This window comes from Canis lupus, chromosome 12 (genome assembly GCF_048164855.1).
Source record: "Canis lupus baileyi chromosome 12, mCanLup2.hap1, whole genome shotgun sequence".
Taxonomy (NCBI): Eukaryota; Metazoa; Chordata; class Mammalia; order Carnivora; family Canidae; genus Canis; species Canis lupus.
In genome coordinates this window covers 66,652,841-66,724,601 of record NC_132849.1, presented here as the reverse complement: position 1 = coordinate 66,724,601, position 71,761 = coordinate 66,652,841, and positions in this window count along the sequence as shown.

Sequence of the window (71,761 nt, the reverse complement as noted above, 5' to 3'; positions counted from 1 at the left end):
TGAGAGTTGAGCTTATGGCCTGTAACCCTACCTCCTGCCTGCAGCGAACTTTCACTTCCAAAAGGCCTAGGCTCGCTGCTTCACCGAAGTGTTGGGAGAGGTAACTGGAATCTCCCGGCACACAAGACTAGTGCCTCCAAGCTCAATCCAGCGATTTCCCAGTAATTCCTGGGGTAGACTGGTGCTACATACTAAGTTCCATATGTGAGAAGGTAGCTGAACGCCTTGTCCAAAATCATCTTACTGCTGAGTGTTGAGCTCACCCTCAGTCCCTCACAGTTCCACACTGCCTGCAGAGTGAGTTTCACACTCTTCACCAGAGACGTTTGCCAGAGGCCTCTGAGACGTAAGTTAACAATGCAGACCTGGACGGTATCTCCAGGTGCAGGAGAGTGGTAATCTGGGAACCTCCTGTCTCAGAATACTGCTACCTTCACCCTGCCATAAGAATGCAGCTAGTTGACAGCTGGCTTCAAGGCATGCTTCCCTGTGAGAGCTAAGGACAGGGCAGAACCCTCCCGCATCCTGCCTGACTGTAGACGTACCTGCTAACTTCCTTATGTTAGTGGCTGGGATAGGTTGTGAGAAAAGCATGTGTAAGCATTGGGTCTGAAATCCCGTGTATCTGAGTTGAATACAGCGATTTCCAACATCCTTCTTCAATAGGAGTGTAGCTAGTTCCAACTCCCATGTCCGAGTGGGTAGCAGACATCTGCCACCCATGCATACACACTTCTGAGAGTTGAGCTCATGGCCTGTAACCCTACATCATGCCTGACCCTACCTTTCGCTTCCAAAGGCCTAGGCTCGCTGCTTGACGCAAGTGTTGGGAGAGGTAACTGGAATCTCCCGGCACACAAGACGAGTGCCTCCAAGCTCAATCAAGCGATTTCCTAGTAATTCCTGGGGTAGACTGGTGCTACATACTAAGTTCCATATGTGAGAAGGTAGCTGAACGCCTTGTCCAAAATCATCTTACTGCTGAGAGTTGAGCTCACCCTCAGTCCCTCACAGTTCCACACTGCCTGCAGAGTGAGTTTCCCACGTTTTCACCAGAGACTTTTGCCAGAGGCCTCTGAGACGCAAGTTAACAATGCAGACCTGGACGGTATCTCCAGGTGCAGTGGAGTGGTAATCTGGGAACCTCCTTACTCAGAATACTGCTACTTTCACACTGTCATAAGAATGCAGCTAGTTGAGAGCTGGCTTCTAGGCATGCTTCCCTGTGAGAGCTGAGGACAGGGCAGAACCCTCCCGCATCCTGCCTGACTGTAGACGTACCTGCTAACCTCCTTATATCAGTGGCAGGGATAGGTTGTGGGAAAAGCATGTGTAAGCATTGGGCCTGAACTCCCGTGTATCTGAGTTGAATACAGCGATTTCCAACATCCTTCTTCAATAGGAGTGTAGCTAGGTTCCAACTCCCATGACCGAGTGGGTTGCAGACATCTGCCTCCCATGCATACACACTTCTGAGAGTTGAGCTTATGGCCTGTAACCCCACATCCTGCCTGCTGCTACCTTTCGCTTCCTAAAGGCCTAGGCTCGCTGCTTGACGCAAGTGTTGGGAGAGGTAACTGGAATCTCCCGGCACACAAGACGAGTGCCTCCAAGCTCAATCAAGCGATTTCCTAGTAATTCCTGGGGTAGACTGGTGCTACATACTAAGTTCCATACGTGAGTAGGTAGTTGAACGCCTCGTCCAAAAACATCATACTTCTGAGATTTGAGCTCACCCTCAGTCCCTCACAGTTCCACACTGCCTGCAGAGTGAGTTTCGCACTCTTCAGCAGAGACGTTTGCCAGAGGCCTCTGAGACGTAAGTTAACAATGCAGACCTGGACGGTATCTCCAGGTGCAGGAGACTGGTAATCTGGGAACCTCCTGTCTCAGAATACTGCTACCTTCACCCTGCCATAAGAATGCAGCTAGTTGACAGCTGGCTTCAAGGCATGCTTCCCTGTGAGAGCTAAGGACAGGGCACAACCCTCCCGCATCCTGCTTGACTGTAGAAGGAGCTGCTAACGTCCTCATGTTAGTGGCAGGGAAAGGTTGTGAGAAAAGCATGTGGAATCGTTGTGCCTGAACCCACGTGTATCTGAGTTGAATACAGCGATTTCCAAAGTCCTTCTTCATCAGAGTGTAACTAGGTTCCCACTCGCATGTCCGAGTGGGTAGCAAACATCTGCCTCCCATGCATACCCACTTCTGAGAGTTGAGCTTATGGCCTGTAACCCTACCTCCTGCCTGCAGCTACCTTTCGCTTCCAAAAGGCCTAGGCTCGCTGCTTCACCGAAGTGTTGGGAGAGGTAACTGGAATCTGCCGGCACACAAGACTAGTGCCTCCAAGCTCAATCCAGCGATTTCCCAGTAATTCCTGGGGTAGACTGGTGCTACATACTAAGTTCCATATGTGAGAAGGTAGCTGAACGCCTTGTCCAAAATCATCTTACTGCTGAGTGTTGAGCTCACCCTCAGTCCCTCACAGTTCCACACTGCCTGCAGAGTGAGTTTCGCACTCTTCACCAGAGACGTTTGCCAGAGGCCTCTGAGACGTAAGTTAACAATGCAGACCTGGACGGTATCTCCAGGTGCAGGAGAGTGGTAATCTGGGAACCTCCTGTCTCAGAATACTGCTACCTTCACCCTGCCATAAGAATGCAGCTAGTTGACAGCTGGCTTCAAGGCATGCTTCCCTGTGAGAGCTAAGGACAGGGCAGAACCCTCCCGCATCCTGCCTGACTGTAGACGTACCTGCTAACTTCCTTATGTTAGTGGCTGGGATAGGTTGTGAGAAAAGCATGTGTAAGCATTGGGTCTGAAATCCCGTGTATCTGAGTTGAATACAGCGATTTCCAACATCCTTCTTCAATAGGAGTGTAGCTAGTTCCAACTCCCATGTCCGAGTGAGTAGCAGACATCTGCCACCCATGCATACACACTTCTGAGAGTTGAGCTCATGGCCTGTAACCCTACATCATGCCTGACCCTACCTTTCGCTTCCAAAAGGCCTAGGCTCGCTGCTTGACGCAAGTGTTGGGAGAGGTAACTGGAATCTCCCGGCACACAAGACGAGTGCCTCCAAGCTCAATCAAGCGATTTCCTAGTAATTCCTGGGGTAGACTGGTGGTACATACTAAGTTCCATACGTGAGTAGGTAGTTGAACGCCTTGTCCAAAAACATCTTACTTCTGAGAGTTGAGCTCACCCTCAGTCCCTCACAGTTCCACACTGCCTGCAGAGTGAGTTTCGCACGTCTTCACCAGAGACGTTTGCCAGAGGCTTCTGAGACGCAAGTTAACAATGCAGACCTGGAGGGTATCTCCAGGTGCAGTAGAGTGGTAATCTGGGAACCTCCTGTCTCAGAATACTGCTACCTTCACCCTGCCATAAGAATGCAGCTAGTTGACTGGTAGCTTCAAGGCATGCTTCTCGGTGAGAGCTAAGGACAGGGCACAACCCTCCCGCATCCTGCTTGACTGTAGAAGGAGCTGCTAACGTCCTCATGTTAGTGGCAGGGAAAGGTTGTGAGAAAAGCATGTGGAATCGTTGTGCCTGAACCCACGTGTATCTGAGTTGAATACAGCGATTTCCAAAGTCCTTCTTCATCAGAGTGTAACTAGGTTCCCACTCGCATGTCCGAGTGGGTAGCAGACATCTGCCTCCCATGCATACCCACTTCTGAGAGTTGAGCTTATGGCCTGTAACCCTACCTCCTGCCTGCAGCGACCTTTCGCTTCCAAAAGGCCTAGGCTCGCTGCTTCACCGAAGTGTTGGGAGAGGTAACTGGAATCTGCCGGCACACAAGACTAGTGCCTCCAAGCTCAATCCAGCGATTTCCCAGTAATTCCTGGGGTAGACTGGTGCTACATACTAAGTTCCATATGTGAGAAGGTAGCTGAACGCCTTGTCCAAAATCATCTTACTGCTGAGAGTTGAGCTCACCCTCAGTCCCTCACAGTTCCACACTGCCTGCAGAGTGAGTTTCCCACGTTTTCACCAGAGACTTTTGCCAGAGGCCTCTGAGACGCAAGTTAACAATGCAGACCTGGACGGTATCTCCAGGTGCAGTAGAGTGGTAATCTGGGAACCTCCTTACTCAGAATACTGCTACTTTCACACTGTCATAAGAATGCAGCTAGTTGAGAGCTGGCTTCTAGGCATGCTTCCCTGTGAGAGCTGAGGACAGGGCAGAACCCTCCCGCATCCTGCCTGACTGTAGACGTACCTCCTAACCTCCTTATGTTAGTGGCAGGGATAGGTTGTGGGAAAAGCATGTGTAAGCATTGGGCCTGAACTCCCGTGTATCTGAGTTGAATACAGCGATTTCCAACATCCTTCTTCAATAGGAGTGTAGCTAGGTTCCAACTCCCATGTCCGAGTGGGTAGCAGACATCTGCCTCCCATGCATACACACTTCTGAGAGTTGAGCTTATGGCCTGTAACCCCACATCCTGCCTGCTGCTACCTTTCGCTTCCAAAAGGCCTAGGCTCGCTGCTTGACGCAAGTGTTGGGAGAGGTAACTGGAATCTCCCGGCACACAAGACGAGTGCCTCCAAGCTCAATCAAGCGATTTCCTAGTAATTCCTGGGGTAGACTGGTGCTACATACTAAGTTCCATACGTGAGTAGGTAGTTGAACGCCTCGTCCAAAAACATCTTACTTCTGAGAGTTGAGCTCACCCTCAGTCCCTCACAGTTCCACACTGCCTGCAGAGTGAGTTTCGCACGTCTTCACCAGAGACGTTTGCCAGAGGCTTCTGAGACGCAAGTTAACAATGCAGACCTGGAGGGTATCTCCAGGTGCAGTAGAGTGGTAATCTGGGAACCTCCTTACTCAGAATACTGCTACCTTCACACTGTCATAAGAATGCAGCTAGTTGTGAGCTGGCTTCTAGGCATGCTTCCCTGTGAGAGCTGAGGACAGGGCAGAACCCTCCCGCATCCTGCCTGACTGTAGACGTACCTGCTAACCTCCTTATGTTAGTGGCTGGGATAGGTTGTGGGAAAAGCATGTGGAAGCATTGGGCCTGAACTCCCGTGTATCTGAGTTGAATACAGCGATTTCCAACATCCTTCTTCAATAGGAGTGTAGCTAGGGTCCCACTCGCATGTCCGAGTGGGTAGCAGACATCTGCCTCCCATGCATACCCACTTCTGAGAGTTGAGCTTATGGCCTGTAACCCTACCTCCTGCCTGCAGCTACCTTTCGCTTCCAAAAGGCCTAGGCTCGCTGCTTCACCGAAGTGTTGGGAGAGGTAACTGGAATCTGCCGGCACACAAGACTAGTGCCTCCAAGCTCAATCCAGCGATTTCCCAGTAATTCCTGGGGTAGACTGGTGCTACATACTAAGTTCCATATGTGAGAAGGTAGCTGAACGCCTTGTCCAAAATCATCTTACTGCTGAGAGTTGAGCTCACCCTCAGTCCCTCACAGTTCCACACTGCCTGCAGAGTGAGTTTCGCACGTCTTCACCAGAGACGTTTGCCAGAGGCTATGAGACGCAAGTTAACAATGCAGACCTGGAGGGTATCTCCAGGTGCAGTAGAGTGGTAATCTGGGAACCTCCTGTCTCAGAATACTGCTACCTTCACCCTGCCATAAGAATGCAGCTAGTTGACAGCTGGCTTCAAGGCATGCTTCCCTGTGAGAGCTAAGGACAGGGCAGAACCCTCCCGCATCCTGCCTGACTGTAGACGTACCTGCTAACTTCCTTATGTTAGTGGCTGGGATAGGTTGTGAGAAAAGCATGTGTAAGCATTGGGCCTGAAATCCCGTGTATCTGAGTTGAATACAGCGATTTCCAACATCCTTCTTCAATAGGAGTGTAGCTAGTTCCAACTCCCATGTCCGAGTGGGTAGCAGACATCTGCCACCCATGCATACACACTTCTGAGAGTTGAGCTCATGGCCTGTAACCCTACATCATGCCTGACCCTACCTTTCTCTTCCAAAAGGCCTAGGCTCGCTGCTTGACGCAAGTGTTGGGAGAGGTAACTGGAATATCCAGGCACACAAGACGAGTGCCTCCAAGCTCAATCAAGCGATTTCCTAGTAATTCCTGGGGTAGACTGGTGCTACATACTAAGTTCCATACGTGAGTAGGTAGTTGAACGCCTTCTCCAAAAACATCTTACTTCTGAGAGTTGAGCTCACCCTCAGTCCCTCACAGTTCCACACTGCCTGCAGAGTGAGTTTCGCACGTCTTCACCAGAGACGTTTGCCAGAGGCTTCTGAGACGCAAGTTAACAATGCAGACCTGGAGGGTATCTCCAGGTGCAGTAGAGTGGTAATCTGGGAACCTCCTGTCTCAGAATACTGCTACCTTCACCCTGCCATAAGAATGCAGCTAGTTGACTGGTGGCTTCAAGGCATGCTTCCCTGTGAGAGCTAAGGACAGGGCACAACCCTCCCGCATCCTTCTTGACTGTAGAAGGAGCTGCTAACGTCCTCATGTTAGTGGCAGGGAAAGGTTGTGAGAAAAGCATGTGGAATCGTTGTGCCTGAACCCACGTGTATCTGAGTTGAATACAGCGATTTCCAAAGTCCTTCTTCATCAGAGTGTAACTAGCTTCCCACTCGCATGTCCGAGTGGGTAGCAGACATCTGCCTCCCATGCATACCCACTTCTGAGAGTTGAGCTTATGGCCTGTAACCCTACCTCCTGCCTGCAGCGACCTTTCGCTTCCAAAAGGCCTAGGCTCGCTGCTTCACCGAAGTGTTGGGAGAGGTAACTGGAATCTGCCGGCACACAAGACTAGTGCCTCCAAGCTCAATCCAGCGATTTCCCAGTAATTCCTGGGGTAGACTGGTGCTACATACTAAGTTCCATATGTGAGAAGGTAGCTGAACGCCTTGTCCAAAATCATCTTACTGCTGAGAGTTGAGCTCACCCTCAGTCCCTCACAGTTCCACACTGCCTGCAGAGTGAGTTTCCCACGTTTTCACCAGAGACTTTTGCCAGAGGCCTCTGAGACGCAAGTTAACAATGCAGACCTGGACGGTATCTCCAGGTGCAGTAGAGTGGTAATCTGGGAACCTCCTTACTCAGAATACTGCTACTTTCACACTGTCATAAGAATGCAGCTAGTTGAGAGCTGGCTTCTAGGCATGCTTCCCTGTGAGAGCTGAGGACAGGGCAGAACCCTCCCGCATCCTGCCTGACTGTAGACGTCCCTGCTAACCTCCTTATGTTAGTGGCAGGGAAAGGTTGTGAGAAAAGCATGTGGAATCGTTGTGCCTGAACCCACGTGTATCTGAGTTGAATACAGCGATTTCCAAAGTCCTTCTTCATCAGAGTGTAACTAGGTTCCCACTCGCATGTCCGAGTGGGTAGCAGACATCTGCCTCCCATGCATACCCACTTCTGAGAGTTGAGCTTATGGCCTGTAACCCTACCTCCTGCCTGCAGCGACCTTTCGCTTCCAAAAGGCCTAGGCTCGCTGCTTCACCGAAGTGTTGGGAGAGGTAACTGGAATCTGCCGGCACACAAGACTAGTGCCTCCAAGCTCAATCCAGCGATTTCCCAGTAATTCCTGGGGTAGACTGGTGCTACATACTAAGTTCCATAAGTGAGAAGGTAGCTGAACGCCTTGTCCAAAATCATCTTACTGCTGAGAGTTGAGCTAACCCTCAGTCCCTCACAGTTCCACACTGCCTGCAGAGTGAGTTTCGCATGTCTTCACTAGAGACGTTTGCCAGAGGCTTCTGAGTGGCAAGTTAACAATGCAGACCTGGAGGGTATCTCCAGGTGCAGTAGAGTGGTAATCTGGGAACCTCGTGTCTCAGAATACTGCTACCTTCACCCTGCCATAAGAATGCAGCTAGTTGACAGCTGGCTTCAAGGCATGCTTCCCTGTGAGAGCTAAGGACAGGGCACAACCCTCCCGCATCCTGCTTGACTGTAGAAGGAGCTGCTAACGTCCTCATGTTAGTGGCAGGGAAAGGTTGTGAGAAAAGCATGTGGAATCGTTGTGCCTTGACCCACGTGTATCTGAGTTGAATACAGCGATTTCCAAAGTCCTTCTTCATCAGAGTGTAGCTAGGTTCCCACTCGCATGTCCGAGTGGGTAGCAGACATCTGCCTCCCATGCATAGCCACTTCTGAGAGTTGAGCTTATGGCCTGTAACCATACCTCCTGCCTGCAGCTACCTTTCGCTTCCAAAAGGCCTAGGCTCGCTGCTTCACCGAAGTGTTGGGAGAGGTAACTGGAATCTGCCGGCACACAAGACTAGTGCCTCCAAGCTCAATCCAGCGATTTCCCAGTAATTCCTGGGGTAGACTGGTGCTACATACTAAGTTCCATATGTGAGAAGGTAGCTGAACGCCTTGTCCAAAATCATCTTACTGCTGAGAGTTGAAACCCTCAGTCCCTCACAGTTCCACACTGCCTGCAGAGTGAGTTTCCCACGTCTTCACCAGAGACTTTTGCCAGAGGCCTCTGAGACGCAAGTTAAGAATGCATACCTGGACGGTATCTCCAGGTGCAGTAGAGTGGTAATCTGGGAACCTCCTTACTCAGAATACTGCTACCTTCACACTGTCATAAGAATGCAGCTAGTTGTGAGCTGGCTTCTAGCCATGCTTCCCTGTGAGAGCTGAGGACAGGGCAGAACCCTCCCACATCCTGCCTGACTGTAGACGTACCTGCAAACCTCCTTATGTTAGTGGCTGGGATAGGTTGTGGGAAAAGCATGTGTAAGCATTGGGCCTGAAATCCCGTGTATCTGAGTTGAATACAGCGATTTCCAACATCCTTCTTCAATAGGAGTGTAGCTAGTTCCAACTCCCATGTCCGAGTGGGTAGCAGACATCTGCCACCCATGCATACACACTTCTGAGAGTTGAGCTCATGGCCTGTAACCCTACATCATGCCTGACCCTACCTTTCTCTTCCAAAAGGCCTAGGCTCGCTGCTTGACGCAAGTGTTGGGAGAGGTAACTGGAATATCCAGGCACACAAGACGAGTGCTTCCAAGCTCAATCAAGCGATTTCCTAGTAATTCCTGGGGTAGACTGGTGCTACATACTAAGTTCCATACGTGAGTAGGTAGTTGAACGCCTTCTCCAAAAACATCTTACTTCTGAGAGTTGAGCTCACCCTCAGTCCCTCACAGTTCCACACTGCCTGCAGAGTGAGTTTCGCACGTCTTCACCAGAGACGTTTGCCAGAGGCTTCTGAGACGCAAGTTAACAATGCAGACCTGGAGGGTATCTCCAGGTGCAGTAGAGTGGTAATCTGGGAACCTCCTGTCTCAGAATACTGCTACCTTCACCCTGCCATAAGAATGCAGCTAGTTGACTGGTGGCTTCAAGGCATGCTTCCCTGTGAGAGCTAAGGACAGGGCACAACCCTCCCGCATCCTGCTTGACTGTAGAAGGAGCTGCTAACGTCCTCATGTTAGTGGCAGGGAAAGGTTGTGAGAAAAGCATGTGGAATCGTTGTGCCTGAACCCACGTGTATCTGAGTTGAATACAGCGATTTCCAAAGTCCTTCTTCATCAGAGTGTAACTAGCTTCCCACTCGCATGTCCGAGTGGGTAGCAGACATCTGCCTCCCATGCATACCCACTTCTGAGAGTTGAGCTTATGGCCTGTAACCCTACCTCCTGCCTGCAGCGACCTTTCGCTTCCAAAAGGCCTAGGCTCGCTGCTTCACCGAAGTGTTGGGAGAGGTAACTGGAATCTGCCGGCACACAAGACTAGTGCCTCCAAGCTCAATCCAGCGATTTCCCAGTAATTCCTGGGGTAGACTGGTGCTACATACTAAGTTCCATATGTGAGAAGGTAGCTGAACGCCTTGTCCAAAATCATCTTACTGCTGAGAGTTGAGCTCACCCTCAGTCCCTCACAGTTCCACACTGCCTGCAGAGTGAGTTTCCCACGTTTTCACCAGAGACTTTTGCCAGAGGCCTCTGAGACGCAAGTTAACAATGCAGACCTGGACGGTATCTCCAGGTGCAGTAGAGTGGTAATCTGGGAACCTCCTTACTCAGAATACTGCTACTTTCACACTGTCATAAGAATGCAGCTAGTTGACTGGTGGCTTCAAGGCATGCTTCCCTGTGAGAGCTGAGGACAGGGCAGAACCCTCCCGCATCCTGCCTGACTGTAGACGTCCCTGCTAACCTCCTTATGTTAGTGGCAGGGAAAGGTTGTGAGAAAAGCATGTGGAATCGTTGTGCCTGAACCCACGTGTATCTGAGTTGAATACAGCGATTTCCAAAGTCCTTCTTCATCAGAGTGTAACTAGGTTCCCACTCGCATGTCCGAGTTGTTAGCAGACATCTGCCTCCCATGCATACCCACTTCTGAGAGTTGAGCTTATGGCCTGTAACCCTACCTCCTGCCTGCAGCGACCTTTCGCTTCCAAAAGGCCTAGGCTCGCTGCTTCACCGAAGTGTTGGGAGAGGTAATAGGAATCTCCCGGCACACAAGACTAGTGCCTCCAAGCTCAATCCAGCGATTTCCCAGTAATTCCTGGGGTAGACTGGTGCTACATACTAAGTTCCATATGTGAGAAGGTAGCTGAACGCCTTGTCCAAAATCATCTTACTGCTGAGAGTTGAGCTCACCCTCAGTCCCTCACAGTTCCACACTGCCTGCAGAGTGAGTTTCCCACGTCTTCACCAGAGACTTTTGCCAGAGGCCTCTGAGACGCAAGTTAACAATGCAGACCTGGACGGTATCTCCAGATGCAGTAGAGTGGTAATCTGGGAACCTCCTTACTCAGAATACTGCTACTTTCACACTGTCATAAGAATGCAGCTAGTTGAGAGCTGGCTTCTAGGCATGCTTCCCTGTGAGAGCTGAGGACAGGGCAGAACCCTCCCGCATCCTGCCTGACTGTAGACGTACCTGCTAACCTCCTTATGTTAGTGGCTGGGATAGGTTGTGGGAAAAGCATGTGGAAGCATTGGGCCTGAACTCCCGTGTATCTGAGTTGAATACAGCGATTTCCAACATCCTTCTTCAATAGGAGTGTAGCTAGGTTCCAACTCCCATGTCCGAGTGGGTAGCAGACATCTGCCTCCCATGCATACACACTTCTGAGAGTTGAGAATATGGCCTGTAAACCCACATCCTCCCTGCTTCTACCTTTCGCTTCCAAAAGGCATAGGCTCGCTGCTTGACGCAAGTGTTGGGAGAGGTAACTGGAATCTCCCGGCACACAAGACGAGTGCCTCCAAACTCAATCAAGTGATTTCCTATTAATTCCTGGGGTAGACTGGTGCTACATACTAAGTTCCATACGTGAGTAGGTAGTTGAACGCTTTGTCCAAAAACATCTTACTTCTGAGAGTTGAGCTCACCCTCAGTCCCTCACAGTTCCACACTGCCTGCAGAGTGAGTTTCGCATGTCTTCACCAGAGACGTTTGCCAGAGGCTTCTGAGTGGCAAGTTAACAATGCAGACCTGGAGGGTATCTCGACGTGCAGTAGTGTGGTAATCTGGGAACCTCCTGTCTCAGAATACTGCTACCTTCACCCTGCCATAAGAATGCAGCTAGTTGACAGCTGGCTTCAAGGCATGCTTCCCTGTGAGAGCTAAGGACAGGGCACAACCCTCCCGCATCCTGCTTGACTGTAGAAGGAGCTGCTAACGTCCTCATGTTAGTGGCAGGGAAAGGTTGTGAGAAAAGCATGTGGAATCGTTGTGCCTGAACCCACGTGTATCTGAGTTGAATACAGCGATTTCCAAAGTCCTTCTTCATCAGAGTGTAGCTAGGTTCCCACTCGCATGTCCGAGTGGGTAGCAGACATCTGCCTCCCATGCATACCCACTTCTGAGAGTTGAGCTTATGGCCTGTAACCCCACATCCTGCCTGCTGCTACCTTTCGCTTCCAAAAGGCCTAGGCTCGCTGCTTGACGCAAGTGTTGGGAGAGGTAATAGGAATCTCCCGGCACACAAGACGAGTGCCTCCAAGCTCAATCAAGCGATTTCCTAGTAATTCCTGGGGTAGACTGGTGCTACATACTAAGTTCCATACGTGAGTAGGTAGTTGAACGCCTCGTCCAAAAACATCTTACTTCTGAGAGTTGAGCTCACCCTCAGTCCCTCACAGTTCCACACTGCCTGCAGAGTGAGTTTCGCACGTCTTCACCAGAGACGTTTGCCAGAGGCTTCTGAGACGCAAGTTAACAATGCAGACCTGGAGGGTATCTCCAGGTGCAGTAGAGTGATAATCTGGGAACCTCCTTACTCAGAATACTGCTACCTTCACACTGTCATAAGAATGCAGCTAGTTGTGAGCTGGCTTCTAGGCATGCTTCCCTGTGAGAGCTGAGGACAGGGCAGAACCCTCCCGCATCCTGCCTGACTGTAGACGTACCTGCTAACCTCCTTATGTTAGTGGCTGGGATAGGTTGTGGGAAAAGCATGTGGAAGCATTGGGCCTGAACTCCCGTGTATCTGAGTTGAATACAGCGATTTCCAACATCCTTCTTCAATAGGAGTGTAGCTAGGGTCCAACTCCCATGTCCGAGTGGGTAGCAGACATCTGCCTCCCAAGCTTACACACTTCTGAGAGTTGAGCTCATGGCCTGTAACCCTACATCCTGCCTGCCGCTACCTTTCGCTTCCAAAAGGCCTAGGCTCGCTGCTTGACGCAAGTGTTGGGAGAGGTAACTGGAATCTGCCGGCACACAAGACTAGTGCCTCCAAGCTCAATCCAGCGATTTCCCAGTAATTCCTGGGGTAGACTGGTGCTACATACTAAGTTCCATATGTGAGAAGGTAGCTGAACGCCTTGTCCAAAATCATCTTACTGCTGAGAGTTGAGCTCACCCTCAGTCCCTCACAGTTCCACACTGCCTGCAGAGTGAGTTTCGCACGTCTTCACCAGAGACGTTTGTCAGAGGCTATGAGACGCAAGTTAACAATGAAGACCTGGAGGGTATCTCCAGGTGCAGTAGAGTGGTAATCTGGGAACCTCCTGTCTCAGAATACTGCTACCTTCACCCTGCCATAAGAATGCAGCTAGTTGACTGGTGGCTTCAAGGCATGCTTCCCTGTGAGAGCTAAGGACAGGGCACAACCCTCCCGCATACTGCTTGACTGTAGAAGGAGCTGCTAACGTCCTCATGTTAGTGGCAGGGAAAGGTTGTGAGAAAAGCATGTGGAATCGTTGTGCCTGAACCCACGTGTATCTGAGTTGAATACAGCGATTTCCAAAGCCTTCTTCATCAGAGTGTAGCTAGGTTCCCACTCGCATGTCCGAGTGGGTACCAGACATCTGCCTCCCATGCATACCCACTTCTGAGAGTTGAGCTTATGGCCTGTAACCCTACCTCCTGCCTGCAGCTACCTTTCGCTTCCAAAAGGCCTAGGCTCGCTGCTTCACCGAAGTGTTGGGAGAGGTAACTGGAATCTGCCGGCACACAAGACTAGTGCCTCCAAGCTCAATCCAGCGATTTCCCAGTAATTCCTGGGGTAGACTGGTGCTACATACTAAGTTCCATATGTGAGAAGGTAGCTGAACGCCTTGTCCAAAATCATCTTACTGCTGAGAGTTGAGCTCACCCTCAGTCCCTCACAGTTCCACACTGCCTGCAGAGTGAGTTTCGCACGTCTTCACCAGAGACGTTTGCCAGAGGCTATGAGACGCAAGTTAACAATGCAGACCTGGAGGGTATCTCCAGGTGCAGTAGAGTGGTAATCTGGGAACCTCCTGTCTCAGAATACTGCTACCTTCACCCTGCCATAAGAATGCAGCTAGTTGACAGCTGGCTTCAAGGCATGCTTCCCTGTGAGAGCTAAGGACAGGGCACAACCCTCCCGCATCCTGCTTGACTGTAGAAGGAGCTGCTAACGTCTTCATGTTAGTGGCAGGGAAAGGTTGTGAGAAAAGCATGTGGAATCGTTGTGCCTGAACCCACGTGTATCTGAGTTGAATACAGCGATTTCCAAAGTCCTTCTTCATCAGAGTGTAGCTAGGTTCCCACTCGCATGTCCGAGTGGGTAGCAGACATCTGCCTCCCATGCATACCCACTTCTGAGAGTTGAGCTTATGGCCTGTAACCCTACCTCCTGCCTGCAGCGACCTTTCGCTTCCAAAAGGCCTAGGCTCGCTGCTTCACCGAAGTGTTGGGAGAGGTAACTGGAATCTGCCGGCACACAAGACTAGTGCCTCCAAGCTCAATCCAGCGATTTCCCAGTAATTCCTGGGGTAGACTGGTGCTACATACTAAGTTCCATATGTGAGAAGGTAGCTGAACGCCTTGTCCAAAATCATCTTACTGCTGAGAGTTGAGCTCACCCTCAGTCCCTCACAGTTCCACACTGCCTGCAGAGTGAGTTTCCCACGTTTTCACTAGAGACTTTTGCCAGAGGCCTCTGAGACGCAAGTTAACAATGCAGACCTGGACGGTATCTCCAGGTGCAGTAGAGTGGTAATCTGGGAACCTCCTTACTCAGAATACTGCTACTTTCACACTGTCATAAGAATGCAGCTAGTTGAGAGCTGGCTTCTAGGCATGCTTCCCTGTGAGAGCTGAGGACAGGGCAGAACCCTCCCGCATCCTGCCTGACTGTAGACGTCCCTGCTAACCTCCTTATGTTAGTGGCAGGGAAAGGTTGTGAGGAAAGCATGTGGAATCGTTGTGCCTGAACCCACGTGTATCTGAGTTGAATACAGCGATTTCCAAAGTCCTTCTTCATCAGAGTGTAACTAGCTTCCCACTCGCATGTCCGAGTGGGTAGCAGACATCTGCCTCCCATGCATACCCACTTCTGAGAGTTGAGCTTATGGCCTGTAACCCTACCTCCTGCCTGCAGCGACCTTTCGCTTCCAAAAGGCCTAGGCTCGCTGCTTCACCGAAGTGTTGGGAGAGGTAATAGGAATCTCCCGGCACACAAGACTAGTGCCTCCAAGCTCAATCCAGCGATTTCCCAGTAATTCCTGGGGTAGACTGGTGCTACATACTAAGTTCCATATGTGAGAAGGTAGCTGAACGCCTTGTCCAAAATCATCTTACTGCTGAGAGTTGAGCTCACCCTCAGTCCCTCACAGTTCCACACTGCCTGCAGAGTGAGTTTCCCACGTCTTCACCAGAGACTTTTGCCAGAGGCCTCTGAGACGCAAGTTAACAATGCAGACCTGGACGGTATCTCCAGATGCAGTAGAGTGGTAATCTGGGAACCTCCTTACTCAGAATACTGCTACTTTCACACTGTCATAAGAATGCAGCTAGTTGAGAGCTGGCTTCTAGGCATGCTTCCCTGTGAGAGCTGAGGACAGGGCAGAACCCTCCCGCATCCTGCCTGACTGTAGACGTACCTGCTAACCTCCTTATGTTAGTGGCTGGGATAGGTTGTGGGAAAAGCATGTGGAAGCATTGGGCCTGAACTCCCGTGTATCTGAGTTGAATACAGCGATTTCCAACATCCTTCTTCAATAGGAGTGTAGCTAGGTTCCAACTCCCATGTCCGAGTGGGTAGCAGACATCTGCCTCCCATGCATACACACTTCTGAGAGTTGAGAATATGGCCTGTAAACCCACATCCTCCCTGCTTCTACCTTTCGCTTCCAAAAGGCATAGGCTCGCTGCTTGACGCAAGTGTTGGGAGAGGTAACTGGAATCTCCCGGCACACAAGACGAGTGCCTCCAAACTCAATCAAGTGATTTCCTATTAATTCCTGGGGTAGACTGGTGCTACATACTAAGTTCCATACGTGAGTAGGTAGTTGAACGCTTTGTCCAAAAACATCTTACTTCTGAGAGTTGAGCTCACCCTCAGTCCCTCACAGTTCCACACTGCCTGCAGAGTGAGTTTCGCATGTCTTCACCAGAGACGTTTGCCAGAGGCTTCTGAGTGGCAAGTTAACAATGCAGACCTGGAGGGTATCTCCACGTGCAGTAGTGTGGTAATCTGGGAACCTTCTGTCTCAGAATACTGCTACCTTCACCCTGCCATAAGAATGCAGCTAGTTGACAGCTGGCTTCAAGGCATGCTTCCCTGTGAGAGCTAAGGACAGGGCACAACCCTCCCGCATCCTGCTTGACTGTGGAAGGAGCTGCTAACGTCCTCATGTTAGAGGCAGGGAAAGGTTGTGAGAAAAGCATGTGGAATCGTTGTGCCTGCACCCACGTGTATCTGAGTTGAATACAGCGATTTCCAAAGTCCTTCTTCATCAGAGTGTAGCTAGGTTCCCACTCGCATGTACGAGTGGGTAGCAGACATCTGCCTCCCATGCATACCCACTTCTGAAATTGAGCTTATCGCCTGTAACCCTACCTCCTGCCTGCAGCTACCTTTCGCTTCCAAAAGGCCTAGGCTCGCTGCTTCACCGAAGTGTTGGGAGAGGTAACTGGAATCTGCCGGCACACAAGACTAGTGCCTCCAAGCTCAATCCAGCGATTTCCCAGTAATTCCTGGGGTAGACTGGTGCTACATACTAAGTTCCATATGTGAGAAGGTAGCTGAACGCCTTGTCCAAAATCATCTTACTGCTGAGAGTTGAGCTCACCCTCAGTCCCTCACAGTTCCACACTGCCTGCAGAGTGAGTTTCCCACGTTTTCACCAGAGACTTTTGCCAGAGGCCTCTGAGACGCAAGTTAACAATGCAGACCTGGACGGTATCTCCAGGTGCAGTGGAGTGGTAATCTGGGAACCTCCTTACTCAGAATACTGCTACTTTCACACTGTCATAAGAATGCAGCTAGTTTAGAGCTGGCTTCTAGGCATGCTTCCCTGTGAGAGCTGAGGACAGGGCAGAACCCTCCCTCATCCTGCCTGACTGTAGACGTACCTGCTAACCTCCTTATATCAGTGGCAGGGATAGGTTGTGGGAAAAGCATGTGTAAGCATTGGGCCTGAACTCCCGTGTATCTGAGTTGAATACAGCGATTTCCAACATCCTTCTTCAATAGGAGTGTAGCTAGGTTCCAACTCCCATGACCGAGTGGGTTGCAGACATCTGCCTCCCATGCATACACACTTCTGAGAGTTGAGCTTATGGCCTGTAACCCCACATCCTGCCTGCTGCTACCTTTCGCTTCCTAAAGGCCTAGGCTCGCTGCTTGACGCAAGTGTTGGGAGAGGTAACTGGAATCTCCCGGCACAGAAGACGAGTGCCTCCAAGCTCAATCAAGCGATTTCCTAGTAATTCCTGGGGTAGACTGGTGCTACATACTAAGTTCCATACGTGAGTAGGTAGTTGAACGCCTCGTCCAAAAACATCATACTTCTGAGATTTGAGCTCACCCTCAGTCCCTCACAGTTCCACACTGCCTGCAGAGTGAGTTTCGCACTCTTCAGCAGAGACGTTTGCCAGAGGCCTCTGAGACGTAAGTTAACAATGCAGACCTGGACGGTATCTCCAGGTGCAGGAGACTGGTAATCTGGGAACCTCCTGTCTCAGAATACTGCTACCTTCACCCTGCCATAAGAATGCAGCTAGTTGACAGCTGGCTTCAAGGCATGCTTCCCTGTGAGAGCTAAGGACAGGGCACAACCCTCCCGCATCCTGCTTGACTGTAGAAGGAGCTGCTAACGTCCTCATGTTAGTGGCAGGGAAAGGTTGTGAGAAAAGCATGTGGAATCGTTGTGCCTGAACCCACGTGTATCTGAGTTGAATACAGCGATTTCCAAAGTCCTTCTTCATCAGAGTGTAACTAGGTTCCCACTCGCATGTCCGAGTGGGTAGCAAACATCTGCCTCCCATGCATACCCACTTCTGAGAGTTGAGCTTATGGCCTGTAACCCTACCTCCTGCCTGCAGCGAACTTTCGCTTCCAAAAGGCCTAGGCTCGCTGCTTCACCGAAGTGTTGGGAGAGGTAACTGGAATCTGCCGGCACACAAGACTAGTGCCTCCAAGCTCAATCCAGCGATTTCCCAGTAATTCCTGGGGTAGACTGGTGCTACATACTAAGTTCCATATGTGAGAAGGTAGCTGAACGCCTTGTCCAAAATCATCTTACTGCTGAGTGTTGAGCTCACCCTCAGTCCCTCACAGTTCCACACTGCCTGCAGAGTGAGTTTCGCACTCTTCACCAGAGACGTTTGCCAGAGGCCTCTGAGACGTAAGTTAACAATGCAGACCTGGACGGTATCTCCAGGTGCAGGAGAGTGGTAATCTGGGAACCTCCTGTCTCAGAATACTGCTACCTTCACCCTGCCATAAGAATGCAGCTAGTTGACAGCTGGCTTCAAGGCATGCTTCCCTGTGAGAGCTAAGGACAGGGCAGAACCCTCCCGCATCCTGCCTGACTGTAGACGTACCTGCTAACTTCCTTATGTTAGTGGCTGGGATAGGTTGTGAGAAAAGCATGTGTAAGCATTGGGTCTGAATTCCCGTGTATCTGAGTTGAATACAGCGATTTCCAACATCCTTCTTCAATAGGAGTGTAGCTAGGTTCCAACTCCCATGTCCGAGTGGGTAGCAGACATCTGCCACCCATGCATACACACTTCTGAGAGTTGAGCTCATGGCCTGTAACCCTACATCATGCCTGACCCTACCTTTCGCTTCCAAAAGGCCTAGGCTCGCTGCTTGACGCAAGTGTTGGGAGAGGTAACTGGAATCTCCCGGCACACAAGACGAGTGCCTCCAAGCTCAATCAAGCGATTTCCTAGTAATTCCTGGGGTAGACTGGTGGTACATACTAAGTTCCATACGTGAGTAGGTAGTTGAACGCCTTGTCCAAAAACATCTTACTTCTGAGAGTTGAGCTCACCCTCAGTCCCTCACAGTTCCACACTGCCTGCAGAGTGAGTTTCGCACGTCTTCATCAGAGACGTTTGCCAGAGGCTTCTGAGACGCAAGTTAACAATGCAGACCTGGAGGGTATCTCCAGGTGCAGTAGAGTGGTAATCTGGGAACCTCCTGTCTCAGAATACTGCTACCTTCACCCTGCCATAAGAATGCAGCTAGTTGACTGGTGGCTTCAAGGCATGCTTCTCTGTGAGAGCTAAGGACAGGGCACAACCCTCCCGCATCCTGCTTGACTGTAGAAGGAGCTGCTAACGTCCTCATGTTAGTGGCAGGGAAAGGTTGTGAGAAAAGCATGTGGAATCGTTGTGCCTGAACCCACGTGTATCTGAGTTGAATACAGCGATTTCCAAAGTCCTTCTTCATCAGAGTGTAACTAGGTTCCCACTCGCATGTCCGAGTGGGTAGCAGACATCTGCCTCCCATGCATACCCACTTCTGAGAGTTGAGCTTATGGCCTGTAACCCTACCTCCTGCCTGCAGCGACCTTTCGCTTCCAAAAGGCCTAGGCTCGCTGCTTCACCGAAGTGTTGGGAGAGGTAACTGGAATCTGCCGGCACACAAGACTAGTGCCTCCAAGCTCAATCCAGCGATTTCCCAGTAATTCCTGGGGTAGACTGGTGCTACATACTAAGTTCCATATGTGAGAAGGTAGCTGAACGCCTTGTCCAAAATCATCTTACTGCTGAGAGTTGAGCTCACCCTCAGTCCCTCACAGTTCCACACTGCCTGCAGAGTGAGTTTCCCACGTTTTCACCAGAGACTTTTGCCAGAGGCCTCTGAGACGCAAGTTAACAATGCAGACCTGGACGGTATCTCCAGGTGCAGTAGAGTGGTAATCTGGGAACCTCCTTACTCAGAATACTGCTACTTTCACACTGTCATAAGAATGCAGCTAGTTGAGAGCTGGCTTCTAGGCATGCTTCCCTGTGAGAGCTGAGGACAGGGCAGAACCCTCCCGCATCCTGCCTGACTGTAGACGTACCTGCTAACCTCCTTATGTTAGTGGCAGGGAAAGGTTGTGAGAAAAGCATGTGGAATCGTTGTGCCTGAACCCACGTGTATCTGAGTTGAATACAGCGATTTCCAAAGTCCTTCTTCATCAGAGTGTAACTAGGTTCCCACTCGCATGTCCGAGTGGGTAGCAGACATCTGCCTCCCATGCATACCCACTTCTGAGAGTTGAGCTTATGGCCTGTAACCCTACCTCCTGCCTGCAGCGACCTTTCGCTTCCAAAAGGCCTAGGCTCGCTGCTTCACCGAAGTGTTGGGAGAGGTAATAGGAATCTCCCGGCACACAAGACTAGTGCCTCCAAGCTCAATCCAGCGATTTCCCAGTAATTCCTGGGGTAGACTGGTGCTACATACTAAGTTCCATATGTGAGAAGGTAGCTGAACGCCTTGTCCAAAATCATCTTACTGCTGAGAGTTGAGCTCACCCTCAGTCCCTCACAGTTCCACACTGCCTGCAGAGTGAGTTTCCCACGTCTTCACCAGAGACTTTTGCCAGAGGCCTCTGAGACGCAAGTTAACAATGCAGACCTGGACGGTATCTCCAGATGCAGTAGAGTGGTAATCTGGGAACCTCCTTACTCAGAATACTGCTACTTTCACACTGTCATAAGAATGCAGCTAGTTGAGAGCTGGCTTCTAGGCATGCTTCCCTGTGAGAGCTGAGGACAGGGCAGAACCCTCCCGCATCCTGCCTGACTGTAGACGTACCTGCTAACCTCCTTATGTTAGTGGCTGGGATAGGTTGTGGGAAAAGCATGTGGAAGCATTGGGCCTGAACTCCCGTGTATCTGAGTTGAATACAGCGATTTCCAACATCCTTCTTCAATAGGAGTGTAGCTAGGTTCCAACTCCCATGTCCGAGTGGGTAGCAGACATCTGCCTCCCATGCATACACACTTCTGAGAGTTGAGAATATGGCCTGTAAACCCACATCCTCCCTGCTTCTACCTTTCGCTTCCAAAAGGCATAGGCTCGCTGCTTGACGCAAGTGTTGGGAGAGGTAACTGGAATCTCCCGGCACACAAGACGAGTGCCTCCAAACTCAATCAAGTGATTTCCTATTAATTCCTGGGGTAGACTGGTGCTACATACTAAGTTCCATACGTGAGTAGGTAGTTGAACGCTTTGTCCAAAAACATCTTACTTCTGAGAGTTGAGCTCACCCTCAGTCCCTCACAGTTCCACACTGCCTGCAGAGTGAGTTTCGCATGTCTTCACCAGAGACGTTTGCCAGAGGCTTCTGAGTGGCAAGTTAACAATGCAGACCTGGAGGGTATCTCCACGTGCAGTAGTGTGGTAATCTGGGAACCTCCTGTCTCAGAATACTGCTACCTTCACCCTGCCATAAGAATGCAGCTAGTTGACAGCTGGCTTCAAGGCATGCTTCCCTGTGAGAGCTAAGGACAGGGCACAACCCTCCCGCATCCTGCTTGACTGTAGAAGGAGCTGCTAACGTCCTCATGTTAGTGGCAGGGAAAGGTTGTGAGAAAAGCATGTGGAATCGTTGTGCCTGAACCCACGTGTATCTGAGTTGAATACAGCGATTTCCAAAGTCCTTCTTCATCAGAGTGTAGCTAGGTTCCCACTCGCATGTCCGAGTGGGTAGCAGACATCTGCCTCCCATGCATACCCACTTCTGAGAGTTGAGCTTATGGCCTCTAACCCTACCTCCTGCCTGCAGCGACCTTTCGCTTCCAAAAGGCCTAGGCTCGCTGCTTCACCGAAGTGTTGGGAGAGGTAACTGGAATCTGCCGGCACACAAGACTAGTGCCTCCAAGCTCAATCCAGCGATTTCCCAGTAATTCCTGGGGTAGACTGGTGCTACATACTAAGTTCCATATGTGAGAAGGTAGCTGAACGCCTTGTCCAAAATCATCTTACTGCTGAGAGTTGAGCTCACCCTCAGTCCCTCACAGTTCCACACTGCCTGCAGAGTGAGTTTCCCACGTCTTCACCAGAGACGTTTGCCAGAGTCTATGAGACGCAAGTTAACAATGCAGACCTGGAGGGTATCTCCAGGTGCAGTAGAGTGGTAATCTGGGAACCTCCTGTCTCAGAATACTGCTACCTTCACCCTGCCATAAGAATGCAGCTAGTTGACAGCTGGCTTCAAGGCATGCTTCCCTGTGAGAGCTAAGGACAGGGCACAACCCTCCCGCATCCTGCTTGACTGTGGAAGGAGCTGCTAACGTCCTCATGTTAGTGGCAGGGAAAGGTTGTGAGAAAAGCATGTGGAATCGTTGTGCCTGCACCCACGTGTATCTGAGTTGAATACAGCGATTTCCAAAGTCCTTCTTCATCAGAGTGTAGCTAGGTTCCCACTCGCATGTACGAGTGGGTAGCAGACATCTGCCTCCCATGCATACCCACTTCTGATAGTTGAGCTTATCGCCTGTAACCCTACCTCCTGCCTGCAGCTACCTTTCGCTTCCAAAAGGCCTAGGCTCGCTGCTTCACCGAAGTGTTGGGAGAGGTAACTGGAATCTCCCGGCACACAAGACTAGTGCCTCCAAGCTCAATCCAGCGATTTCCCAGTAATTCCTGGGGTAGACTGGTGCTACATACTAAGTTCCATATGTGAGAAGGTAGCTGAACGCCTTGTCCAAAATCATCTTACTGCTGAGAGTTGAGCTCACCCTCAGTCCCTCACAGTTCCACACTGCCTGCAGAGTGAGTTTCCCACGTTTTCACCAGAGACTTTTGCCAGAGGCCTCTGAGACGCAAGTTAACAATGCAGACCTGGACGGTATCTCCAGGTGCAGTGGAGTGGTAATCTGGGAACCTCCTTACTCAGAATACTGCTACTTTCACACTGTCATAAGAATGCAGCTAGTTGAGAGCTGGCTTCTAGGCATGCTTCCCTGTGAGAGCTGAGGACAGGGCAGAACCCTCCCGCATCCTGCCTGACTGTAGACGTACCTGCTAACCTCCTTATATCAGTGGCAGGGATAGGTTGTGGGAAAAGCATGTGTAAGCATTGGGCCTGAACTCCCGTGTATCTGAGTTGAATACAGCGATTTCCAACATCCTTCTTCAATAGGAGTGTAGCTAGGTTCCAACTCCCATGACCGAGTGGGTTGCAGACATCTGCCTCCCATGCATACACACTTCTGAGAGTTGAGCTTATGGCCTGTAACCCCACATCCTGCCTGCTGCTACCTTTCGCTTCCTAAAGGCCTAGGCTCGCTGCTTGACGCAAGTGTTGGGAGAGGTAACTGGAATCTCCCGGCACACAAGACGAGTGCCTCCAAGCTCAATCAAGCGATTTCCTAGTAATTCCTGGGGTAGACTGGTGCTACATACTAAGTTCCATACGTGAGTAGGTAGTTGAACGCCTCGTCCAAAAACATCATACTTCTGAGATTTGAGCTCACCCTCAGTCCCTCACAGTTCCACACTGCCTGCAGAGTGAGTTTCGCACTCTTCACCAGAGACGTTTGCCAGAGGCCTCTGAGACGTAAGTTAACAATGCAGACCTGGACGGTATCTCCAGGTGCAGGAGACTGGTAATCTGGGAACCTCCTGTCTCAGAATACTGCTACCTTCACCCTGCCATAAGAATGCAGCTAGTTGACAGCTGGCTTCAAGGCATGCTTCCCTGTGAGAGCTAAGGACAGGGCACAACCCTCCCGCATCCTGCTTGACTGTAGAAGGAGCTGCTAACGTCCTCATGTTAGTGGCAGGGAAAGGTTGTGAGAAAAGCATGTGGAATCGTTGTGCCTGAACCCACGTGTATCTGAGTTGAATACAGCGATTTCCAAAGTCCTTCTTCATCAGAGTGTAACTAGGTTCCCACTCGCATGTCCGAGTGGGTAGCAAACATCTGCCTCCCATGCATACCCACTTCTGAGAGTTGAGCTTATGGCCTGTAACCCTACCTCCTGCCTGCAGCGAACTTTCGCTTCCAAAAGGCCTAGGCTCGCTGCTTCACCGAAGTGTTGGGAGAGGTAACTGGAATCTGCCGGCACACAAGACTAGTGCCTCCAAGCTCAATCCAGCGATTTCCCAGTAATTCCTGTGGTAGACTGGTGCTACATACTAAGTTCCATATGTGAGAAGGTAGCTGAACGCCTTGTCCAAAATCATCTTACTGCTGAGTGTTGAGCTCACCCTCAGTCCCTCACAGTTCCACACTGCCTGCAGAGTGAGTTTCGCACTCTTCACCAGAGACGTTTGCCAGAGGCCTCTGAGACGTAAGTTAACAATGCAGACCTGGACGGTATCTCCAGGTGCAGTAGAGTGGTAATCTGGGAACCTCCTGTCTCAGAATACTGCTACCTTCACCCTGCCATAAGAATGCAGCTAGTTGACAGCTGGCTTCAAGGCATGCTTCCCTGTGAGAGCTAAGGACAGGGCAGAACCCTCCCGCATCCTGCCTGACTGTAGACGTACCTGCTAACCTCCTTATGTTAGTGGCTGGGATAGGTTGTGGGAAAAGCATGTGTAAGCATTGGGCCTGAACTCCCGTGTATCTGAGTTGAATACAGCGATTTCCAACATCCTTCTTCAATAGGAGTGTAGCTAGGTTCCAACTCCCATGTCCGAGTGGGTAGCAGACATCTGCCTCCCATGCATACACACTTCTGAGAGTTGAGCTTATGGCCTGTAACCCCACATCCTGCCTGCTGCTACCTTTCGCTTCCAAAAGGCCTAGGCTCGCTGCTTGACGCAAGTGTTGGGAGAGGTAACTGGAATCTCCCGGCACACAAGACGAGTGCCTCCAAGCTCAATCAAGCGATTTCCTAGTAATTCCTGGGGTAGACTGGTGCTACATACTAAGTTCCATACGTGAGTAGGTAGTTGAACGCCTCGTCCAAAAACATCTTACTTCTGAGAGTTGAGCTCACCCTCAGTCCCTCACAGTTCCACACTGCCTGCAGAGTGAGTTTCGCACGTCTTCACCAGAGACGTTTGCCAGAGGCTTCTGAGACGCAAGTTAACAATGCAGACCTGGAGGGTATCTCCAGGTGCAGTAGAGTGGTAATCTGGGAACCTCCTTACTCAGAATACTGCTACCTTCACGCTGTCATAAGAATGCAGCTAGTTGTGAGCTGGCTTCTAGGCATGCTTCCCTGTGAGAGCTGAGGACAGGGCAGAACCCTCCCGCATCCTGCCTGACTGTAGACGTACCTGCTAACCTCCTTATGTTAGTGGCTGGGATAGGTTGTCGGAAAAGCATGTGGAAGCATTGGGCCTGAACTCCCGTGTATCTGAGTTGAATACAGCGATTTCCAACATCCTTCTTCAATAGGAGTGTAGCTAGGGTCCAACTCCAATGTCCGAGTGGGTAGCAGACATCTGCCTCCCAAGCTTACACACTTCTGAGAGTTGAGCTCATGGCCTGTAACCCTACATCCTGCCTGCCGCTACCTTTCGCTTCCAAAAGGCCTAGGCTCGCTGCTTCACCGAAGTGTTGGGAGAGGTAACTGGAATCTGTCGGCACACAAGACTAGTGCCTCCAAGCTCAATCCAGCGATTTCCCAGTAATTCCTGGGGTAGACTGGTGCTACATACTAAGTTCCATATGTGAGAAGGTAGCTGAACGCCTTGTCCAAAATCATCTTACTGCTGAGAGTTGAGCTCACCCTCAGTCCCTCACAGTTCCACACTGCCTGCAGAGTGAGTTTCGCACGTCTTCACCAGAGACGTTTGCCAGAGGCTATGAGACGCAAGTTAACAATGCAGACCTGGAGGGTATCTCCAGGTGCAGTAGAGTGGTAATCTGGGAACCTCCTGTCTCAGAATACTGCTACCTTCACCCTGCCATAAGAATGCAGCTAGTTGACAGCTGGCTTCAAGGCATGCTTCCCTGTGAGAGCTAAGGACAGGGCACAACCCTCCCGCATCCTGCTTGACTGTAGAAGGAGCTGCTAACGTCTTCATGTTAGTGGCAGGGAAAGGTTGTGAGAAAAGCATGTGGAATCGTTGTGCCTGAACCCACGTGTATCTGAGTTGAATACAGCGATTTCCAAAGTCCTTCTTCATCAGAGTGTAGCTAGGTTCCCACTCGCATGTCCGAGTGGGTAGCAGACATCTGCCTCCCATGCATACCCACTTCTGAGAGTTGAGCTTATGGCCTGTAACCCTACCTCCTGCCTGCAGCTACCTTTCGCTTCCAAAAGGCCTAGGCTCGCTGCTTCACCGAAGTGTTGGGAGAGGTAACTGGAATCTGCCGGCACACAAGACTAGTGCCTCCAAGCTCAATCCAGCGATTTCCCAGTAATTCCTGGGGTAGACTGGTGCTACATACTAAGTTCCATATGTGAGAAGGTAGCTGAACGCCTTGTCCAAAATCATCTTACTGCTGAGAGTTGAGCTCACCCTCAGTCCCTCACAGTTCCACACTGCCTGCAGAGTGAGTTTCGCACGTCGTCACCAGAGACGTTTGCCAGAGGCTATGAGACGCAAGTTAACAATGCAGACTTGGAGGGTATCTCCAGGTGCAGTAGAGTGGTAATCTGGGAACCTCCTGTCTCAGAATACTGCTACCTTCACCCTGCCATAAGAATGCAGCTAGTTGACAGCTGGCTTCAAGGCATGCTTCCCTGTGAGAGCTAAGGACAGGGCAGAACCCTCCCGCATCCTGCCTGACTGTAGACGTACCTGCTAACTTCCTTATGTTAGTGGCTGGGATAGGTTGTGAGAAAAGCATGTGTAAGCATTGGGCCTGAAATCCCGTGTATCTGAGTTGAATACAGCGATTTCCAACATCCTTCTTCAATAGGAGTGTAGCTAGTTCCAACTCCCATGTCCGAGTGGGTAGCAGACATCTGCCACCCATGCATACACACTTCTGAGAGTTGAGCTCATGGCCTGTAACCCTATATCATGCCTGACCCTACCTTTCTCTTCCAAAAGGCCTAGGCTCGCTGCTTGACGCAAGTGTTGGGAGAGGTAACTGGAATATCCAGGCACACAAGACGAGTGCCTCCAAGCTCAATCAAGCGATTTCCTAGTAATTCCTGGGGTAGACTGTTGCTACATACTAAGTTCCATACGTGAGTAGGTAGTTGAACGCCTTCTCCAAAAACATCTTACTTCTGAGAGTTGAGCTCACCCTCAGTCCCTCACAGTTCCACACTGCCTGCAGAGTGAGTTTCGCACGTCTTCACCAGAGACGTTTGCCAGAGGCTTCTGAGACGCAAGTTAACAATGCAGACCTGGAGGGTATCTCCAGGTGCAGTAGAGTGGTAATCTGGGAACCTCCTGTCTCAGAATACTGCTACCTTCACCCTGCCATAAGAATGCAGCTAGTTGACTGGTGGCTTCAAGGCATGCTTCCCTGTGAGAGCTAAGGACAGGGCACAACCCTCCCGCATCCTGCTTGACTGTAGAAGGAGCTGCTAACGTCCTCATGTTAGTGGCAGGGAAAGGTTGTGAGAAAAGCATGTGGAATCGTTGTGCCTGAACCCACGTGTATCTGAGTTGAATACAGCGATTTCCAAAGTCCTTCTTCATCAGAGTGTAACTAGCTTCCCACTCGCATGTCCGAGTGGGTAGCAGACATCTGCCTCCCATGCATACCCACTTCTGAGAGTTGAGCTTATGGCCTGTAACCCTACCTCCTGCCTGCAGCGACCTTTCGCTTCCAAAAGGCCTAGGCTCGCTGCTTCACCGAAGTGTTGGGAGAGGTAACTGGAATCTGCCGGCACACAAGACTAGTGCCTCCAAGCTCAATCCAGCGATTTCCCAGTAATTCCTGGGGTAGACTGGTGCTACATACTAAGTTCCATATGTGAGAAGGTAGCTGAACGCCTTGTCCAAAATCATCTTACTGCTGAGAGTTGAGCTCACCCTCAGTCCCTCACAGTTCCACACTGCCTGCAGAGTGAGTTTCCCACGTTTTCACCAGAGACTTTTGCCAGAGGCCTCTGAGACGCAAGTTAACAATGCAGACCTGGACGGTATCTCCAGGTGCAGTGGAGTGGTAATCTGGGAACCTCCTTACTCAGAATACTGCTACTTTCACACTGTCATAAGAATGCAGCTAGTTGAGAGCTGGCTTCTAGGCATGCTTCCCTGTGAGAGCTGAGGACAGGGCAGAACCCTCCCGCATCCTGCCTGACTGTAGACGTACCTGCTAACCTCCTTATATCAGTGGCAGGGATAGGTTGTGGGAAAAGCATGTGTAAGCATTGGGCCTGAACTCCCGTGTATCTGAGTTGAATACAGCGATTTCCAACATCCTTCTTCAATAGGAGTGTAGCTAGGTTCCAACTCCCATGACCGAGTGGGTTGCAGACATCTGCCTCCCATGCATACACACTTCTGAGAGTTGAGCTTATGGCCTGTAACCCCACATCCTGCCTGCTGCTACCTTTCGCTTCCTAAAGGCCTAGGCTCGCTGCTTGACGCAAGTGTTGGGAGAGGTAACTGGAATCTCCCGGCACACAAGACGAGTGCCTCCAAGCTCAATCAAGCGATTTCCTAGTAATTCCTGGGGTAGACTGGTGCTACATACTAAGTTCCATACGTGAGTAGGTAGTTGAACGCCTCGTCCAAAAACATCATACTTCTGAGATTTGAGCTCACCCTCAGTCCCTCACAGTTCCACACTGCCTGCAGAGTGAGTTTCGCACTCTTCACCAGAGACGTTTGCCAGAGGCCTCTGAGACGTAAGTTAACAATGCAGACCTGGACGGTATCTCCAGGTGCAGGAGACTGGTAATCTGGGAACCTCCTGTCTCAGAATACTGCTACCTTCACCCTGCCATAAGAATGCAGCTAGTTGACAGCTGGCTTCAAGGCATGCTTCCCTGTGAGAGCTAAGGACAGGGCACAACCCTCCCGCATCCTGCTTGACTGTAGAAGGAGCTGCTAACGTCCTCATGTTAGTGGCAGGGAAAGGTTGTGAGAAAAGCATGTGGAATCGTTGTGCCTGAACCCACGTGTATCTGAGTTGAATACAGCGATTTCCAAAGTCCTTCTTCATCAGAGTGTAACTAGGTTCCCACTCGCATGTCCGAGTGGGTAGCAAACATCTGCCTCCCATGCATACCCACTTCTGAGAGTTGAGCTTATGGCCTGTAACCCTACCTCCTGCCTGCAGCGAACTTTCGCTTCCAAAAGGCCTAGGCTCGCTGCTTCACCGAAGTGTTGGGAGAGGTAACAGGAATCTGCCGGCACACAAGACTAGTGCCTCCAAGCTCAATCCAGCGATTTCCCAGTAATTCCTGGGGTAGACTGGTGCTACATACTAAGTTCCATATGTGAGAAGGTAGCTGAACGCCTTGTCCAAAATCATCTTACTGCTGAGTGTTGAGTTCACCCTCAGTCCCTCACAGTTCCACACTGCCTGCAGAGTGAGTTTCGCACTCTTCACCAGAGACGTTTGCCAGAGGCCTCTGAGACGTAAGTTAACAATGCAGACCTGGACGGTATCTCCAGGTGCAGGAGAGTGGTAATCTGGGAACCTCCTGTCTCAGAATACTGCTACCTTCACCCTGCCATAAGAATGCAGCTAGTTGACAGCTGGCTTCAAGGCATGCTTCCCTGTGAGAGCTAAGGACAGGGCAGAACCCTCCCGCATCCTGCCTGACTGTAGACGTACCTGCTAACTTCCTTATGTTAGTGGCTGGGATAGGTTGTGAGAAAAGCATGTGTAAGCATTGGGTCTGAAATCCCGTGTATCTGAGTTGAATACAGCGATTTCCAACATCCTTCTTCAATAGGAGTGTAGCTAGTTCCAACTCCCATGTCCGAGTGAGTAGCAGACATCTGCCACCCATGCATACACACTTCTGAGAGTTGAGCTCATGGCCTGTAACCCTACATCATGCCTGACCCTACCTTTCGCTTCCAAAAGGCCTAGGCTCGCTGCTTGACGCAAGTGTTGGGAGAGGTAACTGGAATCTCCCGGCACACAAGACGAGTGCCTCCAAGCTCAATCAAGCGATTTCCTAGTAATTCCTGGGGTAGACTGGTGGTACATACTAAGTTCCATACGTGAGTAGGTAGTTGAACGCCTTGTCCAAAAACATCTTACTTCTGAGAGTTGAGCTCACCCTCAGTCCCTCACAGTTCCACACTGCCTGCAGAGTGAGTTTCGCACGTCTTCACCAGAGACGTTTGCCAGAGGCTTCTGAGACGCAAGTTAACAATGCAGACCTGGAGGGTATCTCCAGGTGCAGTAGAGTGGTAATCTGGGAACCTCCTGTCTCAGAATACTGCTACCTTCACCCTGCCATAAGAATGCAGCTAGTTGACTGGTAGCTTCAAGGCATGCTTCTCTGTGAGAGCTAAGGACAGGGCACAACCCTCCCGCATCCTGCTTGACTGTAGAAGGAGCTGCTAACGTCCTCATGTTAGTGGCAGGGAAAGGTTGTGAGAAAAGCATGTGGAATCGTTGTGCCTGAACCCACGTGTATCTGAGTTGAATACAGCGATTTCCAAAGTCCTTCTTCATCAGAGTGTAACTAGGTTCCCACTCGCATGTCCGAGTGGGTAGCAGACATCTGCCTCCCATGCATACCCACTTCTGAGAGTTGAGCTTATGGCCTGTAACCCTACCTCCTGCCTGCAGCGACCTTTCGCTTCCAAAAGGCCTAGGCTCGCTGCTTCACCGAAGTGTTGGGAGAGGTAACTGGAATCTGCCGGCACACAAGACTAGTGCCTCCAAGCTCAATCCAGCGATTTCCCAGTAATTCCTGGGGTAGACTGGTGCTACATACTAAGTTCCATATGTGAGAAGGTAGCTGAACGCCTTGTCCAAAATCATCTTACTGCTGAGAGTTGAGCTCACCCTCAGTCCCTCACAGTTCCACACTGCCTGCAGAGTGAGTTTCCCACGTTTTCACCAGAGACTTTTGCCAGAGGCCTCTGAGACGCAAGTTAACAATGCAGACCTGGACGGTATCTCCAGGTGCAGTAGAGTGGTAATCTGGGAACCTCCTTACTCAGAATACTGCTACTTTCACACTGTCATAAGAATGCAGCTAGTTGAGAGCTGGCTTCTAGGCATGCTTCCCTGTGAGAGCTGAGGACAGGGCAGAACCCTCCCGCATCCTGCCTGACTGTAGACGTACCTCCTAACCTCCTTATGTTAGTGGCAGGGATAGGTTGTGGGAAAAGCATGTGTAAGCATTGGGCCTGAACTCCCGTGTATCTGAGTTGAATACAGCGATTTCCAACATCCTTCTTCAATAGGAGTGTAGCTAGGTTCCAACTCCCATGTCCGAGTGGGTAGCAGACATCTGCCTCCCATGCATACACACTTCTGAGAGTTGAGCTTATGGCCTGTAACCCCACATCCTGCCTGCTGCTACCTTTCGCTTCCAAAAGGCCTAGGCTCGCTGCTTGACGCAAGTGTTGGGAGAGGTAACTGGAATCTCCCGGCACACAAGACGAGTGCCTCCAAGCTCAATCAAGCGATTTCCTAGTAATTCCTGGGGTAGACTGGTGCTACATACTAAGTTCCATACGTGAGTAGGTAGTTGAACGCCTCGTCCAAAAACATCTTACTTCTGAGAGTTGAGCTCACCCTCAGTCCCTCACAGTTCCACACTGCCTGCAGAGTGAGTTTCGCACGTCTTCACCAGAGACGTTTGCCAGAGGCTTCTGAGACGCAAGTTAACAATGCAGACCTGGAGGGTATCTCCAGGTGCAGTAGAGTGGTAATCTGGGAACCTCCTTACTCAGAATACTGCTACCTTCACACTGTCATAAGAATGCAGCTAGTTGTGAGCTGGCTTCTAGGCATGCTTCCCTGTGAGAGCTGAGGACAGGGCAGAACCCTCCCGCATCCTGCCTGACTGTAGACGTACCTGCTAACCTCCTTATGTTAGTGGCTGGGATAGGTTGTGGGAAAAGCATGTGGAAGCATTGGGCCTGAACTCCCGTGTATCTGAGTTGAATACAGCGATTTCCAACATCCTTCTTCAATAGGAGTGTAGCTAGGGTCCCACTCGCATGTCCGAGTGGGTAGCAGACATCTGCCTCCCATGCATACCCACTTCTGAGAGTTGAGCTTATGGCCTGTAACCCTACCTCCTGCCTGCAGCTACCTTTCGCTTCCAAAAGGCCTAGGCTCGCTGCTTCACCGAAGTGTTGGGAGAGGTAACTGGAATCTGCCGGCACACAAGACTAGTGCCTCCAAGCTCAATCCAGCGATTTCCCAGTAATTCCTGGGGTAGACTAGTGCTACATACTAAGTTCCATATGTGAGAAGGTAGCTGAACGCCTTGTCCAAAATCATCTTACTGCTGAGAGTTGAGCTCACCCTCAGTCCCTCACAGTTCCACACTGCCTGCAGAGTGAGTTTCGCACGTCTTCACCAGAGACGTTTGCCAGAGGCTATGAGACGCAAGTTAACAATGCAGACCTGGAGGGTATCTCCAGGTGCAGTAGAGTGGTAATCTGGGAACCTCCTGTCTCAGAATACTGCTACCTTCACCCTGCCATAAGAATGCAGCTAGTTGACAGCTGGCTTCAAGGCATGCTTCCCTGTGAGAGCTAAGGACAGGGCAGAACCCTCCCGCATCCTGCCTGACTGTAGACGTACCTGCTAACTTCCTTATGTTAGTGGCTGGGATAGGTTGTGAGAAAAGCATGTGTAAGCATTGGGCCTGAAATCCCGTGTATCTGAGTTGAATACAGCGATTTCCAACATCCTTCTTCAATAGGAGTGTAGCTAGTTCCAACTCCCATGTCCGAGTGGGTAGCAGACATCTGCCACCCATGCATACACACTTCTGAGAGTTGAGCTCATGGCCTGTAACCCTACATCATGCCTGACCCTACCTTTCTCTTCCAAAAGGCCTAGGCTCGCTGCTTGACGCAAGTGTTGGGAGAGGTAACTGGAATATCCAGGCACACAAGACGAGTGCCTCCAAGCTCAATCAAGCGATTTCCTAGTAATTCCTGGGGTAGACTGGTGCTACATACTAAGTTCCATACGTGAGTAGGTAGTTGAACGCCTTCTCCAAAAACATCTTACTTCTGAGAGTTGAGCTCACCCTCAGTCCCTCACAGTTCCACACTGCCTGCAGAGTGAGTTTCGCACGTCTTCACCAGAGACGTTTGCCAGAGGCTTCTGAGACGCAAGTTAACAATGCAGACCTGGAGGGTATCTCCAGGTGCAGTAGAGTGGTAATCTGGGAACCTCCTGTCTCAGAATACTGCTACCTTCACCCTGCCATAAGAATGCAGCTAGTTGACTGGTGGCTTCAAGGCATGCTTCCCTGTGAGAGCTAAGGACAGGGCACAACCCTCCCGCATCCTGCTTGACTGTAGAAGGAGCTGCTAACGTCCTCATGTTAGTGGCAGGGAAAGGTTGTGAGAAAAGCATGTGGAATCGTTGTGCCTGAACCCACGTGTATCTGAGTTGAATACAGCGATTTCCAAAGTCCTTCTTCATCAGAGTGTAACTAGCTTCCCACTCGCATGTCCGAGTGGGTAGCAGACATCTGCCTCCCATGCATACCCACTTCTGAGAGTTGAGCTTATGGCCTGTAACCCTACCTCCTGCCTGCAGCGACCTTTCGCTTCCAAAAGGCCTAGGCTCGCTGCTTCACCGAAGTGTTGGGAGAGGTAACTGGAATCTGCCGGCACACAAGACTAGTGCCTCCAAGCTCAATCCAGCGATTTCCCAGTAATTCCTGGGGTAGACTGGTGCTACATACTAAGTTCCATATGTGAGAAGGTAGCTGAACGCCTTGTCCAAAATCATCTTACTGCTGAGAGTTGAGCTCACCCTCAGTCCCTCACAGTTCCACACTGCCTGCAGAGTGAGTTTCCCACGTTTTCACCAGAGACTTTTGCCAGAGGCCTCTGAGACGCAAGTTAACAATGCAGACCTGGACGGTATCTCCAGGTGCAGTAGAGTGGTAATCTGGGAACCTCCTTACTCAGAATACTGCTACTTTCACACTGTCATAAGAATGCAGCTAGTTGAGAGCTGGCTTCTAGGCATGCTTCCCTGTGAGAGCTGAGGACAGGGCAGAACCCTCCCGCATCCTGCCTGACTGTAGACGTCCCTGCTAACCTCCTTATGTTAGTGGCAGGGAAAGGTTGTGAGAAAAGCATGTGGAATCGTTGTGCCTGAACCCACGTGTATCTGAGTTGAATACAGCGATTTCCAAAGTCCTTCTTCATCAGAGTGTAACTAGGTTCCCACTCGCATGTCCGAGTGGGTAGCAGACATCTGCCTCCCATGCATACCCACTTCTGAGAGTTGAGCTTATGGCCTGTAACCCTACCTCCTGCCTGCAGCGACCTTTCGCTTCCAAAAGGCCTAGGCTCGCTGCTTCACCGAAGTGTTGGGAGAGGTAACTGGAATCTGCCGGCACACAAGACTAGTGCCTCCAAGCTCAATCCAGCGATTTCCCAGTAATTCCTGGGGTAGACTGGTGCTACATACTAAGTTCCATAAGTGAGAAGGTAGCTGAACGCCTTGTCCAAAATCATCTTACTGCTGAGAGTTGAGCTAACCCTCAGTCCCTCACAGTTCCACACTGCCTGCAGAGTGAGTTTCGCATGTCTTCACTAGAGACGTTTGCCAGAGGCTTCTGAGTGGCAAGTTAACAATGCAGACCTGGAGGGTATCTCCAGGTGCAGTAGAGTGGTAATCTGGGAACCTCGTGTCTCAGAATACTGCTACCTTCACCCTGCCATAAGAATGCAGCTAGTTGACAGCTGGCTTCAAGGCATGCTTCCCTGTGAGAGCTAAGGACAGGGCACAACCCTCCCGCATCCTGCTTGACTGTAGAAGGAGCTGCTAACGTCCTCATGTTAGTGGCAGGGAAAGGTTGTGAGAAAAGCATGTGGAATCGTTGTGCCTTGACCCACGTGTATCTGAGTTGAATACAGCGATTTCCAAAGTCCTTCTTCATCAGAGTGTAGCTAGGTTCCCACTCGCATGTCCGAGTGGGTAGCAGACATCTGCCTCCCATGCATACCCACTTCTGAGAGTTGAGCTTATGGCCTGTAACCATACCTCCTGCCTGCAGCTACCTTTCGCTTCCAAAAGGCCTAGGCTCGCTGCTTCACCGAAGTGTTGGGAGAGGTAACTGGAATCTGCCGGCACACAAGACTAGTGTCTCCAAGCTCAATCCAGCGATTTCCCAGTAATTCCTGGGGTAGACTGGTGCTACATACTAAGTTCCATATGTGAGAAGGTAGCTGAACGCCTTGTCCAAAATCATCTTACTGCTGAGAGTTGAAACCCTCAGTCCCTCACAGTTCCACACTGCCTGCAGAGTGAGTTTCCCACGTCTTCACCAGAGACTTTTGCCAGAGGCCTCTGAGACGCAAGTTAAGAATGCATACCTGGACGGTATCTCCAGGTGCAGTAGAGTGGTAATCTGGGAACCTCCTTACTCAGAATACTGCTACCTTCACACTGTCATAAGAATGCAGCTAGTTGTGAGCTGGCTTCTAGCCATGCTTCCCTGTGAGAGCTGAGGACAGGGCAGAACCCTCCCACATCCTGCCTGACTGTAGACGTACCTGCAAACCTCCTTATGTTAGTGGCTGGGATAGGTTGTGGGAAAAGCATGTGTAAGCATTGGGCCTGAAATCCCGTGTATCTGAGTTGAATACAGCGATTTCCAACATCCTTCTTCAATAGGAGTGTAGCTAGTTCCAACTCCCATGTCCGAGTGGGTAGCAGACATCTGCCACCCATGCATACACACTTCTGAGAGTTGAGCTCATGGCCTGTAACCCTACATCATGCCTGACCCTACCTTTCTCTTCCAAAAGGCCTAGGCTCGCTGCTTGACGCAAGTGTTGGGAGAGGTAACTGGAATATCCAGGCACACAAGACGAGTGCTTCCAAGCTCAATCAAGCGATTTCCTAGTAATTCCTGGGGTAGACTGGTGCTACATACTAAGTTCCATACGTGAGTAGGTAGTTGAACGCCTTCTCCAAAAACATCTTACTTCTGAGAGTTGAGCTCACCCTCAGTCCCTCACAGTTCCACACTGCCTGCAGAGTGAGTTTCGCACGTCTTCACCAGAGACGTTTGCCAGAGGCTTCTGAGACGCAAGTTAACAATGCAGACCTGGAGGGTATCTCCAGGTGCAGTAGAGTGGTAATCTGGGAACCTCCTGTCTCAGAATACTGCTACCTTCACCCTGCCATAAGAATGCAGCTAGTTGACTGGTGGCTTCAAGGCATGCTTCCCTGTGAGAGCTAAGGACAGGGCACAACCCTCCCGCATCCTGCTTGACTGTAGAAGGAGCTGCTAACGTCCTCATGTTAGTGGCAGGGAAAGGTTGTGAGAAAAGCATGTGGAATCGTTGTGCCTGAACCCACGTGTATCTGAGTTGAATACAGCGATTTCCAAAGTCCTTCTTCATCAGAGTGTAACTAGCTTCCCACTCGCATGTCCGAGTGGGTAGCAGACATCTGCCTCCCATGCATACCCACTTCTGAGAGTTGAGCTTATGGCCTGTAACCCTACCTCCTGCCTGCAGCGACCTTTCGCTTCCAAAAGGCCTAGGCTCGCTGCTTCACCGAAGTGTTGGGAGAGGTAACTGGAATCTGCCGGCACACAAGACTAGTGCCTCCAAGCTCAATCCAGCGATTTCCCAGTAATTCCTGGGGTAGACTGGTGCTACATACTAAGTTCCATATGTGAGAAGGTAGCTGAACGCCTTGTCCAAAATCATCTTACTGCTGAGAGTTGAGCTCACCCTCAGTCCCTCACAGTTCCACACTGCCTGCAGAGTGAGTTTCCCACGTTTTCACCAGAGACTTTTGCCAGAGGCCTCTGAGACGCAAGTTAACAATGCAGACCTGGACGGTATCTCCAGGTGCAGTAGAGTGGTAATCTGGGAACCTCCTTACTCAGAATACTGCTACTTTCACACTGTCATAAGAATGCAGCTAGTTGACTGGTGGCTTCAAGGCATGCTTCCCTGTGAGAGCTGAGGACAGGGCAGAACCCTCCCGCATCCTGCCTGACTGTAGACGTCCCTGCTAACCTCCTTATGTTAGTGGCAGGGAAAGGTTGTGAGAAAAGCATGTGGAATCGTTGTGCCTGAACCCACGTGTATCTGAGTTGAATACAGCGATTTCCAAAGTCCTTCTTCATCAGAGTGTAACTAGGTTCCCACTCGCATGTCCGAGTTGTTAGCAGACATCTGCCTCCCATGCATACCCACTTCTGAGAGTTGACCTTATGGCCTGTAACCCTACCTCCTGCCTGCAGCGACCTTTCGCTTCCAAAAGGCCTAGGCTCGCTGCTTCACCGAAGTGTTGGGAGAGGTAATAGGAATCTCCCGGCACACAAGACTAGTGCCTCCAAGCTCAATCCAGCGATTTCCCAGTAATTCCTGGGGTAGACTGGTGCTACATACTAAGTTCCATATGTGAGAAGGTAGCTGAACGCCTTGTCCAAAATCATCTTACTGCTGAGAGTTGAGCTCACCCTCAGTCCCTCACAGTTCCACACTGCCTGCAGAGTGAGTTTCCCACGTCTTCACCAGAGACTTTTGCCAGAGGCCTCTGAGACGCAAGTTAACAATGCAGACCTGGACGGTATCTCCAGATGCAGTAGAGTGGTAATCTGGGAACCTCCTTACTCAGAATACTGCTACTTTCACACTGTCATAAGAATGCAGCTAGTTGAGAGCTGGCTTCTAGGCATGCTTCCCTGTGAGAGCTGAGGACAGGGCAGAACCCTCCCGCATCCTGCCTGACTGTAGACGTACCTGCTAACCTCCTTATGTTAGTGGCTGGGATAGGTTGTGGGAAAAGCATGTGGAAGCATTGGGCCTGAACTCCCGTGTATCTGAGTTGAATACAGCGATTTCCAACATCCTTCTTCAATAGGAGTGTAGCTAGGGTCCAACTCCCATGTCCGAGTGGGTAGCAGACATCTGCCTCCCATGCATACACACTTCTGAGAGTTGAGAATATGGCCTGTTAACCCACATCCTCCCTGCTTCTACCTTTCGCTTCCAAAAGGCATAGGCTCGCTGCTTGACGCAAGTGTTGGGAGAGGTAACTGGAATCTCCGGGCACACAAGACGAGTGCCTCCAAACTCAATCAAGTGATTTCCTATTAATTCCTGGGGTAGACTGGTGCTACATACTAAGTTCCATACGTGAGTAGGTAGTTGAACGCTTTGTCCAAAAACATCTTACTTCTGAGAGTTGAGCTCACCCTCAGTCCCTCACAGTTCCACACTGCCTGCAGAGTGAGTTTCGCATGTCTTCACCAGAGACGTTTGCCAGAGGCTTCTGAGTGGCAAGTTAACAATGCAGACCTGGAGGGTATCTCGACGTGCAGTAGTGTGGTAATCTGGGAACCTCCTGTCTCAGAATACTGCTACCTTCACCCTGCCATAAGAATGCAGCTAGTTGACAGCTGGCTTCAAGGCATGCTTCCCTGTGAGAGCTAAGGACAGGGCACAACCCTCCCGCATCCTGCTTGACTGTAGAAGGAGCTGCTAACGTCCTCATGTTAGTGGCAGGGAAAGGTTGTGAGAAAAGCATGTGGAATCGTTGTGCCTGAACCCACGTGTATCTGAGTTGAATACAGCGATTTCCAAAGTCCTTCTTCATCAGAGTGTAGCTAGGTTCCCACTCGCATGTCCGAGTGGGTAGCAGACATCTGCCTCCCATGCATACCCACTTCTGAGAGTTGAGCTTATGGCCTGTAACCCCACATCCTGCCTGCTGCTACCTTTCGCTTCCAAAAGGCCTAGGCTCGCTGCTTGACGCAAGTGTTGGGAGAGGTAACTGGAATCTCCCGGCACACAAGACGAGTGCCTCCAAGCTCAATCAAGCGATTTCCTAGTAATTCCTGGGGTAGACTGGTGCTACATACTAAGTTCCATACGTGAGTAGGTAGTTGAACGCCTCGTCCAAAAACATCTTACTTCTGAGAGTTGAGCTCACCCTCAGTCCCTCACAGTTCCACACTGCCTGCAGAGTGAGTTTCGCACGTCTTCACCAGAGACGTTTGCCAGAGGCTTCTGAGACGCAAGTTAACAATGCAGACCTGGAGGGTATCTCCAGGTGCAGTAGAGTGATAATCTGGGAACCTCCTTACTCAGAATACTGCTACCTTCACACTGTCATAAGAATGCAGCTAGTTGTGAGCTGGCTTCTAGGCATGCTTCCCTGTGAGAGCTGAGGACAGGGCAGAACCCTCCCGCATCTGCCTGACTGTAGACGTACCTGCTAACCTCCTTATGTTAGTGGCTGGGATAGGTTGTGGGAAAAGCATGTGGAAGCATTGGGCCTGAACTCCCGTGTATCTGAGTTGAATACAGCGATTTCCAACATCCTTCTTCAATAGGAGTGTAGCTAGGGTCCAACTCCCATGTCCGAGTGGGTAGCAGACATCTGCCTCCCAAGCTTACACACTTCTGAGAGTTGAGCTCATGGCCTGTAACCCTACATCCTGCCTGCCGCTACCTTTCGCTTCCAAAAGGCCTAGGCTCGCTGCTTGACGCAAGTGTTGGGAGAGGTAACTGGAATCTGCCGGCACACAAGACTAGTGCCTCCAAGCTCAATCCAGCGATTTCCCAGTAATTCCTGGGGTAGACTGGTGCTACATACTAAGTTCCATATGTGAGAAGGTAGCTGAACGCCTTGTCCAAAATCATCTTACTGCTGAGAGTTGAGCTCACCCTCAGTCCCTCACAGTTCCACACTGCCTGCAGAGTGAGTTTCGCACGTCTTCACCAGAGACGTTTGCCAGAGGCTATGAGACGCAAGTTAACAATGAAGACCTGGAGGGTATCTCCAGGTGCAGTAGAGTGGTAATCTGGGAACCTCCTGTCTCAGAATACTGCTACCTTCACCCTGCCATAAGAATGCAGCTAGTTGACTGGTGGCTTCAAGGCATGCTTCCCTGTGAGAGCTAAGGACAGGGCACAACCCTCCCGCATACTGCTTGACTGTAGAAGGAGCTGCTAACGTCCTCATGTTAGTGGCAGGGAAAGGTTGTGAGAAAAGCATGTGGAATCGTTGTGCCTGAACCCACGTGTATCTGAGTTGAATACAGCGATTTCCAAAGCCTTCTTCATCAGAGTGTAGCTAGGTTCCCACTCGCATGTCCGAGTGGGTACCAGACATCTGCCTCCCATGCATACCCACTTCTGAGAGTTGAGCTTATGGCCTGTAACCCTACCTCCTGCCTGCAGCTACCTTTCGCTTCCAAAAGGCCTAGGCTCGCTGCTTCACCGAAGTGTTGGGAGAGGTAACTGGAATCTGCCGGCACACAAGACTAGTGCCTCCAAGCTCAATCCAGCGATTTCCCAGTAATTCCTGGGGTAGACTGGTGCTACATACTAAGTTCCATATGTGAGAAGGTAGCTGAACGCCTTGTCCAAAATCATCTTACTGCTGAGAGTTGAGCTCACCCTCAGTCCCTCACAGTTCCACACTGCCTGCAGAGTGAGTTTCGCACGTCTTCACCAGAGACGTTTGCCAGAGGCTATGAGACGCAAGTTAACAATGCAGACCTGGAGGGTATCTCCAGGTGCAGTAGAGTGGTAATCTGGGAACCTCCTGTCTCAGAATACTGCTACCTTCACCCTGCCATAAGAATGCAGCTAGTTGACAGCTGGCTTCAAGGCATGCTTCCCTGTGAGAGCTAAGGACAGGGCACAACCCTCCCGCATCCTGCTTGACTGTAGAAGGAGCTGCTAACGTCTTCATGTTAGTGGCAGGGAAAGGTTGTGAGAAAAGCATGTGGAATCGTTGTGCCTGAACCCACGTGTATCTGAGTTGAATACAGCGATTTCCAAAGTCCTTCTTCATCAGAGTGTAGCTAGGTTCCCACTCGCATGTCCGAGTGGGTAGCAGACATCTGCCTCCCATGCATACCCACTTCTGAGAGTTGAGCTTATGGCCTGTAACCCTACCTCCTGCCTGCAGCGACCTTTCGCTTCCAAAAGGCCTAGGCTCGCTGCTTCACCGAAGTGTTGGGAGAGGTAACTGGAATCTGCCGGCACACAAGACTAGTGCCTCCAAGCTCAATCCAGCGATTTCCCAGTAATTCCTGGGGTAGACTGGTGCTACATACTAAGTTCCATATGTGAGAAGGTAGCTGAACGCCTTGTCCAAAATCATCTTACTGCTGAGAGTTGAGCTCACCCTCAGTCCCTCACAGTTCCACACTGCCTGCAGAGTGAGTTTCCCACGTTTTCACTAGAGACTTTTGCCAGAGGCCTCTGAGACGCAAGTTAACAATGCAGACCTGGACGGTATCTCCAGGTGCAGTAGAGTGGTAATCTGGGAACCTCCTTACTCAGAATACTGCTACTTTCACACTGTCATAAGAATGCAGCTAGTTGAGAGCTGGCTTCTAGGCATGCTTCCCTGTGAGAGCTGAGGACAGGGCAGAACCCTCCCGCATCCTGCCTGACTGTAGACGTCCCTGCTAACCTCCTTATGTTAGTGGCAGGGAAAGGTTGTGAGAAAAGCATGTGGAATCGTTGTGCCTGAACCCACGTGTATCTGAGTTGAATACAGCGATTTCCAAAGTCCTTCTTCATCAGAGTGTAACTAGCTTCCCACTCGCATGTCCGAGTGGGTAGCAGACATCTGCCTCCCATGCATACCCACTTCTGAGAGTTGAGCTTATGGCCTGTAACCCTACCTCCTGCCTGCAGCGACCTTTCGCTTCCAAAAGGCCTAGGCTCGCTGCTTCACCGAAGTGTTGGGAGAGGTAATAGGAATCTCCCGGCACACAAGACTAGTGCCTCCAAGCTCAATCCAGCGATTTCCCAGTAATTCCTGGGGTAGACTGGTGCTACATACTAAGTTCCATATGTGAGAAGGTAGCTGAACGCCTTGTCCAAAATCATCTTACTGCTGAGAGTTGAGCTCACCCTCAGTCCCTCACAGTTCCACACTGCCTGCAGAGTGAGTTTCCCACGTCTTCACCAGAGACTTTTGCCAGAGGCCTCTGAGACGCAAGTTAACAATGCAGACCTGGACGGTATCTCCAGATGCAGTAGAGTGGTAATCTGGGAACCTCCTTACTCAGAATACTGCTACTTTCACACTGTCATAAGAATGCAGCTAGTTGAGAGCTGGCTTCTAGGCATGCTTCCCTGTGAGAGCTGAGGACAGGGCAGAACCCTCCCGCATCCTGCCTGACTGTAGACGTACCTGCTAACCTCCTTATGTTAGTGGCTGGGATAGGTTGTGGGAAAAGCATGTGGAAGCATTGGGCCTGAACTCCCGTGTATCTGAGTTGAATACAGCGATTTCCAACATCCTTCTTCAATAGGAGTGTAGCTAGGTTCCAACTCCCATGTCCGAGTGGGTAGCAGACATCTGCCTCCCATGCATACACACTTCTGAGAGTTGAGAATATGGCCTGTAAACCCACATCCTCCCTGCTTCTACCTTTCGCTTCCAAAAGGCATAGGCTCGCTGCTTGACGCAAGTGTTGGGAGAGGTAACTGGAATCTCCCGGCACACAAGACGAGTGCCTCCAAACTCAATCAAGTGATTTCCTATTAATTCCTGGGGTAGACTGGTGCTACATACTAAGTTCCATACGTGAGTAGGTAGTTGAACGCTTTGTCCAAAAACATCTTACTTCTGAGAGTTGAGCTCACCCTCAGTCCCTCACAGTTCCACACTGCCTGCAGAGTGAGTTTCGCATGTCTTCACCAGAGACGTTTGCCAGAGGCTTCTGAGTGGCAAGTTAACAATGCAGACCTGGAGGGTATCTCCACGTGCAGTAGTGTGGTAATCTGGGAACCTTCTGTCTCAGAATACTGCTACCTTCACCCTGCCATAAGAATGCAGCTAGTTGACAGCTGGCTTCAAGGCATGCTTCCCTGTGAGAGCTAAGGACAGGGCACAACCCTCCCGCATCCTGCTTGACTGTGGAAGGAGCTGCTAACGTCCTCATGTTAGTGGCAGGGAAAGGTTGTGAGAAAAGCATGTGGAATCGTTGTGCCTGCACCCACGTGTATCTGAGTTGAATACAGCGATTTCCAAAGTCCTTCTTCATCAGAGTGTAGCTAGGTTCCCACTCGCATGTACGAGTGGGTAGCAGACATCTGCCTCCCATGCATACCCACTTCTGATAGTTGAGCTTATCGCCTGTAACCCTACCTCCTGCCTGCAGCTACCTTTCGCTTCCAAAAGGCCTAGGCTCGCTGCTTCACCGAAGTGTTGGGAGAGGTAACTGGAATCTGCCGGCACACAAGACTAGTGCCTCCAAGCTCAATCCAGCGATTTCCCAGTAATTCCTGGGGTAGACTGGTGCTACATACTAAGTTCCATATGTGAGAAGGTAGCTGAACGCCTTGTCCAAAATCATCTTACTGCTGAGAGTTGAGCTCACCCTCAGTCCCTCACAGTTCCACACTGCCTGCATAGTGAGTTTCCCACGTTTTCACCAGAGACTTTTGCCAGAGGCCTCTGAGACGCAAGTTAACAATGCAGACCTGGACGGTATCTCCAGGTGCAGTGGAGTGGTAATCTGGGAACCTCCTTACTCAGAATACTGCTACTTTCACACTGTCATAAGAATGCAGCTAGTTTAGAGCTGGCTTCTAGGCATGCTTCCCTGTGAGAGCTGAGGACAGGGCAGAACCCTCCCTCATCCTGCCTGACTGTAGACGTACCTGCTAACCTCCTTATATCAGTGGCAGGGATAGGTTGTGGGAAAAGCATGTGTAAGCATTGGGCCTGAACTCCCGTGTATCTGAGTTGAATACAGCGATTTCCAACATCCTTCTTCAATAGGAGTGTAGCTAGGTTCCAACTCCCATGACCGAGTGGGTTGCAGACATCTGCCTCCCATGCATACACACTTCTGAGAGTTGAGCTTATGGCCTGTAACCCCACATCCTGCCTGCTGCTACCTTTCGCTTCCTAAAGGCCTAGGCTCGCTGCTTGACGCAAGTGTTGGGAGAGGTAACTGGAATCTCCCGGCACACAAGACGAGTGCCTCCAAGCTCAATCAAGCGATTTCCTAGTAATTCCTGGGGTAGACTGGTGCTACATACTAAGTTCCATACGTGAGTAGGTAGTTGAACGCCTCGTCCAAAAACATCATACTTCTGAGATTTGAGCTCACCCTCAGTCCCTCACAGTTCCACACTGCCTGCAGAGTGAGTTTCGCACTCTTCAGCAGAGACGTTTGCCAGAGGCCTCTGAGACGTAAGTTAACAATGCAGACCTGGACGGTATCTCCAGGTGCAGGAGACTGGTAATCTGGGAACCTCCTGTCTCAGAATACTGCTACCTTCACCCTGCCATAAGAATGCAGCTAGTTGACAGCTGGCTTCAAGGCATGCTTCCCTGTGAGAGCTAAGGACAGGGCACAACCCTCCCGCATCCTGCTTGACTGTAGAAGGAGCTGCTAACGTCCTCATGTTAGTGGCAGGGAAAGGTTGTGAGAAAAGCATGTGGAATCGTTGTGCCTGAACCCACGTGTATCTGAGTTGAATACAGCGATTTCCAAAGTCCTTCTTCATCAGAGTGTAACTAGGTTCCCACTCGCATGTCCGAGTGGGTAGCAAACATCTGCCTCCCATGCATACCCACTTCTGAGAGTTGAGCTTATGGCCTGTAACCCTACCTCCTGCCTGCAGCGAACTTTCGCTTCCAAAAGGCCTAGGCTCGCTGCTTCACCGAAGTGTTGGGAGAGGTAACTGGAATCTGCCGGCACACAAGACTAGTGCCTCCAAGCTCAATCCAGCGATTTCCCAGTAATTCCTGGGGTAGACTGGTGCTACATACTAAGTTCCATATGTGAGAAGGTAGCTGAACGCCTTGTCCAAAATCATCTTACTGCTGAGTGTTGAGCTCACCCTCAGTCCCTCACAGTTCCACACTGCCTGCAGAGTGAGTTTCGCACTCTTCACCAGAGACGTTTGCCAGAGGCCTCTGAGACGCAAGTTAACAATGCAGACCTGGACGGTATCTCCAGGTGCAGGAGAGTGGTAATCTGGGAACCTCCTGTCTCAGAATACTGCTACCTTCACCCTGCCATAAGAATGCAGCTAGTTGACAGCTGGCTTCAAGGCATGCTTCCCTGTGAGAGCTAAGGACAGGGCAGAACCCTCCCGCATCCTGCCTGACTGTAGACGTACCTGCTAACTTCCTTATGTTAGTGGCTGGGATAGGTTGTGAGAAAAGCATGTGTAAGCATTGGGTCTGAAATCCCGTGTATCTGAGTTGAATACAGCGATTTCCAACATCCTTCTTCAATAGGAGTGTAGCTAGGTTCCAACTCCCATGTCCGAGTGGGTAGCAGACATCTGCCACCCATGCATACACACTTCTGAGAGTTGAGCTCATGGCCTGTAACCCTACATCATGCCTGACCCTACCTTTCGCTTCCAAAAGGCCTAGGCTCGCTGCTTGACGCAAGTGTTGGGAGAGGTAACTGGAATCTCCCGGCACACAAGACGAGTGCCTCCAAGCTCAATCAAGCGATTTCCTAGTAATTCCTGGGGTAGACTGGTGGTACATACTAAGTTCCATACGTGAGTAGGTAGTTGAACGCCTTGTCCAAAAACATCTTACTTCTGAGAGTTGAGCTCACCCTCAGTCCCTCACAGTTCCACACTGCCTGCAGAGTGAGTTTCGCACGTCTTCACCAGAGACGTTTGCCAGAGGCTTCTGAGACGCAAGTTAACAATGCAGACCTGGAGGGTATCTCCAGGTGCAGTAGAGTGGTAATCTGGGAACCTCCTGTCTCAGAATACTGCTACCTTCACCCTGCCATAAGAATGCAGCTAGTTGACTGGTGGCTTCAAGGCATGCTTCTCTGTGAGAGCTAAGGACAGGGCACAACCCTCCCGCATCCTGCTTGACTGTAGAAGGAGCTGCTAACGTCCTCATGTTAGTGGCAGGGAAAGGTTGTGAGAAAAGCATGTGGAATCGTTGTGCCTGAACCCACGTGTATCTGAGTTGAATACAGCGATTTCCAAAGTCCTTCTTCATCAGAGTGTAACTAGGTTCCCACTCGCATGTCCGAGTGGGTAGCAGACATCTGCCTCCCATGCATACCCACTTCTGAGAGTTGAGCTTATGGCCTGTAACCCTACCTCCTGCCTGCAGCGACCTTTCGCTTCCAAAAGGCCTAGGCTCGCTGCTTCACCGAAGTGTTGGGAGAGGTAACTGGAATCTGCCGGCACACAAGACTAGTGCCTCCAAGCTCAATCCAGCGATTTCCCAGTAATTCCTGGGGTAGACTGGTGCTACATACTAAGTTCCATATGTGAGAAGGTAGCTGAACGCCTTGTCCAAAATCATCTTACTGCTGAGAGTTGAGCTCACCCTCAGTCCCTCACAGTTCCACACTGCCTGCAGAGTGAGTTTCCCACGTTTTCACTAGAGACTTTTGCCAGAGGCCTCTGAGACGCAAGTTAACAATGCAGACCTGGACGGTATCTCCAGGTGCAGTAGAGTGGTAATCTGGGAACCTCCTTACTCAGAATACTGCTACTTTCACACTGTCATAAGAATGCAGCTAGTTGAGAGCTGGCTTCTAGGCATGCTTCCCTGTGAGAGCTGAGGACAGGGCAGAACCCTCCCGCATCCTGCCTGACTGTAGACGTACCTGCTAACCTCCTTATGTTAGTGGCAGGGAAAGGTTGTGAGAAAAGCATGTGGAATCGTTGTGCCTGAACCCACGTGTATCTGAGTTGAATACAGCGATTTCCAAAGTCCTTCTTCATCAGAGTGTAACTAGCTTCCCACTCGCATGTCCGAGTGGGTAGCAGACATCTGCCTCCCATGCATACCCACTTCTGAGAGTTGAGCTTATGGCCTGTAACCCTACCTCCTGCCTGCAGCGACCTTTCGCTTCCAAAAGGCCTAGGCTCGCTGCTTCACCGAAGTGTTGGGAGAGGTAATAGGAATCTCCCGGCACACAAGACTAGTGCCTCCAAGCTCAATCCAGCGATTTCCCAGTAATTCCTGGGGTAGACTGGTGCTACATACTAAGTTCCATATGTGAGAAGGTAGCTGAACGCCTTGTCCAAAATCATCTTACTGCTGAGAGTTGAGCTCACCCTCAGTCCCTCACAGTTCCACACTGCCTGCAGAGTGAGTTTCCCACGTCTTCACCAGAGACTTTTGCCAGAGGCCTCTGAGACGCAAGTTAACAATGCAGACCTGGACGGTATCTCCAGATGCAGTAGAGTGGTAATCTGGGAACCTCCTTACTCAGAATACTGCTACTTTCACACTGTCATAAGAATGCAGCTAGTTGAGAGCTGGCTTCTAGGCATGCTTCCCTGTGAGAGCTGAGGACAGGGCAGAACCCTCCCGCATCCTGCCTGACTGTAGACGTACCTGCTAACCTCCTTATGTTAGTGGCTGGGATAGGTTGTGGGAAAAGCATGTGGAAGCATTGGGCCTGAACTCCCGTGTATCTGAGTTGAATACAGCGATTTCCAACATCCTTCTTCAATAGGAGTGTAGCTAGGTTCCAACTCCCATGTCCGAGTGGGTAGCAGACATCTGCCTCCCATGCATACACACTTCTGAGAGTTGAGAATATGGCCTGTAAACCCACATCCTCCCTGCTTCTACCTTTCGCTTCCAAAAGGCATAGGCTCGCTGCTTGACGCAAGTGTTGGGAGAGGTAACTGGAATCTCCCGGCACACAAGACGAGTGCCTCCAAACTCAATCAAGTGATTTCCTATTAATTCCTGGGGTAGACTGGTGCTACATACTAAGTTCCATACGTGAGTAGGTAGTTGAACGCTTTGTCCAAAAACATCTTACTTCTGAGAGTTGAGCTCACCCTCAGTCCCTCACAGTTCCACACTGCCTGCAGAGTGAGTTTCGCATGTCTTCACCAGAGACGTTTGCCAGAGGCTTCTGAGTGGCAAGTTAACAATGCAGACCTGGAGGGTATCTCCACGTGCAGTAGTGTGGTAATCTGGGAACCTTCTGTCTCAGAATACTGCTACCTTCACCCTGCCATAAGAATGCAGCTAGTTGACAGCTGGCTTCAAGGCATGCTTCCCTGTGAGAGCTAAGGACAGGGCACAACCCTCCCGCATCCTGCTTGACTGTGGAAGGAGCTGCTAACGTCCTCATGTTAGTGGCAGGGAAAGGTTGTGAGAAAAGCATGTGGAATCGTTGTGCCTGCACCCACGTGTATCTGAGTTGAATACAGCGATTTCCAAAGTCCTTCTTCATCAGAGTGTAGCTAGGTTCCCACTCGCATGTACGAGTGGGTAGCAGACATCTGCCTCCCATGCATACCCACTTCTGATAGTTGAGCTTATCGCCTGTAACCCTACCTCCTGCCTGCAGCTACCTTTCGCTTCCAAAAGGCCTAGGCTCGCTGCTTCACCGAAGTGTTGGGAGAGGTAACTGGAATCTGCCGGCACACAAGACTAGTGCCTCCAAGCTCAATCCAGCGATTTCCCAGTAATTCCTGGGGTAGACTGGTGCTACATACTAAGTTCCATATGTGAGAAGGTAGCTGAACGCCTTGTCCAAAATCATCTTACTGCTGAGAGTTGAGCTCACCCTCAGTCCCTCACAGTTCCACACTGCCTGCATAGTGAGTTTCCCACGTTTTCACCAGAGACTTTTGCCAGAGGCCTCTGAGACGCAAGTTAACAATGCAGACCTGGACGGTATCTCCAGGTGCAGTGGAGTGGTAATCTGGGAACCTCCTTACTCAGAATACTGCTACTTTCACACTGTCATAAGAATGCAGCTAGTTTAGAGCTGGCTTCTAGGCATGCTTCCCTGTGAGAGCTGAGGACAGGGCAGAACCCTCCCTCATCCTGCCTGACTGTAGACGTACCTGCTAACCTCCTTATATCAGTGGCAGGGATAGGTTGTGGGAAAAGCATGTGTAAGCATTGGGCCTGAACTCCCGTGTATCTGAGTTGAATACAGCGATTTCCAACATCCTTCTTCAATAGGAGTGTAGCTAGGTTCCAACTCCCATGACCGAGTGGGTTGCAGACATCTGCCTCCCATGCATACACACTTCTGAGAGTTGAGCTTATGGCCTGTAACCCCACATCCTGCCTGCTGCTACCTTTCGCTTCCTAAAGGCCTAGGCTCGCTGCTTGACGCAAGTGTTGGGAGAGGTAACTGGAATCTCCCGGCACACAAGACGAGTGCCTCCAAGCTCAATCAAGCGATTTCCTAGTAATTCCTGGGGTAGACTGGTGCTACATACTAAGTTCCATACGTGAGTAGGTAGTTGAACGCCTCGTCCAAAAACATCATACTTCTGAGATTTGAGCTCACCCTCAGTCCCTCACAGTTCCACACTGCCTGCAGAGTGAGTTTCGCACTCTTCAGCAGAGACGTTTGCCAGAGGCCTCTGAGACGTAAGTTAACAATGCAGACCTGGACGGTATCTCCAGGTGCAGGAGACTGGTAATCTGGGAACCTCCTGTCTCAGAATACTGCTACCTTCACCCTGCCATAAGAATGCAGCTAGTTGACAGCTGGCTTCAAGGCATGCTTCCCTGTGAGAGCTAAGGACAGGGCACAACCCTCCCGCATCCTGCTTGACTGTAGAAGGAGCTGCTAACGTCCTCATGTTAGTGGCAGGGAAAGGTTGTGAGAAAAGCATGTGGAATCGTTGTGCCTGAACCCACGTGTATCTGAGTTGAATACAGCGATTTCCAAAGTCCTTCTTCATCAGAGTGTAACTAGGTTCCCACTCGCATGTCCGAGTGGGTAGCAAACATCTGCCTCCCATGCATACCCACTTCTGAGAGTTGAGCTTATGGCCTGTAACCCTACCTCCTGCCTGCAGCGAACTTTCGCTTCCAAAAGGCCTAGGCTCGCTGCTTCACCGAAGTGTTGGGAGAGGTAACTGGAATCTGCCGGCACACAAGACTAGTGCCTCCAAGCTCAATCCAGCGATTTCCCAGTAATTCCTGGGGTAGACTGGTGCTACATACTAAGTTCCATATGTGAGAAGGTAGCTGAACGCCTTGTCCAAAATCATCTTACTGCTGAGTGTTGAGCTCACCCTCAGTCCCTCACAGTTCCACACTGCCTGCAGAGTGAGTTTCGCACTCTTCACCAGAGACGTTTGCCAGAGGCCTCTGAGACGTAAGTTAACAATGCAGACCTGGACGGTATCTCCAGGTGCAGGAGAGTGGTAATCTGGGAACCTCCTGTCTCAGAATACTGCTACCTTCACCCTGCCATAAGAATGCAGCTAGTTGACAGCTGGCTTCAAGGCATGCTTCCCTGTGAGAGCTAAGGACAGGGCAGAACCCTCCCGCATCCTGCCTGACTGTAGACGTACCTGCTAACTTCCTTATGTTAGTGGCTGGGATAGGTTGTGAGAAAAGCATGTGTAAGCATTGGGTCTGAAATCCCGTGTATCTGAGTTGAATACAGCGATTTCCAACATCCTTCTTCAATAGGAGTGTAGCTAGGTTCCAACTCCCATGTCCGAGTGGGTAGCAGACATCTGCCACCCATGCATACACACTTCTGAGAGTTGAGCTCATGGCCTGTAACCCTACATCATGCCTGACCCTACCTTTCGCTTCCAAAAGGCCTAGGCTCGCTGCTTGACGCAAGTGTTGGGAGAGGTAACTGGAATCTCCCGGCACACAAGACGAGTGCCTCCAAGCTCAATCAAGCGATTTCCTAGTAATTCCTGGGGTAGACTGGTGGTACATACTAAGTTCCATACGTGAGTAGGTAGTTGAACGCCTTGTCCAAAAACATCTTACTTCTGAGAGTTGAGCTCACCCTCAGTCCCTCACAGTTCCACACTGCCTGCAGAGTGAGTTTCGCACGTCTTCACCAGAGACGTTTGCCAGAGGCTTCTGAGACGCAAGTTAACAATGCAGACCTGGAGGGTATCTCCAGGTGCAGTAGAGTGGTAATCTGGGAACCTCCTGTCTCAGAATACTGCTACCTTCACCCTGCCATAAGAATGCAGCTAGTTGACTGGTGGCTTCAAGGCATGCTTCTCTGTGAGAGCTAAGGACAGGGCACAACCCTCCCGCATCCTGCTTGACTGTAGAAGGAGCTGCTAACGTCCTCATGTTAGTGGCAGGGAAAGGTTGTGAGAAAAGCATGTGGAATCGTTGTGCCTGAACCCACGTGTATCTGAGTTGAATACAGCGATTTCCAAAGTCCTTCTTCATCAGAGTGTAACTAGGTTCCCACTCGCATGTCCGAGTGGGTAGCAGACATCTGCCTCCCATGCATACCCACTTCTGAGAGTTGAGCTTATGGCCTGTAACCCTACCTCCTGCCTGCAGCGACCTTTCGCTTCCAAAAGGCCTAGGCTCGCTGCTTCACCGAAGTGTTGGGAGAGGTAACTGGAATCTGCCGGCACACAAGACTAGTGCCTCCAAGCTCAATCCAGCGATTTCCCAGTAATTCCTGGGGTAGACTGGTGCTACATACTAAGTTCCATATGTGAGAAGGTAGCTGAACGCCTTGTCCAAAATCATCTTACTGCTGAGAGTTGAGCTCACCCTCAGTCCCTCACAGTTCCACACTGCCTGCAGAGTGAGTTTCCCACGTTTTCACCAGAGACTTTTGCCAGAGGCCTCTGAGACGCAAGTTAACAATGCAGACCTGGACGGTATCTCCAGGTGCAGTAGAGTGGTAATCTGGGAACCTCCTTACTCAGAATACTGCTACTTTCACACTGTCATAAGAATGCAGCTAGTTGAGAGCTGGCTTCTAGGCATGCTTCCCTGTGAGAGCTGAGGACAGGGCAGAACCCTCCCGCATCCTGCCTGACTGTAGACGTACCTGCTAACCTCCTTATGTTAGTGGCAGGGAAAGGTTGTGAGAAAAGCATGTGGAATCGTTGTGCCTGAACCCACGTGTATCTGAGTTGAATACAGCGATTTCCAAAGTCCTTCTTCATCAGAGTGTAACTAGGTTCCCACTCGCATGTCCGAGTGGGTAGCAGACATCTGCCTCCCATGCATACCCACTTCTGAGAGTTGAGCTTATGGCCTGTAACCCTACCTCCTGCCTGCAGCGACCTTTCGCTTCCAAAAGGCCTAGGCTCGCTGCTTCACCGAAGTGTTGGGAGAGGTAATAGGAATCTCCCGGCACACAAGACTAGTGCCTCCAAGCTCAATCCAGCGATTTCCCAGTAATTCCTGGGGTAGACTGGTGCTACATACTAAGTTCCATATGTGAGAAGGTAGCTGAACGCCTTGTCCAAAATCATCTTACTGCTGAGAGTTGAGCTCACCCTCAGTCCCTCACAGTTCCACACTGCCTGCAGAGTGAGTTTCCCACGTCTTCACCAGAGACTTTTGCCAGAGGCCTCTGAGACGCAAGTTAACAATGCAGACCTGGACGGTATCTCCAGATGCAGTAGAGTGGTAATCTGGGAACCTCCTTACTCAGAATACTGCTACTTTCACACTGTCATAAGAATGCAGCTAGTTGAGAGCTGGCTTCTAGGCATGCTTCCCTGTGAGAGCTGAGGACAGGGCAGAACCCTCCCGCATCCTGCCTGACTGTAGACGTACCTGCTAACCTCCTTATGTTAGTGGCTGGGATAGGTTGTGGGAAAAGCATGTGGAAGCATTGGGCCTGAACTCCCGTGTATCTGAGTTGAATACAGCGATTTCCAACATCCTTCTTCAATAGGAGTGTAGCTAGGTTCCAACTCCCATGTCCGAGTGGGTAGCAGACATCTGCCTCCCATGCATACACACTTCTGAGAGTTGAGAATATGGCCTGTAAACCCACATCCTCCCTGCTTCTACCTTTCGCTTCCAAAAGGCATAGGCTCGCTGCTTGACGCAAGTGTTGGGAGAGGTAACTGGAATCTCCCGGCACACAAGACGAGTGCCTCCAAACTCAATCAAGTGATTTCCTATTAATTCCTGGGGTAGACTGGTGCTACATACTAAGTTCCATACGTGAGTAGGTAGTTGAACGCTTTGTCCAAAAACATCTTACTTCTGAGAGTTGAGCTCACCCTCAGTCCCTCACAGTTCCACACTGCCTGCAGAGTGAGTTTCGCATGTCTTCACCAGAGACGTTTGCCAGAGGCTTCTGAGTGGCAAGTTAACAATGCAGACCTGGAGGGTATCTCCACGTGCAGTAGTGTGGTAATCTGGGAACCTTCTGTCTCAGAATACTGCTACCTTCACCCTGCCATAAGAATGCAGCTAGTTGACAGCTGGCTTCAAGGCATGCTTCCCTGTGAGAGCTAAGGACAGGGCACAACCCTCCCGCATCCTGCTTGACTGTGGAAGGAGCTGCTAACGTCCTCATGTTAGTGGCAGGGAAAGGTTGTGAGAAAAGCATGTGGAATCGTTGTGCCTGCACCCACGTGTATCTGAGTTGAATACAGCGATTTCCAAAGTCCTTCTTCATCAGAGTGTAGCTAGGTTCCCACTCGCATGTACGAGTGGGTAGCAGACATCTGCCTCCCATGCATACCCACTTCTGATAGTTGAGCTTATCGCCTGTAACCCTACCTCCTGCCTGCAGCTACCTTTCGCTTCCAAAAGGCCTAGGCTCGCTGCTTCACCGAAGTGTTGGGAGAGGTAACTGGAATCTGCCGGCACACAAGACTAGTGCCTCCAAGCTCAATCCAGCGATTTCCCAGTAATTCCTGGGGTAGACTGGTGCTACATACTAAGTTCCATATGTGAGAAGGTAGCTGAACGCCTTGTCCAAAATCATCTTACTGCTGAGAGTTGAGCTCACCCTCAGTCCCTCACAGTTCCACACTGCCTGCATAGTGAGTTTCCCACGTTTTCACCAGAGACTTTTGCCAGAGGCCTCTGAGACGCAAGTTAACAATGCAGACCTGGACGGTATCTCCAGGTGCAGTGGAGTGGTAATCTGGGAACCTCCTTACTCAGAATACTGCTACTTTCACACTGTCATAAGAATGCAGCTAGTTTAGAGCTGGCTTCTAGGCATGCTTCCCTGTGAGAGCTGAGGACAGGGCAGAACCCTCCCTCATCCTGCCTGACTGTAGACGTACCTGCTAACCTCCTTATATCAGTGGCAGGGATAGGTTGTGGGAAAAGCATGTGTAAGCATTGGGCCTGAACTCCCGTGTATCTGAGTTGAATACAGCGATTTCCAACATCCTTCTTCAATAGGAGTGTAGCTAGGTTCCAACTCCCATGACCGAGTGGGTTGCAGACATCTGCCTCCCATGCATACACACTTCTGAGAGTTGAGCTTATGGCCTGTAACCCCACATCCTGCCTGCTGCTACCTTTCGCTTCCTAAAGGCCTAGGCTCGCTGCTTGACGCAAGTGTTGGGAGAGGTAACTGGAATCTCCCGGCACACAAGACGAGTGCCTCCAAGCTCAATCAAGCGATTTCCTAGTAATTCCTGGGGTAGACTGGTGCTACATACTAAGTTCCATACGTGAGTAGGTAGTTGAACGCCTCGTCCAAAAACATCATACTTCTGAGATTTGAGCTCACCCTCAGTCCCTCACAGTTCCACACTGCCTGCAGAGTGAGTTTCGCACTCTTCAGCAGAGACGTTTGCCAGAGGCCTCTGAGACGTAAGTTAACAATGCAGACCTGGACGGTATCTCCAGGTGCAGGAGACTGGTAATCTGGGAACCTCCTGTCTCAGAATACTGCTACCTTCACCCTGCCATAAGAATGCAGCTAGTTGACAGCTGGCTTCAAGGCATGCTTCCCTGTGAGAGCTAAGGACAGGGCACAACCCTCCCGCATCCTGCTTGACTGTAGAAGGAGCTGCTAACGTCCTCATGTTAGTGGCAGGGAAAGGTTGTGAGAAAAGCATGTGGAATCGTTGTGCCTGAACCCACGTGTATCTGAGTTGAATACAGCGATTTCCAAAGTCCTTCTTCATCAGAGTGTAACTAGGTTCCCACTCGCATGTCCGAGTGGGTAGCAAACATCTGCCTCCCATGCATACCCACTTCTGAGAGTTGAGCTTATGGCCTGTAACCCTACCTCCTGCCTGCAGCGAACTTTCGCTTCCAAAAGGCCTAGGCTCGCTGCTTCACCGAAGTGTTGGGAGAGGTAACTGGAATCTGCCGGCACACAAGACTAGTGCCTCCAAGCTCAATCCAGCGATTTCCCAGTAATTCCTGGGGTAGACTGGTGCTACATACTAAGTTCCATATGTGAGAAGGTAGCTGAACGCCTTGTCCAAAATCATCTTACTGCTGAGTGTTGAGCTCACCCTCAGTCCCTCACAGTTCCACACTGCCTGCAGAGTGAGTTTCGCACTCTTCACCAGAGACGTTTGCCAGAGGCCTCTGAGACGTAAGTTAACAATGCAGACCTGGACGGTATCTCCAGGTGCAGGAGAGTGGTAATCTGGGAACCTCCTGTCTCAGAATACTGCTACCTTCACCCTGCCATAAGAATGCAGCTAGTTGACAGCTGGCTTCAAGGCATGCTTCCCTGTGAGAGCTAAGGACAGGGCAGAACCCTCCCGCATCCTGCCTGACTGTAGACGTACCTGCTAACTTCCTTATGTTAGTGGCTGGGATAGGTTGTGAGAAAAGCATGTGTAAGCATTGGGTCTGAAATCCCGTGTATCTGAGTTGAATACAGCGATTTCCAACATCCTTCTTCAATAGGAGTGTAGCTAGGTTCCAACTCCCATGTCCGAGTGGGTAGCAGACATCTGCCACCCATGCATACACACTTCTGAGAGTTGAGCTCATGGCCTGTAACCCTACATCATGCCTGACCCTACCTTTCGCTTCCAAAAGGCCTAGGCTCGCTGCTTGACGCAAGTGTTGGGAGAGGTAACTGGAATCTCCCGGCACACAAGACGAGTGCCTCCAAGCTCAATCAAGCGATTTCCTAGTAATTCCTGGGGTAGACTGGTGGTACATACTAAGTTCCATACGTGAGTAGGTAGTTGAACGCCTTGTCCAAAAACATCTTACTTCTGAGAGTTGAGCTCACCCTCAGTCCCTCACAGTTCCACACTGCCTGCAGAGTGAGTTTCGCACGTCTTCACCAGAGACGTTTGCCAGAGGCTTCTGAGACGCAAGTTAACAATGCAGACCTGGAGGGTATCTCCAGGTGCAGTAGAGTGGTAATCTGGGAACCTCCTGTCTCAGAATACTGCTACCTTCACCCTGCCATAAGAATGCAGCTAGTTGACTGGTGGCTTCAAGGCATGCTTCTCTGTGAGAGCTAAGGACAGGGCACAACCCTCCCGCATCCTGCTTGACTGTAGAAGGAGCTGCTAACGTCCTCATGTTAGTGGCAGGGAAAGGTTGTGAGAAAAGCATGTGGAATCGTTGTGCCTGAACCCACGTGTATCTGAGTTGAATACAGCGATTTCCAAAGTCCTTCTTCATCAGAGTGTAACTAGGTTCCCACTCGCATGTCCGAGTGGGTAGCAGACATCTGCCTCCCATGCATACCCACTTCTGAGAGTTGAGCTTATGGCCTGTAACCCTACCTCCTGCCTGCAGCGACCTTTCGCTTCCAAAAGGCCTAGGCTCGCTGCTTCACCGAAGTGTTGGGAGAGGTAACTGGAATCTGCCGGCACACAAGACTAGTGCCTCCAAGCTCAATCCAGCGATTTCCCAGTAATTCCTGGGGTAGACTGGTGCTACATACTAAGTTCCATATGTGAGAAGGTAGCTGAACGCCTTGTCCAAAATCATCTTACTGCTGAGAGTTGAGCTCACCCTCAGTCCCTCACAGTTCCACACTGCCTGCAGAGTGAGTTTCCCACGTTTTCACCAGAGACTTTTGCCAGAGGCCTCTGAGACGCAAGTTAACAATGCAGACCTGGACGGTATCTCCAGGTGCAGTAGAGTGGTAATCTGGGAACCTCCTTACTCAGAATACTGCTACTTTCACACTGTCATAAGAATGCAGCTAGTTGAGAGCTGGCTTCTAGGCATGCTTCCCTGTGAGAGCTGAGGACAGGGCAGAACCCTCCCGCATCCTGCCTGACTGTAGACGTACCTGCTAACCTCCTTATGTTAGTGGCAGGGAAAGGTTGTGAGAAAAGCATGTGGAATCGTTGTGCCTGAACCCACGTGTATCTGAGTTGAATACAGCGATTTCCAAAGTCCTTCTTCATCAGAGTGTAACTAGGTTCCCACTCGCATGTCCGAGTGGGTAGCAGACATCTGCCTCCCATGCATACCCACTTCTGAGAGTTGAGCTTATGGCCTGTAACCCTACCTCCTGCCTGCAGCGACCTTTCGCTTCCAAAAGGCCTAGGCTCGCTGCTTCACCGAAGTGTTGGGAGAGGTAATAGGAATCTCCCGGCACACAAGACTAGTGCCTCCAAGCTCAATCCAGCGATTTCCCAGTAATTCCTGGGGTAGACTGGTGCTACATACTAAGTTCCATATGTGAGAAGGTAGCTGAACGCCTTGTCCAAAATCATCTTACTGCTGAGAGTTGAGCTCACCCTCAGTCCCTCACAGTTCCACACTGCCTGCAGAGTGAGTTTCCCACGTCTTCACCAGAGACTTTTGCCAGAGGCCTCTGAGACGCAAGTTAACAATGCAGACCTGGACGGTATCTCCAGATGCAGTAGAGTGGTAATCTGGGAACCTCCTTACTCAGAATACTGCTACTTTCACACTGTCATAAGAATGCAGCTAGTTGAGAGCTGGCTTCTAGGCATGCTTCCCTGTGAGAGCTGAGGACAGGGCAGAACCCTCCCGCATCCTGCCTGACTGTAGACGTACCTGCTAACCTCCTTATGTTAGTGGCTGGGATAGGTTGTGGGAAAAGCATGTGGAAGCATTGGGCCTGAACTCCCGTGTATCTGAGTTGAATACAGCGATTTCCAACATCCTTCTTCAATAGGAGTGTAGCTAGGTTCCAACTCCCATGTCCGAGTGGGTAGCAGACATCTGCCTCCCATGCATACACACTTCTGAGAGTTGAGAATATGGCCTGTAAACCCACATCCTCCCTGCTTCTACCTTTCGCTTCCAAAAGGCATAGGCTCGCTGCTTGACGCAAGTGTTGGGAGAGGTAACTGGAATCTCCCGGCACACAAGACGAGTGCCTCCAAACTCAATCAAGTGATTTCCTATTAATTCCTGGGGTAGACTGGTGCTACATACTAAGTTCCATACGTGAGTAGGTAGTTGAACGCTTTGTCCAAAAACATCTTACTTCTGAGAGTTGAGCTCACCCTCAGTCCCTCACAGTTCCACACTGCCTGCAGAGTGAGTTTCGCATGTCTTCACCAGAGACGTTTGCCAGAGGCTTCTGAGTGGCAAGTTAACAATGCAGACCTGGAGGGTATCTCCACGTGCAGTAGTGTGGTAATCTGGGAACCTCCTGTCTCAGAATACTGCTACCTTCACCCTGCCATAAGAATGCAGCTAGTTGACAGCTGGCTTCAAGGCATGCTTCCCTGTGAGAGCTAAGGACAGGGCACAACCCTCCCGCATCCTGCTTGACTGTAGAAGGAGCTGCTAACGTCCTCATGTTAGTGGCAGGGAAAGGTTGTGAGAAAAGCATGTGGAATCGTTGTGCCTGAACCCACGTGTATCTGAGTTGAATACAGCGATTTCCAAAGTCCTTCTTCATCAGAGTGTAGCTAGGTTCCCACTCGCATGTCCGAGTGGGTAGCAGACATCTGCCTCCCATGCATACCCACTTCTGAGAGTTAAGCTTATGGCCTCTAACCCTACCTCCTGCCTGCAGCGACCTTTCGCTTCCAAAAGGCCTAGGCTCGCTGCTTCACCGAAGTGTTGGGAGAGGTAACTGGAATCTGCCGGCACACAAGACTAGTGCCTCCAAGCTCAATCCAGCGATTTCCCAGTAATTCCTGGGGTAGACTGGTGCTACATACTAAGTTCCATATGTGAGAAGGTAGCTGAACGCCTTGTCCAAAATCATCTTACTGCTGAGAGTTGAGCTCACCCTCAGTCCCTCACAGTTCCACACTGCCTGCAGAGTGAGTTTCCCACGTTTTCACCAGAGACTTTTGCCAGAGGCCTCTGAGACGCAAGTTAACAATGCAGACCTGGACGGTATCTCCAGGTGCAGTGGAGTGGTAATCTTGGAACCTCCTTACTCAGAATACTGCTACTTTCACACTGTCATAAGAATGCAGCTAGTTGAGAGCTGGCTTCTAGGCATGCTTCCCTGTGAGAGCTGAGGACAGGGCAGAACCCTCCCGCATCCTGCCTGACTGTAGACGTACCTGCTAACCTCCTTATCTCAGTGGCAGGGATAGGTTGTGGGAAAAGCATGTGTAAGCATTGGGCCTGAACTCCCGTGTATCTGAGTTGAATACAGCGATTTCCAACATCCTTCTTCAATAGGAGTGTAGCTAGGTTCCAACTCCCATGACCGAGTGGGTTGCAGACATCTGCCTCCCATGCATACACACTTCTGAGAGTTGAGGTTATGGCCTGTAACCCCACATCCTGCCTGCTGCTACCTTTCGCTTCCTAAAGGCCTAGGCTCGCTGCTTGACGCAAGTGTTGGGAGAGGTAACTGGAATCTCCCGGCACACAAGACGAGTGCCTCCAAGCTCAATCAAGCGATTTCCTAGTAATTCCTGGGGTAGACTGGTGCTACATACTAAGTTCCATACGTGAGTAGGTAGTTGAACGCCTCGTCCAAAAACATCATACTTCTGAGATTTGAGCTCACCCTCAGTCCCTCACAGTTCCACACTGCCTGCAGAGTGAGTTTCGCACTCTTCACCAGAGACGTTTGCCAGAGGCCTCTGAGACGTAAGTTAACAATGCAGACCTGGACGGTATCTCCAGGTGCAGGAGACTGGTAATCTGGGAACCTCCTGTCTCAGAATACTGCTACCTTCACCCTGCCATAAGAATGCAGCTAGTTGACAGCTGGCTTCAAGGCATGCTTCCCTGTGAGAGCTAAGGACAGGGCACAACCCTCCCGCATCCTGCTTGACTGTAGAAGGAGCTGCTAACGTCCTCATGTTAGTGGCAGGGAAAGGTTGTGAGAAAAGCATGTGGAATCGTTGTGCCTGAACCCACGTGTATCTGAGTTGAATACAGCGATTTCCAAAGTCCTTCTTCATCAGAGTGTAACTAGGTTCCCACTCGCATGTCCGAGTGGGTAGCAAACATCTGCCTCCCATGCATACCCACTTCTGAGAGTTGAGCTTATGGCCTGTAACCCTACCTCCTGCCTGCAGCGAACTTTCGCTTCCAAAAGGCCTAGGCTCGCTGCTTCACCGAAGTGTTGGGAGAGGTAACTGGAATCTGCCGGCACACAAGACTAGTGCCTCCAAGCTCAATCCAGCGATTTCCCAGTAATTCCTGGGGTAGACTGGTGCTACATACTAAGTTCCATATGTGAGAAGGTAGCTGAACGCCTTGTCCAAAATCATCTTACTGCTGAGTGTTGAGCTCACCCTCAGTCCCTCACAGTTCCACACTGCCTGCAGAGTGAGTTTCGCACTCTTCACCAGAGACGTTTGCCAGAGGCCTCTGAGACGTAAGTTAACAATGCAGACCTGGACGGTATCTCCAGGTGCAGGAGAGTGGTAATCTGGGAACCTCCTGTCTCAGAATACTGCTACCTTCACCCTGCCATAAGAATGCAGCTAGTTGACAGCTGGCTTCAAGGCATGCTTCCCTGTGAGAGCTAAGGACAGGGCAGAACCCTCCCGCATCCTGCCTGACTGTAGACGTACCTGCTAACTTCCTTATGTTAGTGGCTGGGATAGGTTGTGAGAAAAGCATGTGTAAGCATTGGGTCTGAAATCCCGTGTATCTGAGTTGAATACAGCGATTTCCAACATCCTTCTTCAATAGGAGTGTAGCTAGTTCCAACTCCCATGTCCGAGTGGGTAGCAGACATCTGCCTCCCATGCATACCCACTTCTGAGAGTTGAGCTTATGGCCTGTAACCCTACCTCCTGCCTGCAGCGACCTTTCGCTTCCAAAAGGCCTAGGCTCGCTGCTTCACCGAAGTGTTGGGAGAGGTAACTGGAATCTGCCGGCACACAAGACTAGTGCCTCCAAGCTCAATCCAGCGATTTCCCAGTAATTCCTGGGGTAGACTGGTGCTACATACTAAGTTCCATATGTGAGAAGGTAGCTGAACGCCTTGTCCAAAATCATCTTACTGCTGAGAGTTGAGCTCACCCTCAGTCCCTCACAGTTCCACACTGCCTGCAGAGTGAGTTTCCCACGTTTTCACCAGAGACTTTTGCCAGAGGCCTCTGAGACGCAAGTTAACAATGCAGACCTGGACGGTATCTCCAGGTGCAGTAGAGTGGTAATCTGGGAACCTCCTTACTCAGAATACTGCTACTTTCACACTGTCATAAGAATGCAGCTAGTTGAGAGCTGGCTTCTAGGCATGCTTCCCTGTGAGAGCTGAGGACAGGGCAGAACCCTCCCGCATCCTGCCTGACTGTAGACGTACCTGTTAACCTCCTTATGTTAGTGGCAGGGATAGGTTGTGGGAAAAGCATGTGTAAGCATTGGGCCTGAACTCCCGTGTATCTGAGTTGAATACAGCGATTTCCAACATCCTTCTTCAATAGGAGTGTAGCTAGGTTCCAACTCCCATGTCCGAGTGGGTAGCAGACATCTGCCTCCCATGCATACACACTTCTGAGAGTTGAGCTTATGGCCTGTAACCCCACATCCTGCCTGCTGCTACCTTTCGCTTCCAAAAGGCCTAGGCTCGCTGCTTGACGCAAGTGTTGGGAGAGGTAACTGGAATCTCCCGGCACACAAGACGAGTGCCTCCAAGCTCAATCAAGCGATTTCCTAGTAATTCCTGGGGTAGACTGGTGCTACATACTAAGTTCCATACGTGAGTAGGTAGTTGAACGCCTCGTCCAAAAACATCTTACTTCTGAGAGTTGAGCTCACCCTCAGTCCCTCACAGTTCCACACTGCCTGCAGAGTGAGTTTCGCACGTCTTCACCAGAGACGTTTGCCAGAGGCTTCTGAGACGCAAGTTAACAATGCAGACCTGGAGGGTATCTCCAGGTGCAGTAGAGTGGTAATCTGGGAACCTCCTTACTCAGAATACTGCTACCTTCACACTGTCATAAGAATGCAGCTAGTTGTGAGCTGGCTTCTAGGCATGCTTCCCTGTGAGAGCTGAGGACAGGGCAGAACCCTCCCGCATCCTGCCTGACTGTAGACGTACCTGCTAACCTCCTTATGTTAGTGGCTGGGATAGGTTGTCGGAAAAGCATGTGGAAGCATTGGGCCTGAACTCCCGTGTATCTGAGTTGAATACAGCGATTTCCAACATCCTTCTTCAATAGGAGTGTAGCTAGGGTCCAACTCCCATGTCCGAGTGGGTAGCAGACATCTGCCTCCCAAGCTTACACACTTCTGAGAGTTGAGCTCATGGCCTGTAACCCTACATCCTGCCTGCCGCTACCTTTCGCTTCCAAAAGGCCTAGGCTCGCTGCTTCACCGAAGTGTTGGGAGAGGTAACTGGAATCTGTCGGCACACAAGACTAGTGCCTCCAAGCTCAATCCAGCGATTTCCCAGTAATTCCTGGGGTAGACTGGTGCTACATACTAAGTTCCATATGTGAGAAGGTAGCTGAACGCCTTGTCCAAAATCATCTTACTGCTGAGAGTTGAGCTCACCCTCAGTCCCTCACAGTTCCACACTGCCTGCAGAGTGAGTTTCGCACGTCTTCACCAGAGACGTTTGCCAGAGGCTATGAGACGCAAGTTAACAATGCAGACCTGGAGGGTATCTCCAGGTGCAGTAGAGTGGTAATCTGGGAACCTCCTGTCTCAGAATACTGCTACCTTCACCCTGCCATAAGAATGCAGCTAGTTGACAGCTGGCTTCAAGGCATGCTTCCCTGTGAGAGCTAAGGACAGGGCACAACCCTCCCGCATCCTGCTTGACTGTAGAAGGAGCTGCTAACGTCTTCATGTTAGTGGCAGGGAAAGGTTGTGAGAAAAGCATGTGGAATCGTTGTGCCTGAACCCACGTGTATCTGAGTTGAATACAGCGATTTCCAAAGTCCTTCTTCATCAGAGTGTAGCTAGGTTCCCACTCGCATGTCCGAGTGGGTAGCAGACATCTGCCTCCCATGCATACCCACTTCTGAGAGTTGAGCTTATGGCCTGTAACCCTACCTCCTGCCTGCAGCTACCTTTCGCTTCCAAAAGGCCTAGGCTCGCTGCTTCACCGAAGTGTTGGGAGAGGTAACTGGAATCTGCCGGCACACAAGACTAGTGCCTCCAAGCTCAATCCAGCGATTTCCCAGTAATTCCTGGGGTAGACTGGTGCTACATACTAAGTTCCATATGTGAGAAGGTAGCTGAACGGCTTGTCCAAAATCATCTTACTGCTGAGAGTTGAAACCCTCAGTCCCTCACAGTTCCACACTGCCTGCAGAGTGAGTTTCCCACGTCTTCACCAGAGACTTTTGCCAGAGGCCTCTGAGACGCAAGTTAAGAATGCATACCTGGACGGTATCTCCAGGTGCAGTAGAGTGGTAATCTGGGAACCTCCTTACTCAGAATACTGCTACCTTCACACTGTCATAAGAATGCAGCTAGTTGTGAGCTGGCTTCTAGCCATGCTTCCCTGTGAGAGCTGAGGACAGGGCAGAACCCTCCCACATCCTGCCTGACTGTAGACGTACCTGCAAACCTCCTTATGTTAGTGGCTGGGATAGGTTGTGGGAAAAGCATGTGTAAGCATTGGGCCTGAAATCCCGTGTATCTGAGTTGAATACAGCGATTTCCAACATCCTTCTTCAATAGGAGTGTAGCTAGTTCCAACTCCCATGTCCGAGTGGGTAGCAGACATCTGCCACCCATGCATACACACTTCTGAGAGTTGAGCTCATGGCCTGTAACCCTACATCATGCCTGACCCTACCTTTCTCTTCCAAAAGGCCTAGGCTCGCTGCTTGACGCAAGTGTTGGGAGAGGTAACTGGAATATCCAGGCACACAAGACGAGTGCTTCCAAGCTCAATCAAGCGATTTCCTAGTAATTCCTGGGGTAGACTGGTGCTACATACTAAGTTCCATACGTGAGTAGGTAGTTGAACGCCTTCTCCAAAAACATCTTACTTCTGAGAGTTGAGCTCACCCTCAGTCCCTCACAGTTCCACACTGCCTGCAGAGTGAGTTTCGCACGTCTTCACCAGAGACGTTTGCCAGAGGCTTCTGAGACGCAAGTTAACAATGCAGACCTGGAGGGTATCTCCAGGTGCAGTAGAGTGGTAATCTGGGAACCTCCTGTCTCAGAATACTGCTACCTTCACCCTGCCATAAGAATGCAGCTAGTTGACTGGTGGCTTCAAGGCATGCTTCCCTGTGAGAGCTAAGGACAGGGCACAACCCTCCCGCATCCTGCTTGACTGTAGAAGGAGCTGCTAACGTCCTCATGTTAGTGGCAGGGAAAGGTTGTGAGAAAAGCATGTGGAATCGTTGTGCCTGAACCCACGTGTATCTGAGTTGAATACAGCGATTTCCAAAGTCCTTCTTCATCAGAGTGTAACTAGCTTCCCACTCGCATGTCCGAGTGGGTAGCAGACATCTGCCTCCCATGCATACCCACTTCTGAGAGTTGAGCTTATGGCCTGTAACCCTACCTCCTGCCTGCAGCGACCTTTCGCTTCCAAAAGGCCTAGGCTCGCTGCTTCACCGAAGTGTTGGGAGAGGTAACTGGAATCTGCCGGCACACAAGACTAGTGCCTCCAAGCTCAATCCAGCGATTTCCCAGTAATTCCTGGGGTAGACTGGTGCTACATACTAAGTTCCATATGTGAGAAGGTAGCTGAACGCCTTGTCCAAAATCATCTTACTGCTGAGAGTTGAGCTCACCCTCAGTCCCTCACAGTTCCACACTGCCTGCAGAGTGAGTTTCCCACGTTTTCACCAGAGACTTTTGCCAGAGGCCTCTGAGACGCAAGTTAACAATGCAGACCTGGACGGTATCTCCAGGTGCAGTAGAGTGGTAATCTGGGAACCTCCTTACTCAGAATACTGCTACTTTCACACTGTCATAAGAATGCAGCTAGTTGACTGGTGGCTTCAAGGCATGCTTCCCTGTGAGAGCTGAGGACAGGGCAGAACCCTCCCGCATCCTGCCTGACTGTAGACGTCCCTGCTAACCTCCTTATGTTAGTGGCAGGGAAAGGTTGTGAGAAAAGCATGTGGAATCGTTGTGCCTGAACCCACGTGTATCTGAGTTGAATACAGCGATTTCCAAAGTCCTTCTTCATCAGAGTGTAACTAGGTTCCCACTCGCATGTCCGAGTTGTTAGCAGACATCTGCCTCCCATGCATACCCACTTCTGAGAGTTGAGCTTATGGCCTGTAACCCTACCTCCTGCCTGCAGCGACCTTTCGCTTCCAAAAGGCCTAGGCTCGCTGCTTCACCGAAGTGTTGGGAGAGGTAATAGGAATCTCCCGGCACACAAGACTAGTGCCTCCAAGCTCAATCCAGCGATTTCCCAGTAATTCCTGGGGTAGACTGGTGCTACATACTAAGTTCCATATGTGAGAAGGTAGCTGAACGCCTTGTCCAAAATCATCTTACTGCTGAGAGTTGAGCTCACCCTCAGTCCCTCACAGTTCCACACTGCCTGCAGAGTGAGTTTCCCACGTCTTCACCAGAGACTTTTGCCAGAGGCCTCTGAGACGCAAGTTAACAATGCAGACCTGGACGGTATCTCCAGATGCAGTAGAGTGGTAATCTGGGAACCTCCTTACTCAGAATACTGCTACTTTCACACTGTCATAAGAATGCAGCTAGTTGAGAGCTGGCTTCTAGGCATGCTTCCCTGTGAGAGCTGAGGACAGGGCAGAACCCTCCCGCATCCTGCCTGACTGTAGACGTACCTGCTAACCTCCTTATGTTAGTGGCTGGGATAGGTTGTGGGAAAAGCATGTGGAAGCATTGGGCCTGAACTCCCGTGTATCTGAGTTGAATACAGCGATTTCCAACATCCTTCTTCAATAGGAGTGTAGCTAGGTTCCAACTCCCATGTCCGAGTGGGTAGCAGACATCTGCCTCCCATGCATACACACTTCTGAGAGTTGAGAATATGGCCTGTAAACCCACATCCTCCCTGCTTCTACCTTTCGCTTCCAAAAGGCATAGGCTCGCTGCTTGACGCAAGTGTTGGGAGAGGTAACTGGAATCTCCGGGCACACAAGACGAGTGCCTCCAAACTCAATCAAGTGATTTCCTATTAATTCCTGGGGTAGACTGGTGCTACATACTAAGTTCCATACGTGAGTAGGTAGTTGAACGCTTTGTCCAAAAACATCTTACTTCTGAGAGTTGAGCTCACCCTCAGTCCCTCACAGTTCCACACTGCCTGCAGAGTGAGTTTCGCATGTCTTCACCAGAGACGTTTGCCAGAGGCTTCTGAGTGGCAAGTTAACAATGCAGACCTGGAGGGTATCTCGACGTGCAGTAGTGTGGTAATCTGGGAACCTCCTGTCTCAGAATACTGCTACCTTCACCCTGCCATAAGAATGCAGCTAGTTGACAGCTGGCTTCAAGGCATGCTTCCCTGTGAGAGCTAAGGACAGGGCACAACCCTCCCGCATCCTGCTTGACTGTAGAAGGAGCTGCTAACGTCCTCATGTTAGTGGCAGGGAAAGGTTGTGAGAAAAGCATGTGGAATCGTTGTGCCTGAACCCACGTGTATCTGAGTTGAATACAGCGATTTCCAAAGTCCTTCTTCATCAGAGTGTAGCTAGGTTCCCACTCGCATGTCCGAGTGGGTAGCAGACATCTGCCTCCCATGCATACCCACTTCTGAGAGTTGAGCTTATGGCCTGTAACCCCACATCCTGCCTGCTGCTACCTTTCGCTTCCAAAAGGCCTAGGCTCGCTGCTTGACGCAAGTGTTGGGAGAGGTAACTGGAATCTCCCGGCACACAAGACGAGTGCCTCCAAGCTCAATCAAGCGATTTCCTAGTAATTCCTGGGGTAGACTGGTGCTACATACTAAGTTCCATACGTGAGTAGGTAGTTGAACGCCTCGTCCAAAAACATCTTACTTCTGAGAGTTGAGCTCACCCTCAGTCCCTCACAGTTCCACACTGCCTGCAGAGTGAGTTTCGCACGTCTTCACCAGAGACGTTTGCCAGAGGCTTCTGAGACGCAAGTTAACAATGCAGACCTGGAGGGTATCTCCAGGTGCAGTAGAGTGATAATCTGGGAACCTCCTTACTCAGAATACTGCTACCTTCACACTGTCATAAGAATGCAGCTAGTTGTGAGCTGGCTTCTAGGCATGCTTCCCTGTGAGAGCTGAGGACAGGGCAGAACCCTCCCGCATCTGCCTGACTGTAGACGTACCTGCTAACCTCCTTATGTTAGTGGCTGGGATAGGTTGTGGGAAAAGCATGTGGAAGCATTGGGCCTGAACTCCCGTGTATCTGAGTTGAATACAGCGATTTCCAACATCCTTCTTCAATAGGAGTGTAGCTAGGGTCCAACTCCCATGTCCGAGTGGGTAGCAGACATCTGCCTCCCAAGCTTACACACTTCTGAGAGTTGAGCTCATGGCCTGTAACCCTACATCCTGCCTGCCGCTACCTTTCGCTTCCAAAAGGCCTAGGCTCGCTGCTTGACGCAAGTGTTGGGAGAGGTAACTGGAATCTGCCGGCACACAAGACTAGTGCCTCCAAGCTCAATCCAGCGATTTCCCAGTAATTCCTGGGGTAGACTGGTGCTACATACTAAGTTCCATATGTGAGAAGGTAGCTGAACGCCTTGTCCAAAATCATCTTACTGCTGAGAGTTGAGCTCACCCTCAGTCCCTCACAGTTCCACACTGCCTGCAGAGTGAGTTTCGCACGTCTTCACCAGAGACGTTTGCCAGAGGCTATGAGACGCAAGTTAACAATGAAGACCTGGAGGGTATCTCCAGGTGCAGTAGAGTGGTAATCTGGGAACCTCCTGTCTCAGAATACTGCTACCTTCACCCTGCCATAAGAATGCAGCTAGTTGACTGGTGGCTTCAAGGCATGCTTCCCTGTGAGAGCTAAGGACAGGGCACAACCCTCCCGCATACTGCTTGACTGTAGAAGGAGCTGCTAACGTCCTCATGTTAGTGGCAGGGAAAGGTTGTGAGAAAAGCATGTGGAATCGTTGTGCCTGAACCCACGTGTATCTGAGTTGAATACAGCGATTTCCAAAGCCTTCTTCATCAGAGTGTAGCTAGGTTCCCACTCGCATGTCCGAGTGGGTACCAGACATCTGCCTCCCATGCATACCCACTTCTGAGAGTTGAGCTTATGGCCTGTAACCCTACCTCCTGCCTGCAGCTACCTTTCGCTTCCAAAAGGCCTAGGCTCGCTGCTTCACCGAAGTGTTGGGAGAGGTAACTGGAATCTGCCGGCACACAAGACTAGTGCCTCCAAGCTCAATCCAGCGATTTCCCAGTAATTCCTGGGGTAGACTGGTGCTACATACTAAGTTCCATATGTGAGAAGGTAGCTGAACGCCTTGTCCAAAATCATCTTACTGCTGAGAGTTGAGCTCACCCTCAGTCCCTCACAGTTCCACACTGCCTGCAGAGTGAGTTTCGCACGTCTTCACCAGAGACGTTTGCCAGAGGCTATGAGACGCAAGTTAACAATGCAGACCTGGAGGGTATCTCCAGGTGCAGTAGAGTGGTAATCTGGGAACCTCCTGTCTCAGAATACTGCTACCTTCACCCTGCCATAAGAATGCAGCTAGTTGACAGCTGGCTTCAAGGCATGCTTCCCTGTGAGAGCTAAGGACAGGGCACAACCCTCCCGCATCCTGCTTGACTGTAGAAGGAGCTGCTAACGTCTTCATGTTAGTGGCAGGGAAAGGTTGTGAGAAAAGCATGTGGAATCGTTGTGCCTGAACCCACGTGTATCTGAGTTGAATACAGCGATTTCCAAAGTCCTTCTTCATCAGAGTGTAGCTAGGTTCCCACTCGCATGTCCGAGTGGGTAGCAGACATCTGCCTCCCATGCATACCCACTTCTGAGAGTTGAGCTTATGGCCTGTAACCCTACCTCCTGCCTGCAGCGACCTTTCGCTTCCAAAAGGCCTAGGCTCGCTGCTTCACCGAAGTGTTGGGAGAGGTAACTGGAATCTGCCGGCACACAAGACTAGTGCCTCCAAGCTCAATCCAGCGATTTCCCAGTAATTCCTGGGGTAGACTGGTGCTACATACTAAGTTCCATATGTGAGAAGGTAGCTGAACGCCTTGTCCAAAATCATCTTACTGCTGAGAGTTGAGCTCACCCTCAGTCCCTCACAGTTCCACACTGCCTGCAGAGTGAGTTTCCCACGTTTTCACTAGAGACTTTTGCCAGAGGCCTCTGAGACGCAAGTTAACAATGCAGACCTGGACGGTATCTCCAGGTGCAGTAGAGTGGTAATCTGGGAACCTCCTTACTCAGAATACTGCTACTTTCACACTGTCATAAGAATGCAGCTAGTTGAGAGCTGGCTTCTAGGCATGTTTCCCTGTGAGAGCTGAGGACAGGGCAGAACCCTCCCGCATCCTGCCTGACTGTAGACGTCCCTGCTAACCTCCTTATGTTAGTGGCAGGGAAAGGTTGTGAGAAAAGCATGTGGAATCGTTGTGCCTGAACCCACGTGTATCTGAGTTGAATACAGCGATTTCCAAAGTCCTTCTTCATCAGAGTGTAACTAGCTTCCCACTCGCATGTCCGAGTGGGTAGCAGACATCTGCCTCCCATGCATACCCACTTCTGAGAGTTGAGCTTATGGCCTGTAACCCTACCTCCTGCCTGCAGCGACCTTTCGCTTCCAAAAGGCCTAGGCTCGCTGCTTCACCGAAGTGTTGGGAGAGGTAATAGGAATCTCCCGGCACACAAGACTAGTGCCTCCAAGCTCAATCCAGCGATTTCCCAGTAATTCCTGGGGTAGACTGGTGCTACATACTAAGTTCCATATGTGAGAAGGTAGCTGAACGCCTTGTCCAAAATCATCTTACTGCTGAGAGTTGAGCTCACCCTCAGTCCCTCACAGTTCCACACTGCCTGCAGAGTGAGTTTCCCACGTCTTCACCAGAGACTTTTGCCAGAGGCCTCTGAGACGCAAGTTAACAATGCAGAACTGGACGGTATCTCCAGATGCAGTAGAGTGGTAATCTGGGAACCTCCTTACTCAGAATACTGCTACTTTCACACTGTCATAAGAATGCAGCTAGTTGAGAGCTGGCTTCTAGGCATGCTTCCCTGTGAGAGCTGAGGACAGGGCAGAACCCTCCCGCATCCTGCCTGACTGTAGACGTACCTGCTAACCTCCTTATGTTAGTGGCTGGGATAGGTTGTGGGAAAAGCATGTGGAAGCATTGGGCCTGAACTCCCGTGTATCTGAGTTGAATACAGCGATTTCCAACATCCTTCTTCAATAGGAGTGTAGTTAGGTTCCAACTCCCATGTCCGAGTGGGTAGCAGACATCTGCCTCCCATGCATACACACTTCTGAGAGTTGAGAATATGGCCTGTAAACCCACATCCTCCCTGCTTCTACCTTTCGCTTCCAAAAGGCATAGGCTCGCTGCTTGACGCAAGTGTTGGGAGAGGTAACTGGAATCTCCCGGCACACAAGACGAGTGCCTCCAAACTCAATCAAGTGATTTCCTATTAATTCCTGGGGTAGACTGGTGCTACATACTAAGTTCCATACGTGAGTAGGTAGTTGAACGCTTTGTCCAAAAACATCTTACTTCTGAGAGTTGAGCTCACCCTCAGTCCCTCACAGTTCCACACTGCCTGCAGAGTGAGTTTCGCATGTCTTCACCAGAGACGTTTGCCAGAGGCTTCTGAGTGGCAAGTTAACAATGCAGACCTGGAGGGTATCTCCACGTGCAGTAGTGTGGTAATCTGGGAACCTTCTGTCTCAGAATACTGCTACCTTCACCCTGCCATAAGAATGCAGCTAGTTGACAGCTGGCTTCAAGGCATGCTTCCCTGTGAGAGCTAAGGACAGGGCACAACCCTCCCGCATCCTGCTTGACTGTGGAAGGAGCTGCTAACGTCCTCATGTTAGTGGCAGGGAAAGGTTGTGAGAAAAGCATGTGGAATCGTTGTGCCTGCACCCACGTGTATCTGAGTTGAATACAGCGATTTCCAAAGTCCTTCTTCATCAGAGTGTAGCTAGGTTCCCACTCGCATGTACGAGTGGGTAGCAGACATCTGCCTCCCATGCATACCCACTTCTGATAGTTGAGCTTATCGCCTGTAACCCTACCTCCTGCCTGCAGCTACCTTTCGCTTCCAAAAGGCCTAGGCTCGCTGCTTCACCGAAGTGTTGGGAGAGGTAACTGGAATCTGCCGGCACACAAGACTAGTGCCTCCAAGCTCAATCCAGCGATTTCCCAGTAATTCCTGGGGTAGACTGGTGCTACATACTAAGTTCCATATGTGAGAAGGTAGCTGAACGCCTTGTCCAAAATCATCTTACTGCTGAGAGTTGAGCTCACCCTCAGTCCCTCACAGTTCCACACTGCCTGCATAGTGAGTTTCCCACGTTTTCACCAGAGACTTTTGCCAGAGGCCTCTGAGACGCAAGTTAACAATGCAGACCTGGACGGTATCTCCAGGTGCAGTGGAGTGGTAATCTGGGAACCTCCTTACTCAGAATACTGCTACTTTCACACTGTCATAAGAATGCAGCTAGTTTAGAGCTGGCTTCTAGGCATGCTTCCCTGTGAGAGCTGAGGACAGGGCAGAACCCTCCCTCATCCTGCCTGACTGTAGACGTACCTGCTAACCTCCTTATATCAGTGGCAGGGATAGGTTGTGGGAAAAGCATGTGTAAGCATTGGGCCTGAACTCCCGTGTATCTGAGTTGAATACAGCGATTTCCAACATCCTTCTTCAATAGGAGTGTAGCTAGGTTCCAACTCCCATGACCGAGTGGGTTGCAGACATCTGCCTCCCATGCATACACACTTCTGAGAGTTGAGCTTATGGCCTGTAACCCCACATCCTGCCTGCTGCTACCTTTCGCTTCCTAAAGGCCTAGGCTCGCTGCTTGACGCAAGTGTTGGGAGAGGTAACTGGAATCTCCCGGCACACAAGACGAGTGCCTCCAAGCTCAATCAAGCGATTTCCTAGTAATTCCTGGGGTAGACTGGTGCTACATACTAAGTTCCATACGTGAGTAGGTAGTTGAACGCCTCGTCCAAAAACATCATACTTCTGAGATTTGAGCTCACCCTCAGTCCCTCACAGTTCC